At 31.4% G+C, this 64873-nt stretch overlaps 1 protein-coding gene across 1 annotated transcript; it reads left to right on the plus strand.

Moving 5' to 3' along the window:
• Positions 1 to 55145: 55145 nt before the first annotated feature.
• On the plus strand, positions 55146 to 60343 carry LOC140052431 (uncharacterized). The gene is made up of 2 exons (XM_072098042.1): positions 55146 to 60123; positions 60228 to 60343. The coding sequence occupies exons 1-2, from the start codon at positions 55146 to 55148 to the stop codon at positions 60341 to 60343; spliced, it is 5094 nt and encodes a 1697-aa protein (XP_071954143.1).
• The last annotated feature ends 4530 nt before the right edge of the window (positions 60344 to 64873 follow it).

The raw sequence follows: 64873 nt of genomic DNA on the forward strand, positions 1-64873 counted from the left end.
CATAAAAACACCAAAGTGCTTAGAATAGCTTCAAATCACATTTGGAGACGTTTTAGACCATTTTGTGATTTTCGAAAAAACTTGTTAACATAAAAACACGAAAGTGCTTAGAATAGCTTCAAATCGCATTTGGAAACGTTTTAGACCATTTTGTGATTTTCGAAAAAGATCGTTAACATAAAAACACCAAAGTGCTTAGAATCACAATATAAACCGTTTTAGACCATTTTGAGCATTTCGATAACAATTTTCACACAAAAACATCAAAGAGCACAAAATAGCTTAATATCGTATTTAAAAATGTTTTAGACCATTTTGAGCATTTAGATAAAATTTTTCACACAAAACACCAAAGTGCTTAGAATAGCTTCAAATCGCATTTGAAGACGGTTTAGACCATTTTGTGATTTTGAAAAAACTTGTTAACATAAAAACACCAAAGTGCTAAGAATAGCTTCAAATCGCATTTGGAGACGTTTTAGACCATTTTGTGATTTTCGAAAAAACTTGTTAACATAAAAACACCAAAGTGCTTAGAATAGCTTCAAATCGTATTTGGAGACGTTTTAGACCATTTTGAGATTTTCGAAAAAACTTGGTTACACAAAAACATCAAAGTGCTTAAAATCACATTATAAACCGTTTTAGACCATTTTGAACATTTCGATAACACTTTTCACACAAAAACATCAAAGAGCACAAAATAGCTTAATATCGTATTTAAAAACGTTTTAGACCATTTTAAGCATTTCGACAAAACTTCTTCACACAAAACACCAAAGTGCTTAGAATAGCTTCAAATCGCATTTGGAGACGTTTTAGACCAATTTGTGCATTTCGATGAAACTTGATTACACAAAAACATCAACGTGCTTAAAATCACATTATAAACCGTTTTAGACCATTTTGAGCATTTCGATAACACTTTTCACACAAAAACATCAAAGAGCACAAAATAGCTTAATATCGTATTTAAAAACGTTTTAGACCATTTTGAGCATTTAGACAAAACTTTTTCACACAAAACACCAAAGTGCTTAGAATAGCTTCAAATCGCATTTGGAGACGTTTTAGACCATTTTGTGCATTTCGATGAAACTTGGTTACACAAAAACATCAAAGTGCTTAAAATCACATTATAAATCGTTTTAGACCATTTTGAGCATTTCGACAAAACTTTTTCACACAAAATACCAAAGGGCTTAGAATAGCTTCAAATCGCATTTGGAGACGTTTTAGACCATTTTGTGATTTTCGAAAAAACTTTTTTAACATAAAAAGACAAAAGTGCTTAGAATAGCTTCAAATCACATTTGGAGACGTTTTAGACCATTTTGTGATTTTCGAAAAAACTTGTTAACATAAAAACACGAAAGTGCTTAGAATAGCTTCAAATCGCATTTGGAAACGTTTTAGACCATTTTGTGATTTTCGAAAAAAATTGTTAACATAAAAACACCAAAGTGCTTAGAATCACATTATAAACCGTTTTAGACCATTTTGAGCATTTCGATAACAATTTTCACACAAAAACATCAAAGAGCACAAAATAGCTTAATATCGTATTTAAAAATGTTTTAGACCATTTTGAGCATTTAGATAAAACTTTTTCACACAAAACACCAAAGTGCTTAGAATAGCTTCAAATCGCATTTGGAGACGGTTTAGACCATTTTGTGATTTTGAAAAAACTTGTTAACATAAAAACACCAAAGTGCTTAGAATAGCTTCAAATCGCATTTGGAGACGTTTTAGACCATTTTGTGATTTTCGAAAGAACTTGTTAACATAAAAACACCAAAGTGCTTAGAATAGCTTCAAATCGTATTTGGAGACGTTTTAGACCCTTTTGAGATTTTCGAAAAAACTTGGTTACACAAAAACATCAAAGTGCTTAAAATCACATTATAAACCGTTTTAGACCATTTTGAACATTTCGATAACACTTTTCACACAAAAACATCAAAGAGCACAAAATAGCTTAATATCGTATTTAAAAACGTTTTAGACCATTTTGAGCATTTCGACAAAACTTTTTCACACCAAAGTGCTTAGAATAGCTTCAAATCGCATTTGGAGACGTTTTAGACCATTTTGTGATTTTCGAAAAAACTTATCAACATAAAAACACCAAAAGGTTTAGAATAGCTTCAAATCGCATTTGGAGACGTTTTAGACCATTTTGTGATTTTTGAAAAAACTTGTTAACATAAAAACACCAAAGTGCTTAGAATAGCTTCAAATCACATTTGGAGACGTTTTAGACCATTTTGTGATTTTCGAAAAAACTTGTTAACATAAAAACACGAAAGTGCTTAGAATAGCTTCAAATCGCATTTGGAAACGTTTTAGACCATTTTGTGATTTTCGAAAAAGATTGTTAACATAAAAACACCAAAGTGCTTAGAATCACAATATAAACCGTTTTAGACCATTTTGAGCATTTCGATAACAATTTTCACACAAAAACATCAAAGAGCACAAAATAGCTTAATATCGTATTTAAAAATGTTTTAGACCATTTTGAGCATTTAGATAAAATTTTTCACACAAAACACCAAAGTGCTTAGAATAGCTTCAAATCGCATTTAGAGACGGTTTAGACCATTTTGTGATTTTGAAAAAACTTGTTAACATAAAAACACCAAAGTGCTTAGAATAGCTTCAAATCGCATTTGGAGACGTTTTAGACCATTTTGTGATTTTCGAAAAAACTTGTTAACATAAAAACACCAAAGTGCTTAGAATAGCTTCAAATCGCATTTGGAGACGTTTTAGACCATTTTGTGATTTTCGAAAAAACTTGTTAACATAAAAACACCAAAGTGCTTAGAATAGCTTCAAATCGTATTTGGAGACGTTTTAGACCATTTTGAGATTTTCGAAAAAACTTGGTTACACAAAAACATCAAAGTGCTTAAAATCACATTATAAACCGTTTTAGACCATTTTGAGCATTTCGATAACACTTTTCACACAAAAACATCAAAGAGCACAAAATAGCTTAATATCGTATTTAAAAACGTTTTAGACCATTTTGAGCATTTCGACAAAACTTTTTCACACAAAACACCAAAGTGCTTAGAATAGCTTCAAATCGCATTTGGAGACGTTTTAGACCAATTTGTGCATTTCGATGAAACTTGATTACACAAAAACATCAAAGTGCTTAAAATCACATTATAAACCGTTTTAGACCATTTTGAGCATTTCGATAACACTTTTCACACAAAAACATCAAAGAGCACAAAATAGCTTAATATCGTATTTAAAAACGTTTTAGACCATTTTGAGCATTTAGACAAAACTTTTTCACACAAAACACCAAAGTGCTTAGAATAGCTTCAAATCGCATTTGGAGACGTTTTAGAACATTTTGTGTTTTTCGAAAAAAACTGTTAACATAAAAACACCAAAGTGCTTAGAATAGCTTCAAATCGCATTTGGAGACGTTTTAGAACATTTTGTGTTCTTCGAAAAAACCTGTTAACATAAAAACACCAAAGTGCTTAGAATAGCTTCAAATCGCATTTGGAGACGTTTTAGACCATTTTGTGATTTTTGAAAAAACTTGTTAACATAAAAACACCAAAGTGCTTAGAATAGCTTCAAATCACATTTGGAGACGTTTTAGACCATTTTGTGATTTTCGAAAAAACTTGTTAACATAAAAACACGAAAGTGCTTAGAATAGCTTCAAATCGCATTTGGAAACGTTTTAGACCATTTTGTGATTTTCGAAAAAGATTGTTAACATAAAAACACCAAAGTGCTTAGAATCACAATATAAACCGTTTTAGACCATTTTGAGCATTTCGATAACAATTTTCACACAAAAACATCAAAGAGCACAAAATAGCTTAATATCGTATTTAAAAATGTTTTAGACCATTTTGAGCATTTAGATAAAATTTTTCACACAAAACACCAAAGTGCTTAGAATAGCTTCAAATCGCATTTGAAGACGGTTTAGACCATTTTGTGATTTTGAAAAAACTTGTTAACATAAAAACACCAAAGTGCTAAGAATAGCTTCAAATCGCATTTGGAGACGTTTTAGACCATTTTGTGATTTTCGAAAAAACTTGTTAACATAAAAACACCAAAGTGCTTAGAATAGCTTCAAATCGTATTTGGAGACGTTTTAGACCATTTTGAGATTTTCGAAAAAACTTGGTTACACAAAAACATCAAAGTGCTTAAAATCACATTATAAACCGTTTTAGACCATTTTGAACATTTCGATAACACTTTTCACACAAAAACATCAAAGAGCACAAAATAGCTTAATATCGTATTTAAAAACGTTTTAGACCATTTTAAGCATTTCGACAAAACTTTTTCACACAAAACACCAAAGTGCTTAGAATAGCTTCAAATCGCATTTGGAGACGTTTTAGACCAATTTGTGCATTTCGATGAAACTTGATTACACAAAAACATCAACGTGCTTAAAATCACATTATAAACCGTTTTAGACCATTTTGAGCATTTCGATAACACTTTTCACACAAAAACATCAAAGAGCACAAAATAGCTTAATATCGTATTTAAAAACGTTTTAGACCATTTTGAGCATTTAGACAAAACTTTTTCACACAAAACACCAAAGTGCTTAGAATAGCTTCAAATCGCATTTGGAGACGTTTTAGACCATTTTGTGCATTTCGATGAAACTTGGTTACACAAAAACATCAAAGTGCTTAAAATCACATTATAAATCGTTTTAGACCATTTTGAGCATTTCGACAAAACTTTTTCACACAAAATACCAAAGGGCTTAGAATAGCTTCAAATCGCATTTGGAGACGTTTTAGACCATTTTGTGATTTTCGAAAAAACTTTTTTAACATAAAAAGACCAAAGTGCTTAGAATAGCTTCAAATCACATTTGGAGACGTTTTAGACCATTTTGTGATTTTCGAAAAAACTTGTTAACATAAAAACACGAAAGTGCTTAGAATAGCTTCAAATCGCATTTGGAAACGTTTTAGACCATTTTGTGATTTTCGAAAAAAATTGTTAACATAAAAACACCAAAGTGCTTAGAATCACATTATAAACCGTTTTAGACCATTTTGAGCATTTCGATAACAATTTTCACACAAAAACATCAAAGAGCACAAAATAGCTTAATATCGTATTTAAAAACGTTTTAGACCATTTTGAGCATTTCGACAAAACTTTTTCACACAAAACACCAAAGTGCTTAGAATAGCTTCAAATCGCATTTGGAGACGTTTTAGACCAATTTGTGCATTTCGATGAAACTTGATTACACAAAAACATCAACGTGCTTAAAATCACATTATAAACCGTTTTAGACCATTTTGAGCATTTCGATAACACTTTTCACACAAAAACATCAAAGAGCACAAAATAGCTTAATATCGTATTTAAAAACGTTTTAGACCATTTTGAGCATTTAGACAAAACTTTTTCACACAAAACACCAAAGTGCTTAGAATAGCTTCAAATCGCATTTGGAGACGTTTTAGACCATTTTGTGCATTTCGATGAAGCTTGGTTACACAAAAACATCAAAGTGCTTAAAATCACATTATAAATCGTTTTAGACCATTTTGAGCATTTCGACAAAACTTTTTCACACAAAATACCAAAGGGCTTAGAATAGCTTCAAATCGCATTTGGAGACGTTTTAGACCATTTTGTGTTTTTCGAAAAAACTTTTTAACATAAAAACACCAAAGTGCTTAGAATAGCTTCAAATCACATTTGGAGACGTTTTAGACCATTTTGTGATTTTCGAAAAAACTTGTTAACATAAAAACACGAAAGTGCTTAGAATAGCTTCAAATCGCATTTGGAAACGTTTTAGACCATTTTGTGATTTTCGAAAAAAATTGTTAACATAAAAACACCAAAGTGCTTAGAATCACATTATAAACCGTTTTAGACCATTTTGAGCATTTCGATAACAATTTTCACACAAAAACATCAAAGAGCACAAAATAGCTTAATATCGTATTTAAAAATGTTTTAGACCATTTTGAGCATTTAGATAAAACTTTTTCACACAAAACACCAAAGTGCTTAGAATAGCTTCAAATCGCATTTGGAGACGTTTTAGACCATTTTGTGATTTTTGAAAAAACTTGTTAACATAAAAACACCAATGTGCTTAGAATAGCTTCAAATCACATTTGGAGACGTTTTAGACCATTTTGTGATTTTTGAAAAAACTTGTTAACATAAAAACACCAAAGTGTTAGAATAGCTTCAAATCACATTTGGAGACGTTTTAGACTATTTTGTGATTTTCGAAAAAACTTGTTAACATAAAAACACCAAAGTGCTTAGAATAGCTTCAAATCGTATTTGGAGACGTTTTAGACCATTTTGAGATTTTCGAAAAAACTTGGTTACACAAAAACATCAAAGTGCTTAAAATCACATTATAAACCGTTTTAGACCATTTTGAGAATTTCGATAACACTTTTCACACAAAAACATCAAAGAGCACAAAATAGCTTAATATCGTATTTAAAAACGTTTTAGACCATTTTGAGCATTTCGACAAAACTTTTTCACACAAAACACCAAAGTGCTTAGAATAGCTTCAAATCGCATTTGGAGACGTTTTAGACCAATTTGTGCATTTCGATGAAACTTGATTACACAAAAACATCAAAGTTCTTAAAATCACATTATAAACCGTTTTAGACCATTTTGAGCATTTCGATAACACTTTTCACACAAAAACATCAAAGAGCACAAAATAGCTTAATATCGTATTTAAAAACGTTTTAGACCATTTTGAGCATTTAGACAAAACTTTTTCACACAAAACACCAAAGTGCTTAGAATAGCTTCAAATCGCATTTGGAGACGTTTTAGACCATTTTGTGCATTTCGATGAAACTTGGTTACACAAAAACATCAAAGTGCTTAAAATCACATTATAAAACGTTTTAGACCATTTTGAGCATTTCGACAAAACTTTTTCACACAAAATACCAAAGTGCTTAGAATAGCTTCAAATCGCATTTGGAGACGTTTTAGACCATTTTGTGATTTTCGAAAAAACTTTTTAACATAAAAACACCAAAGTGCTTAGAATAGCTTCAAATCACATTTGGAGACATTTTAGACCATAAGTGCTTAGAATCACAATATAAACCGTTTTAGACCATTTTGAGCATTTCGATAACAATTTTCACACAAAAACATCAAAGAGCACAAAATAGCTTAATATCGTATTTAAAAATGTTTTAGACCATTTTGAGCATTTCGACAAAACTTTTTCACACAAAATACCAAAGTGCTTAGAATAGCTTCAAATCGCATTTGGAGACGTTTTAGACCATTTTGTGATTTTCGAAAAAACTTTTTAACATAAAAACACCAAAGTGCTTAGAATAGCTTCAAATCACATTTGGAGACATTTTAGACCATAAGTGCTTAGAATCACAATATAAACCGTTTTAGACCATTTTGAGCATTTCGATAACAATTTTCACACAAAAACATCAAAGAGCACAAAATAGCTTAATATCGTATTTAAAAATGTTTTAGACCATTTTGAGCATTTAGATAAAACTTTTTCACACAAAACACCAAAGTGCTTAGAATAGCTTCAAATCGCATTTGGAGACGGTTTAGACCATTTTGTGATTTTGAAAAAACTTGTTAACATAAAAACACCAAAGTGCTTAGAATAGCTTCAAATCGCATTTGGAGACGTTTTAGACCATTTTGTGATTTTCGAAAAAACTTGTTAACATAAAAACACCAAAGTGCTTAGAATAGCTTCAAATCGTATTTGGAGACGTTTTAGACCATTTTGAGATTTTCGAAAAAACTTGGTTACACAAAAACATCAAAGTGCTTAAAATCACATTATAAACCGTTTTAGACCATTTTGAACATTTCGATAACACTTTTCACACAAAAACATCAAAGAGCACAAAATAGCTTAATATCGTATTTAAAAACGTTTTAGACCATTTTGAGCATTTCGACAAAACTTTTTCACACAAAACACCAAAGTGCTTAGAATAGCTTCAAATCGCATTTGGAGACGTTTTAGACCAATTTGTGCATTTCGATGAAACTTGATTACACAAAAACATCAACGTGCTTAAAATCACATTATAAACCGTTTTAGACCATTTTGAGCATTTCGATAACACTTTTCACACAAAAACATCAAAGAGCACAAAATAGCTTAATATCGTATTTAAAAACGTTTTAGACCATTTTGAGCATTTAGACAAAACTTTTTCACACAAAACACCAAAGTGCTTAGAATAGCTTCAAATCGCATTTGGAGACGTTTTAGACCATTTTGTGCATTTCGATGAAGCTTGGTTACACAAAAACATCAAAGTGCTTAAAATCACATTATAAATCGTTTTAGACCATTTTGAGCATTTCGACAAAACTTTTTCACACAAAATACCAAAGGGCTTAGAATAGCTTCAAATCGCATTTGGAGACGTTTTAGACCATTTTGTGATTTTCGAAAAAACTTTTTAACATAAAAACACCAAAGTGCTTAGAATAGCTTCAAATCACATTTGGAGACGTTTTAGACCATTTTGTGATTTTCGAAAAAACTTGTTAACATAAAAACACGAAAGTGCTTAGAATAGCTTCAAATCGCATTTGGAAACGTTTTAGACCATTTTGTGATTTTCGAAAAAAATTGTTAACATAAAAACACCAAAGTGCTTAGAATCACATTATAAACCGTTTTAGACCATTTTGAGCATTTCGATAACAATTTTCACACAAAAACATCAAAGAGCACAAAATAGCTTAATATCGTATTTAAAAATGTTTTAGACCATTTTGAGCATTTAGATAAAACTTTTTCACACAAAACACCAAAGTGCTTAGAATAGCTTCAAATCGCATTTGGAGACGTTTTAGACCATTTTGTGATTTTTGAAAAAACTTGTTAACATAAAAACACCAAAGTGTTAGAATAGCTTCAAATCACATTTGGAGACGTTTCAGACCATTTTGTGATTTTCGAAAAAACTTGTTAACATAAAAACACGAAAGTGCTTAGAATAGCTTCAAATCGAATTTGGAAACGTTTTAGACCATTTTGTGATTTTCGAAAAAACTTGTTAACATAAAAACACGAAAGTGCTTAGAATAGCTTCAAATCGCATTTGGAAACGTTTTAGACCATTTTGTGATTTTCGAAAAAAATTGTTAACATAAAAACACCAAAGTGTTTAGAATAGCTTCAAATCGCATTTGGAGACGTTTTAGACCAATTTGGGATTTTCGAAAAAACTTATCAACATAAAAACACCAAAGGGTTTAGAATAGCTTCAAATCGCATTTGGAGACGTTTTAGACCATTTTGTGATTTTGAAAAAACTTGTTAACATAAAAACACCAAAGTGCTTAGAATAGCTTCAAATCGTATTTGGAGACGTTTTAGACCATTTTGAGATTTTCGAAAAAACTTGGTTACACAAAAACATCAAAGTGCTTAAAATCACATTATAAACCGTTTTAGACCATTTTTAGCATTTCGGTAACACTTTTCACACAAAAACATCAAAGAGCACAAAATAGCTTAATATCGTATTTAAAAACGTTTTAGACCATTTTGAGCATTTAGACAAAACTTTTTCACACAAAACACCAAAGTGCTTAGAATAGCTTCAAATCGCATTTGGAGACGTTTTAGACCATTTTGTGCATTTCGATGAAACTTGGTTACACAAAAACATTAAAGTGCTTAAAATCACATTATAAATCGTTTTAGACCATTTTGAGCATTTCGACAAAACTTTTTCACACAAAATACCAAAGTGCTTAGAATAGCTTCAAATCGCATTTGGAGACGTTTTAGACCATTTTGTGATTTTCGAAAAAACTTTTTAACATAAAAACACCAAAGTGCTTAGAATAGCTTCAAATCACATTTGGAGACGTTTTAGACCATAAGTGCTTAGAATCACATTATAAACCGTTTTAGACCATTTTGAGCATTTCGATAACAATTTTCACACAAAACATCAAAGAGCACAAAATAGCTTAATATCGTATTTAAAAATGTTTTAGACCATTTTGAGCATTTAGATAAAACTTTTTCACACAAAACACCAAAGTGCTTAGAATAGCTTCAAATCGCATTTGGAGACGTTTTAGACCATTTTGTGATTTTTGAAAAAACTTGTTAACATAAAAACACCAAAGTGCTTAGAATAGCTTCAAATCACATTTGGAGATGTTTTAGAACATTTTGTGATTTTTGAAAAAACTTGTTAACATAAAAACACGAAAGTGCTTAGAATAGCTTCAAATCACATTTGGAGACGTTTTAGACCATTTTGTGATTTTTGAAAAAAACTTGTTAACATAAAAACACGAAAGTGCTTAGAATAGCTTCAAATCGCATTTGGAAACGTTTTAGACCATTTTGTGATTTTCGAAAAAGATTGTTAACATAAAAACACCAATGTGCTTAGAATCACATTATAAACCGTTTTAGACCATTTTGAGCATTTCGATAACAATTTTCACACAAAAACATTAAAGAGAACAAAATAGCTTAATATCGTATTTATAAATGTTTTAGACCATTTTGAGCATTTCGACAAAACTTTTTCACACAAAACACCAAAGTGCTTAGAATAGCTTCAAATCGCATTTGGAGACGTTTTTTATACCATTTTGTGATTTCGATGAAACTTGATTACACAAAAACATCAAAGTGCTTAAAATCACATTATAAACCGTTTTAGACCATTTTGAGCATTTCGATAACACTTTTCACACAAAAACATCAAAGAGCACAAAATAGCTTAATATCGTATTTAAAAACGTTTTAGACCATTTTGAGCATTTAGACAAAACTTTTTCACACAAAACACCAAAGTGCTTAGAATAGCTTCAAATCGCATTTGGAGACGTTTTAGAACATTTTGTGTTTTTCGAAAAAAACTGTTAACATAAAAACACCAAAGTGCTTAGAATAGCTTCAAATCGCATTTGGAAACGTTTTAGACCATTTTGTGATTTTCGAAAAAACTTGTTAACATAAAAACACGAAAGTGCTTAGAATAGCTTCAAATCGCATTTGGAAACGTTTTAGACCATTTTGTGATTTTCGAAAAAAATTGTTAACATAAAAACACCAAAGTGTTTAGAATAGCTTCAAATCGCATTTGGAGACGTTTTAGACCAATTTGGGATTTTCGAAAAAACTTATCAACATAAAAACACCAAAGGGTTTAGAATAGCTTCAAATCGCATTTGGAGACGTTTTAGACCATTTTGTGATTTTGAAAAAACTTGTTAACATAAAAACACCAAAGTGCTTAGAATAGCTTCAAATCGTATTTGGAGACGTTTTAGACCATTTTGAGATTTTCGAAAAAACTTGGTTACACAAAAACATCAAAGTGCTTAAAATCACATTATAAACCGTTTTAGACCATTTTTAGCATTTCGGTAACACTTTTCACACAAAAACATCAAAGAGCACAAAATAGCTTAATATCGTATTTAAAAACGTTTTAGACCATTTTGAGCATTTAGACAAAACTTTTTCACACAAAACACCAAAGTGCTTAGAATAGCTTCAAATCGCATTTGGAGACGTTTTAGACCATTTTGTGCATTTCGATGAAACTTGGTTACACAAAAACATTAAAGTGCTTAAAATCACATTATAAATCGTTTTAGACCATTTTGAGCATTTCGACAAAACTTTTTCACACAAAATACCAAAGTGCTTAGAATAGCTTCAAATCGCATTTGGAGACGTTTTAGACCATTTTGTGATTTTCGAAAAAACTTTTTAACATAAAAACACCAAAGTGCTTAGAATAGCTTCAAATCACATTTGGAGACGTTTTAGACCATAAGTGCTTAGAATCACATTATAAACCGTTTTAGACCATTTTGAGCATTTCGATAACAATTTTCACACAAAACATCAAAGAGCACAAAATAGCTTAATATCGTATTTAAAAATGTTTTAGACCATTTTGAGCATTTAGATAAAACTTTTTCACACAAAACACCAAAGTGCTTAGAATAGCTTCAAATCGCATTTGGAGACGTTTTAGACCATTTTGTGATTTTTGAAAAAACTTGTTAACATAAAAACACCAAAGTGCTTAGAATAGCTTCAAATCACATTTGGAGATGTTTTAGAACATTTTGTGATTTTTGAAAAAACTTGTTAACATAAAAACACGAAAGTGCTTAGAATAGCTTCAAATCACATTTGGAGACGTTTTAGACCATTTTGTGATTTTTGAAAAAAACTTGTTAACATAAAAACACGAAAGTGCTTAGAATAGCTTCAAATCGCATTTGGAAACGTTTTAGACCATTTTGTGATTTTCGAAAAAGATTGTTAACATAAAAACACCAATGTGCTTAGAATCACATTATAAACCGTTTTAGACCATTTTGAGCATTTCGATAACAATTTTCACACAAAAACATTAAAGAGAACAAAATAGCTTAATATCGTATTTATAAATGTTTTAGACCATTTTGAGCATTTCGACAAAACTTTTTCACACAAAACACCAAAGTGCTTAGAATAGCTTCAAATCGCATTTGGAGACGTTTTTTATACCATTTTGTGATTTCGATGAAACTTGATTACACAAAAACATCAAAGTGCTTAAAATCACATTATAAACCGTTTTAGACCATTTTGAGCATTTCGATAACACTTTTCACACAAAAACATCAAAGAGCACAAAATAGCTTAATATCGTATTTAAAAACGTTTTAGACCATTTTGAGCATTTAGACAAAACTTTTTCACACAAAACACCAAAGTGCTTAGAATAGCTTCAAATCGCATTTGGAGACGTTTTAGAACATTTTGTGTTTTTCGAAAAAAACTGTTAACATAAAAACACCAAAGTGCTTAGAATAGCTTCAAATCGCATTTGGAGACGTTTTAGAACATTTTGTGTTCTTCGAAAAAACCTGTTAACATAAAAACACCAAAGTGCTTAGAATAGCTTCAAATCGCATTTGGAGACGTTTTAGACCATTTTGTGATTTTTGAAAAAACTTGTTAACATAAAAACACCAAAGTGCTTAGAATAGCTTCAAATCACATTTGGAGACGTTTTAGACCATTTTGTGATTTTCGAAAAAACTTGTTAACATAAAAACACGAAAGTGCTTAGAATAGCTTCAAATCGCATTTGGAAACGTTTTAGACCATTTTGTGATTTTCGAAAAAGATTGTTAACATAAAAACACCAAAGTGCTTAGAATCACAATATAAACCGTTTTAGACCATTTTGAGCATTTCGATAACAATTTTCACACAAAAACATCAAAGAGCACAAAATAGCTTAATATCGTATTTAAAAATGTTTTAGACCATTTTGAGCATTTAGATAAAACTTTTTCACACAAAACACCAAAGTGCTTAGAATAGCTTCAAATCGCATTTGGAGACGGTTTAGACCATTTTGTGATTTTGAAAAAACTTGTTAACATAAAAACACCAAAGTGCTTAGAATAGCTTCAAATCGCATTTGGAGACGTTTTAGACCATTTTGTGATTTTTGAAAAAACTTGTTAACATAAAAACACCAAAGTGCTTAGAATAGCTTCAAATCGTATTTGGAGACGTTTTAGACCATTTTGAGATTTTCGAAAAAACTTGGTTACACAAAAACATCAAAGTGCTTAAAATCACATTATAAACCGTTTTAGACCATTTTGAACATTTCGATAACACTTTTCACACAAAAACATCAAAGAGCACAAAATAGCTTAATATCGTATTTAAAAACGTTTTAGACCATTTTGAGCATTTCGACAAAACTTTTTCACACAAAACACCAAAGTGCTTAGAATAGCTTCAAATCGCATTTGGAGACGTTTTAGACCAATTTGTGCATTTCGATGAAACTTGATTACACAAAAACATCAACGTGCTTAAAATCACATTATAAACCGTTTTAGACCATTTTGAGCATTTCGATAACACTTTTCACACAAAAACATCAAAGAGCACAAAATAGCTTAATATCGTATTTAAAAACGTTTTAGACCATTTTGAGCATTTAGACAAAACTTTTTCACACAAAACACCAAAGTGCTTAGAATAGCTTCAAATCGCATTTGGAGACGTTTTAGACCATTTTGTGCATTTCGATGAAGCTTGGTTACACAAAAACATCAAAGTGCTTAAAATCACATTATAAATCGTTTTAGACCATTTTGAGCATTTCGACAAAACTTTTTCACACAAAATACCAAAGGGCTTAGAATAGCTTCAAATCGCATTTGGAGACGTTTTAGACCATTTTGTGATTTTCGAAAAAACTTTTTAACATAAAAACACCAAAGTGCTTAGAATAGCTTCAAATCACATTTGGAGACGTTTTAGACCATTTTGTGATTTTCGAAAAAACTTGTTAACATAAAAACACGAAAGTGCTTAGAATCACATTATAAACCGTTTTAGACCATTTTGAGCTTTTCGATAACAATTTTCACACAAAAACATCAAAGAGCACAAAATAGCTTAATATCGTATTTAAAAATGTTTTAGACCATTTTGAGCATTTAGATAAAACTTTTTCACACAAAACACCAAAGTGCTTAGAATAGCTTCAAATCGCATTTGGAGACGTTTTAGACCATTTTGTGATTTTTGAAAAAACTTGTTAACATAAAAACACCAAAGTGTTAGAATAGCTTCAAATCACATTTGGAGACGTTTCAGACCATTTTGTGATTTTCGAAAAAACTTGTTAACATAAAAACACGAAAGTGCTTAGAATAGCTTCAAATCGAATTTGGAAACGTTTTAGACCATTTTGTGATTTTCGAAAAAACTTGTTAACATAAAAACACGAAAGTGCTTAGAATAGCTTCAAATCGCATTTGGAAACGTTTTAGACCATTTTGTGATTTTCGAAAAAAATTGTTAACATAAAAACACCAAAGTGTTTAGAATAGCTTCAAATCGCATTTGGAGACGTTTTAGACCAATTTGTGATTTTCGAAAAAACTTATCAACATAAAAACACCAAATCGCATTTGGAGACGTTTTAGACCATTTTGTGATTTTGAAAAAACTTGTTAACATAAAAACACCAAAGTGCTTAAAATCACATTATAAATCTTTTTAGACCATTTTGAGCATTTCGACAAAACTTTTTCACACAAAATACCAAAGGGCTTCAAATCGCATTTGGAGACGTTTTAGACCATTTTGTGATTTTCGAAAAAACTTTTTAACATAAAAACACCAAAGTGCTTAGAATAGCTTCAAATCACATTTGGAGACGTTTTAGACCATTTTGTGATTTTCGAAAAAACTTGTTAACATAAAAACACGAAAGTGCTTAGAATAGCTTCAAATCGCATTTAGAAACGTTTTAGACCATTTTGTGATTTTCGAAAAAAATTGTTAACATAAAAACACCAAAGTGCTTAGAATCACATTATAAACCGTTTTAGACCATTTTGAGCATTTCGATAACAATTTTCACACAAAAACATCAAAGAGCACAAAATAGCTTAATATCGTATTTAAAAATGTTTTAGACCATTTTGAGCAATTAGATAAAACTTTTTCACACAAAACACCAAAGTGCTTAGAATAGCTTCAAATCGCATTTGGAGACGTTTTAGACCATTTTGTGATTTTTGAAAAAACTTGTTAACATAAAAACACCAAAGTGCTTAGAATAGCTTCAAATCACATTTGGAGACGTTTTAGACCATTTTGTGATTTTCGAAAAAACTTGTTAACATAAAAACACGAAAGTGCTTAGAATAGCTTCAAATCGCATTTGGAAACGTTTTAGACCATTTTGTGATTTTCGAAAAAACTTGTTAACATAAAAACACGAAAGTGCTTAGAATAGCTTCAAATCGCATTTGGAAACGTTTTAGACCATTTTGTGATTTTCGAAAAAACTTGTTAACATAAAAACACGAAAGTGCTTAGAATAGCTTCAAATCGCATTTGGAAACGTTTTAGACCATTTTGTGATTTTCGAAAAAAATTGTTAACATAAAAACACCAAAGTGTTTAGAATAGCTTCAAATCGCATTTGGAGACGTTTTAGACCAATTTGTGATTTTCGAAAAAACTTATCAACATAAAAACACCAAAGTGCTTAAAATCACATTATAAATCTTTTTAGACCATTTTGAGCATTTCGACAAAACTTTTTCACACAAAATACCAAAGGGCTTCAAATCGCATTTGGAGACGTTTTAGACCATTTTGTGATTTTCGAAAAAACTTTTTAACATAAAAACACCAAAGTGCTTAGAATAGCTTCAAATCACATTTGGAGACGTTTTAGACCATTTTGTGATTTTCGAAAAAACTTGTTAACATAAAAACACGAAAGTGCTTAGAATAGCTTCAAATCGCATTTAGAAACGTTTTAGACCATTTTGTGATTTTCGAAAAAAATTGTTAACATAAAAACACCAAAGTGCTTAGAATCACATTATAAACCGTTTTAGACCATTTTGAGCATTTCGATAACAATTTTCACACAAAAACATCAAAGAGCACAAAATAGCTTAATATCGTATTTAAAAATGTTTTAGACCATTTTGAGCAATTAGATAAAACTTTTTCACACAAAACACCAAAGTGCTTAGAATAGCTTCAAATCGCATTTGGAGACGTTTTAGACCATTTTGTGATTTTTGAAAAAACTTGTTAACATAAAAACACCAAAGTGCTTAGAATAGCTTCAAATCACATTTGGAGACGTTTTAGACCATTTTGTGATTTTCGAAAAAACTTGTTAACATAAAAACACGAAAGTGCTTAGAATAGCTTCAAATCGCATTTGGAAACGTTTTAGACCATTTTGTGATTTTCGAAAAAACTTGTTAACATAAAAACACGAAAGTGCTTAGAATAGCTTCAAATCGCATTTGGAAACGTTTTAGACCATTTTGTGATTTTCGAAAAAACTTGTTAACATAAAAACACGAAAGTGCTTAGAATAGCTTCAAATCGCATTTGGAAACGTTTTAGACCATTTTGTGATTTTCGAAAAAAATTGTTAACATAAAAACACCAAAGTGTTTAGAATAGCTTCAAATCGCATTTGGAGACGTTTTAGACCAATTTGTGATTTTCGAAAAAACTTATCAACATAAAAACACCAAAGGGTTTAGAATAGCTTCAAATCGCATTTGGAGACGTTTTAGACCATTTTGTGATTTTGAAAAAACTTGTTAACATAAAAACACCAAAGTGCTTAGAATAGCTTCAAATCGCATTTGGAGACGTTTTAGACCATTTTGTGATTTTCGAAAAAACTTGTTAACATAAAAACACCAAAGTGCTTAGAATAGCTTCAAATCGTATTTGGAGACGTTTTAGACCATTTTGAGATTTTCGAAAAAACTTGGTTACACAAAAACATCAAAGTGCTTAAAATCACATTATAAACCGTTTTAGACCATTTTTAGCATTTCGGTAACACTTTTCACACAAAAACATCAAAGAGCACAAAATAGCTTAATATCGTATTTAAAAACGTTTTAGACCATTTTGAGCATTTAGACAAAACTTTTTCACACAAAACAACAAAGTGCTTAGAATAGCTTCAAATCGCATTTGGAGACGTTTTAGACCATTTTGTGCATTTCGATGAAACTTGGTTACACAAAAACATTAAAGTGCTTAAAATCACATTATAAATCGTTTTAGACCATTTTGAGCATTTCGACAAAACTTTTTCACACAAAATACCAAAGTGCTTAGAATAGCTTCAAATCGCATTTGGAGAGGTTTTAGACCATTTTGTGATTTTCGAAAAAACTTTTTAACATAAAAACACCAAAGTGCTTAGAATAGCTTCAAATCACATTTGGAGACGTTTTAGACCATAAGTGCTTAGAATCACATTATAAACCGTTTTAGACCATTTTGAGCATTTCGATAACAATTTTCACACAAAACATCAAAGAGCACAAAATAGCTTAATATCGTATTTAAAAATGTTTTAGACCATTTTGAGCATTTAGATAAAACTTTTTCACACAAAACACCAAAGTGCTTAGAATAGCTTCAAATCGCATTTGGAGACGTTTTAGACCATTTTGTGATTTTTGAAAAAACTTGTTAACATAAAAACACCAAAGTGCTTAGAATAGCTTCAAATCACATTTGGAGATGTTTTAGAACATTTTGTGATTTTTGAAAAAACTTGTTAACATAAAAACACGAAAGTGCTTAGAATAGCTTCAAATCACATTTGGAGACGTTTTAGACCATTTTGTGATTTTTGAAAAAACTTGTTAACATAAAAACACGAAAGTGCTTAGAATAGCTTCAAATCGCATTTGGAAACGTTTTAGACCATTTTGTGATTTTCGAAAAAGATTGTTAACATAAAAACACCAATGTGCTTAGAATCACATTATAAACCGTTTTAGACCATTTTGAGCATTTCGATAACAATTTTCACACAAAAACATCAAAGAGAACAAAATAGCTTAATATCGTATTTATAAATGTTTTAGACCATTTTGAGCATTTCGACAAAACTTTTTCACACAAAACACCAAAGTGCTTAGAATAGCTTCAAATCGCATTTGGAGACGTTTTTTATACCATTTTGTGATTTCGATGAAACTTGGTTACACAAAAACATCAAAGTGCTTAAAATCACATTATAAACCGTTTTAGACCATTTTGAGCATTTCGATAACACTTTTCACACAAAAACATCAAAGAGCACAAAATAGCTTAATATCGTATTTAAAAACGTTTTAGACCATTTTGAGCATTTAGACAAAACTTTTTCACACAAAACACCAAAGTGCTTAGAATAGCTTCAAATCGCATTTGGAGACGTTTTAGAACATTTTGTGTTTTTCGAAAAAAACTGTTAACATAAAAACACCAAAGTGCTTAGAATAGCTTCAAATCGCATTTGGAGACGTTTTAGAACATTTTGTGTTCTTCGAAAAAACCTGTTAACATAAAAACACCAAAGTGCTTAGAATAGCTTCAAATCGCATTTGGAGACGTTTTAGACCATTTTGTGATTTTTGAAAAAACTTGTTAACATAAAAACACCAAAGTGCTTAGAATAGCTTCAAATCACATTTGGAGACGTTTTAGACCATTTTGTGATTTTCGAAAAAACTTGTTAACATAAAAACACGAAAGTGCTTAGAATAGCTTCAAATCGCATTTGGAAACGTTTTAGACCATTTTGTGATTTTCGAAAAAGATTGTTAACATAAAAACACCAAAGTGCTTAGAATCACAATATAAACCGTTTTAGACCATTTTGAGCATTTCGATAACAATTTTCACACAAAAACATCAAAGAGCACAAAATAGCTTAATATCGTATTTAAAAATGTTTTAGACCATTTTGAGCATTTAGATAAAACTTTTTCACACAAAACACCAAAGTGCTTAGAATAGCTTCAAATCGCATTTGGAGACGGTTTAGACCATTTTGTGATTTTGAAAAAACTTGTTAACATAAAAACACCAAAGTGCTTAGAATAGCTTCAAATCGCATTTGGAGACGTTTTAGACCATTTTGTGATTTTCGAAAAAACTTGTTAACATAAAAACACCAAAGTGCTTAGAATAGCTTCAAATCGTATTTGGAGACGTTTTAGACCATTTTGAGATTTTCGAAAAAACTTGGTTACACAAAAACATCAAAGTGCTTAAAATCACATTATAAACCGTTTTAGACCATTTTGAACATTTCGATAACACTTTTCACACAAAAACATCAAAGAGCACAAAATAGCTTAATATCGTATTTAAAAACGTTTTAGACCATTTTGAGCATTTCGACAAAACTTTTTCACACAAAACACCAAAGTGCTTAGAATAGCTTCAAATCGCATTTGGAGACGTTTTAGACCAATTTGTGCATTTCGATGAAACTTGATTACACAAAAACATCAACGTGCTTAAAATCACATTATAAACCGTTTTAGACCATTTTGAGCATTTCGATAACACTTTTCACACAAAAACATCAAAGAGCACAAAATAGCTTAATATCGTATTTAAAAACGTTTTAGACCATTTTGAGCATTTAGACAAAACTTTTTCACACAAAACACCAAAGTGCTTAGAATAGCTTCAAATCGCATTTGGAGACGTTTTAGACCATTTTGTGCATTTCGATGAAGCTTGGTTACACAAAAACATCAAAGTGCTTAAAATCACATTATAAATCGTTTTAGACCATTTTGAGCATTTCGACAAAACTTTTTCACACAAAATACCAAAGGGCTTAGAATAGCTTCAAATCGCATTTGGAGACGTTTTAGACCATTTTGTGATTTTCGAAAAAACTTTTTAACATAAAAACACCAAAGTGCTTAGAATAGCTTCAAATCACATTTGGAGACGTTTTAGACCATTTTGTGATTTTCGAAAAAACTTGTTAACATAAAAACACGAAAGTGCTTAGAATAGCTTCAAATCGCATTTGGAAACGTTTTAGACCATTTTGTGATTTTCGAAAAAAATTGTTAACATAAAAACACCAAAGTGCTTAGAATCACATTATAAACCGTTTTAGACCATTTTGAGCTTTTCGATAACAATTTTCACACAAAAACATCAAAGAGCACAAAATAGCTTAATATCGTATTTAAAAATGTTTTAGACCATTTTGAGCATTTAGATAAAACTTTTTCACACAAAACACCAAAGTGCTTAGAATAGCTTCAAATCGCATTTGGAGACGTTTTAGACCATTTTGTGATTTTTGAAAAAACTTGTTAACATAAAAACACCAAAGTGTTAGAATAGCTTCAAATCACATTTGGAGACGTTTCAGACCATTTTGTGATTTTCGAAAAAACTTGTTAACATAAAAACACGAAAGTGCTTAGAATAGCTTCAAATCGAATTTGGAAACGTTTTAGACCATTTTGTGATTTTCGAAAAAACTTGTTAACATAAAAACACGAAAGTGCTTAGAATAGCTTCAAATCGCATTTGGAAACGTTTTAGACCATTTTGTGATTTTCGAAAAAAATTGTTAACATAAAAACACCAAAGTGTTTAGAATAGCTTCAAATCGCATTTGGAGACGTTTTAGACCAATTTGTGATTTTCGAAAAAACTTATCAACATAAAAACACCAAATCGCATTTGGAGACGTTTTAGACCATTTTGTGATTTTGAAAAAACTTGTTAACATAAAAACACCAAAGTGCTTAAAATCACATTATAAATCGTTTTAGACCATTTTGAGCATTTCGACAAAACTTTTTCACACAAAATACCAAAGGGCTTCAAATCGCATTTGGAGACGTTTTAGACCATTTTGTGATTTTCGAAAAAACTTTTTAACATAAAAACACCAAAGTGCTTAGAATAGCTTCAAATCACATTTGGAGACGTTTTAGACCATTTTGTGATTTTCGAAAAAACTTGTTAACATAAAAACACGAAAGTGCTTAGAATAGCTTCAAATCGCATTTAGAAACGTTTTAGACCATTTTGTGATTTTCGAAAAAAATTGTTAACATAAAAACACCAAAGTGCTTAGAATCACATTATAAACCGTTTTAGACCATTTTGAGCATTTCGATAACAATTTTCACACAAAAACATCAAAGAGCACAAAATAGCTTAATATCGTATTTAAAAATGTTTTAGACCATTTTGAGCAATTAGATAAAACTTTTTCACACAAAACACCAACGTGCTTAGAATAGCTTCAAATCGCATTTGGAGACGTTTTAGACCATTTTGTGATTTTTGAAAAAACTTGTTAACATAAAAACACCAAAGTGCTTAGAATAGCTTCAAATCACATTTGGAGACGTTTTAGACCATTTTGTGATTTTCGAAAAAACTTGTTAACATAAAAACACGAAAGTGCTTAGAATAGCTTCAAATCGCATTTGGAAACGTTTTAGACCATTTTGTGATTTTCGAAAAAAATTGTTAACATAAAAACACCAAAGTGTTTAGAATAGCTTCAAATCGCATTTGGAGACGTTTTAGACCAATTTGTGATTTTCGAAAAAACTTATCAACATAAAAACACCAAAGGGTTTAGAATAGCTTCAAATCGCATTTGGAGACGTTTTAGACCATTTTGTGATTTTGAAAAAACTTGTTAACATAAAAACACCAAAGTGCTTAGAATAGCTTCAAATCGCATTTGGAGACGTTTTAGACCATTTTGTGATTTTCGAAAAAACTTGTTAACATAAAAACACCAAAGTGCTTAGAATAGCTTCAAATCGTATTTGGAGACGTTTTAGACCATTTTGAGATTTTCGAAAAAACTTGGTTACACAAAAACATCAAAGTGCTTAAAATCACATTATAAACCGTTTTAGACCATTTTTAGCATTTCGGTAACACTTTTCACACAAAAACATCAAAGAGCACAAAATAGCTTAATATCGTATTTAAAAACGTTTTAGACCATTTTGAGCATTTAGACAAAACTTTTTCACACAAAACACCAAAGTGCTTAGAATAGCTTCAAATCGCATTTGGAGACGTTTTAGACCATTTTGTGCATTTCGATGAAACTTGGTTACACAAAAACATTAAAGTGCTTAAAATCACATTATAAATCGTTTTAGACCATTTTGAGCATTTCGACAAAACTTTTTCACACAAAATACCAAAGTGCTTAGAATAGCTTCAAATCGCATTTGGAGAGGTTTTAGACCATTTTGTGATTTTCGAAAAAACTTTTTAACGTTTTAGACCATAAGTGCTTAGAATCACATTATAAACCGTTTTAGACCATTTTGAGCATTTCGATAACAATTTTCACACAAAACATCAAAGAGCACAAAATAGCTTAATATCGTATTTAAAAATGTTTTAGACCATTTTGAGCATTTAGATAAAACTTTTTCACACAAAACACCAAAGTGCTTAGAATAGCTTCAAATCGCATTTGGAGACGGTTTAGACCATTTTGTGATTTTTGAAAAAACTTGTTAACATAAAAACATGAAAGTGCTTAGAATAGCTTCAAATCACATTTGGAGACGTTGTAGACCATTTTGTGATTTTTGAAAAAACTTGTTAACATAAAAACACGAAAGTGCTTAGAATAGCTTCAAATCGCATTTGGAAACGTTTTAGACCATTTTGTGATTTTCGAAAAAGATTGTTAACATAAAAACACCAATGTGCTTAGAATCACAATATAAACCGTTTTAGACCATTTTGAGCATTTCGATAACAATTTTCACACAAAAACATCAAAGAGCACAAAATAGCTTAATATTGTATTTATAAATGTTTTAGACCATTTTGAGCATTTCGACAAAACTTTTTCACACAAAACACCAAAGTGCTTAGAATAGCTTCAAATCGCATTTGGAGACGTTTTTTATACCATTTTGTGATTTCGATGAAACTTGATTACACAAAAACATCAAAGTGCTTAAAATCACATTATAAACCGTTTTAGACCATTTTGAGCATTTCGATAACACTTTTCACACAAAAACATCAAAGAGCACAAAATAGCTTAATATCGTATTTAAAAACGTTTTAGACCATTTTGAGCATTTAGACAAAACTTTTTCACACAAAACACCAAAGTGCTTAGAATAGCTTCAAATCGCATTTGGAGACGTTTTAGACCAATTTGTGCATTTCGATGAAACTTGATTACACAAAAACATCAAAGTGCTTAAAATCACATTATAAACCGTTTTAGACCATTTTGAGCATTTCGATAACACTTTTCACACAAAAACATCAAAGAGCACAAAATAGCTTAATATCGTATTTAAAAACGTTTTAGACCATTTTGAGCATTTAGACAAAACTTTTTCACACAAAACACCAAAGTGCTAAGAATAGCTTCAAATCGCATTTGGAGACGTTTTAGAACATTTTGTGTTTTTCGAAAAAAACTGTTAACATAAAAACACCAAAGTGCTTAGAATAGCTTCAAATCGCATTTGGAGACGTTTTAGAACATTTTGTGTTCTTCGAAAAAACCTGTTAACATAAAAACACCAAAGTGCTTAGAATAGCTTCAAATCGCATTTGGAGACGTTTTAGACCATTTTGTGATTTTTGAAAAAACTTGTTAACATAAAAACACCAAAGTGCTTAGAATAGCTTCAAATCACATTTGGAGACGTTTTAGACCATTTTGTGATTTTCGAAAAAACTTGTTAACATAAAAACACGAAAGTGCTTAGAATAGCTTCAAATCGCATTTGGAAACGTTTTAGACCATTTTGTGATTTTCGAAAAAGATTGTTAACATAAAAACACCAAAGTGCTTAGAATCACAATATAAACCGTTTTAGACCATTTTGAGCATTTCGATAACAATTTTCACACAAAAACATCAAAGAGCACAAAATAGCTTAATATCGTATTTAAAAATGTTTTAGACCATTTTGAGCATTTAGATAAAATTTTTCACACAAAACACCAAAGTGCTTAGAATAGCTTCAAATCGCATTTGAAGACGGTTTAGACCATTTTGTGATTTTGAAAAAACTTGTTAACATAAAAACACCAAAGTGCTAAGAATAGCTTCAAATCGCATTTGGAGACGTTTTAGACCATTTTGTGATTTTCGAAAAAACTTGTTAACATAAAAACACCAAAGTGCTTAGAATAGCTTCAAATCGTATTTGGAGACGTTTTAGACCATTTTGAGATTTTCGAAAAAACTTGGTTACACAAAAACATCAAAGTGCTTAAAATCACATTATAAACCGTTTTAGACCATTTTGAACATTTCGATAACACTTTTCACACAAAAACATCAAAGAGCACAAAATAGCTTAATATCGTATTTAAAAACGTTTTAGACCATTTTAAGCATTTCGACAAAACTTCTTCACACAAAACACCAAAGTGCTTAGAATAGCTTCAAATCGCATTTGGAGACGTTTTAGACCAATTTGTGCATTTCGATGAAACTTGATTACACAAAAACATCAACGTGCTTAAAATCACATTATAAACCGTTTTAGACCATTTTGAGCATTTCGATAACACTTTTCACACAAAAACATCAAAGAGCACAAAATAGCTTAATATCGTATTTAAAAACGTTTTAGACCATTTTGAGCATTTAGACAAAACTTTTTCACACAAAACACCAAAGTGCTTAGAATAGCTTCAAATCGCATTTGGAGACGTTTTAGACCATTTTGTGCATTTCGATGAAACTTGGTTACACAAAAACATCAAAGTGCTTAAAATCACATTATAAATCGTTTTAGACCATTTTGAGCATTTCGACAAAACTTTTTCACACAAAATACCAAAGGGCTTAGAATAGCTTCAAATCGCATTTGGAGACGTTTTAGACCATTTTGTGATTTTCGAAAAAACTTTTTTAACATAAAAAGACAAAAGTGCTTAGAATAGCTTCAAATCACATTTGGAGACGTTTTAGACCATTTTGTGATTTTCGAAAAAACTTGTTAACATAAAAACACGAAAGTGCTTAGAATAGCTTCAAATCGCATTTGGAAACGTTTTAGACCATTTTGTGATTTTCGAAAAAAATTGTTAACATAAAAACACCAAAGTGCTTAGAATCACATTATAAACCGTTTTAGACCATTTTGAGCATTTCGATAACAATTTTCACACAAAAACATCAAAGAGCACAAAATAGCTTAATATCGTATTTAAAAATGTTTTAGACCATTTTGAGCATTTAGATAAAACTTTTTCACACAAAACACCAAAGTGCTTAGAATAGCTTCAAATCGCATTTGGAGACGGTTTAGACCATTTTGTGATTTTGAAAAAACTTGTTAACATAAAAACACCAAAGTGCTTAGAATAGCTTCAAATCGCATTTGGAGACGTTTTAGACCATTTTGTGATTTTCGAAAGAACTTGTTAACATAAAAACACCAAAGTGCTTAGAATAGCTTCAAATCGTATTTGGAGACGTTTTAGACCCTTTTGAGATTTTCGAAAAAACTTGGTTACACAAAAACATCAAAGTGCTTAAAATCACATTATAAACCGTTTTAGACCATTTTGAACATTTCGATAACACTTTTCACACAAAAACATCAAAGAGCACAAAATAGCTTAATATCGTATTTAAAAACGTTTTAGACCATTTTGAGCATTTCGACAAAACTTTTTCACACCAAAGTGCTTAGAATAGCTTCAAATCGCATTTGGAGACGTTTTAGACCATTTTGTGATTTTCGAAAAAACTTATCAACATAAAAACACCAAAAGGTTTAGAATAGCTTCAAATCGCATTTGGAGACGTTTTAGACCATTTTGTGATTTTTGAAAAAACTTGTTAACATAAAAACACCAAAGTGCTTAGAATAGCTTCAAATCACATTTGGAGACGTTTTAGACCATTTTGTGATTTTCGAAAAAACTTGTTAACATAAAAACACGAAAGTGCTTAGAATAGCTTCAAATCGCATTTGGAAACGTTTTAGACCATTTTGTGATTTTCGAAAAAGATTGTTAACATAAAAACACCAAAGTGCTTAGAATCACAATATAAACCGTTTTAGACCATTTTGAGCATTTCGATAACAATTTTCACACAAAAACATCAAAGAGCACAAAATAGCTTAATATCGTATTTAAAAATGTTTTAGACCATTTTGAGCATTTAGATAAAATTTTTCACACAAAACACCAAAGTGCTTAGAATAGCTTCAAATCGCATTTAGAGACGGTTTAGACCATTTTGTGATTTTGAAAAAACTTGTTAACATAAAAACACCAAAGTGCTTAGAATAGCTTCAAATCGCATTTGGAGACGTTTTAGACCATTTTGTGATTTTCGAAAAAACTTGTTAACATAAAAACACCAAAGTGCTTAGAATAGCTTCAAATCGCATTTGGAGACGTTTTAGACCATTTTGTGATTTTCGAAAAAACTTGTTAACATAAAAACACCAAAGTGCTTAGAATAGCTTCAAATCGTATTTGGAGACGTTTTAGACCATTTTGAGATTTTCGAAAAAAACTTGGTTACACAAAAACATCAAAGTGCTTAAAATCACATTATAAACCGTTTTAGACCATTTTGAGCATTTCGATAACACTTTTCACACAAAAACATCAAAGAGCACAAAATAGCTTAATATCGTATTTAAAAACGTTTTAGACCATTTTGAGCATTTCGACAAAACTTTTTCACACAAAACACCAAAGTGCTTAGAATAGCTTCAAATCGCATTTGGAGACGTTTTAGACCAATTTGTGCATTTCGATGAAACTTGATTACACAAAAACATCAAAGTGCTTAAAATCACATTATAAACCGTTTTAGACCATTTTGAGCATTTCGATAACACTTTTCACACAAAAACATCAAAGAGCACAAAATAGCTTAATATCGTATTTAAAAACGTTTTAGACCATTTTGAGCATTTAGACAAAACTTTTTCACACAAAACACCAAAGTGCTTAGAATAGCTTCAAATCGCATTTGGAGACGTTTTAGAACATTTTGTGTTTTTTGAAAAAAACTGTTAACATAAAAACACCAAAGTGCTTAGAATAGCTTCAAATCGCATTTGGAGACGTTTTAGAACATTTTGTGTTCTTCGAAAAAACCTGTTAACATAAAAACACCAAAGTGTTTAGAATAGCTTCAAATCGCATTTGGAGACGTTTTAGACCATTCTGTGATTTTTGAAAAAACTTGTTAACATAAAAACACCAAAGTGCTTAGAATAGCTTCAAATCACATTTGGAGACGTTTTAGACCATTTTGTGATTTTCGAAAAAACTTGTTAACATAAAAACACGAAAGTGCTTAGAATAGCTTCAAATCGCATTTGGAGACGTTTTAGAACATTTTGTGTTCTTCGAAAAAACCTGTTAACATAAAAACTCCAAAGTGCTTAGAATAGCTTCAAATCGCATTTGGAGACGTTTTAGACCATTTTGTGATTTTCGAAAAAACTTGTTAACATAAAAACACGAAAGTGCTTAGAATAGCTTCAAATCGCATTTGGAAACGTTTTAGACCATTTTGTGATTTTCGAAAAAACTTGTTAACATAAAAACACGAAAGTGCTTAGAATAGCTTCAAATCGCATTTGGAAACGTTTTAGACCATTTTGTGATTTTCGAAAAAAATTGTTAACATAAAAACACCAAAGTGTTTAGAATAGCTTCAAATCGCATTTGGAGACGTTTTAGACCAATTTGTGATTTTCGAAAAAACTTATCAACATAAAAACACCAAAGGGTTTAGAATAGCTTCAAATCGCATTTGGAGACGTTTTAGACCATTTTGTGATTTTCGAAAAAACTTGTTAACATAAAAACACGAAAGTGCTTAGAATAGCTTCAAATCGCATTTGGAAACGTTTTAGACCATTTTGTGATTTTCGAAAAAACTTGTTAACATAAAAACATGAAAGTGCTTAGAATAGCTTCAAATCGTATTTGGAGACGTTTTAGACCATTTTGTGATTTTCGAAAAAACTTGTTAACATAAAAACACCAATGTGCTTAGAATAGCTTCAAATCGCATTTTGAGACGTTTTAGACCATTTTGTGCATTTCGATGAAACTTGGTTACACAAAAACATCAAAGTGCTTAAAATCACATTATAAACCATTTTAGACCATTTTGAGCATTTCGATAACACTTTTCACACAAAAACATCAAAGAGCACAAAATAGCTTAATATCGTATTTAAAAATGTTTTAGACCATTTTGAGCATTTAGATAAAACTTTTTCACACAAAACACCAAAGTGCTTAGAATAGCTTCAAATCGCATTTGGAGACGGTTTAGACCATTTTGTGATTTTGAAAAAACTTGTTAACATAAAAACACCAAAGTGCTTAGAATAGCTTCAAATCGCATTTGGAGACGTTTTAGACCATTTTGTGATTTTCGAAAAAACTTGTTAACATAAAAACACCAAAGTGCTTAGAATAGCTTCAAATCGTATTTGGAGACGTTTTAGACCATTTTGAGATTTTCGAAAAAACTTGGTTACACAAAAACATCAAAGTGCTTAAAATCACATTATAAACCGTTTTAGACCATTTTGAACATTTCGATAACACTTTTCACACAAAAACATCAAAGAGCACAAAATAGCTTAATATCGTATTTAAAAACGTTTTAGACCATTTTGAGCATTTCGACAAAACTTTTTCACACAAAACACCAAAGTGCTTAGAATAGCTTCAAATCGCATTTGGAGACGTTTTAGACCAATTTGTGATTTTCGAAAAAACTTTTTAACATAAAAACACCAAAGTGCTTAGAATAGCTTCAAATCACATTTGGAGACGTTTTAGACCATTTTGTGATTTTCGAAAAAACTTGTTAACATAAAAACACGAAAGTGCTTAGAATAGCTTCAAATCGCATTTGGAAACGTTTTAGACCATTTTGTGATTTTCGAAAAAAATTGTTAACATAAAAACACCAAAGTGCTTAGAATCACATTATAAACCGTTTTAGACCATTTTGAGCATTTCGATAACAATTTTCACAAAAAAACATCAAAGAGCACAAAATAGCTTAATATCGTATTTAAAAATGTTTTAGACCATTTTGAGCATTTAGATAAAACTTTTTCACACAAAACACCAAAGTGCTTAGAATAGCTTCAAATCGCATTTGGAGACGTTTTAGACCATTTTGTGATTTTTGAAAAAACTTGTTAACATAAAAACACCAAAGTGCTTAGAATAGCTTCAAATCACATTTGGAGACGTTTTAGACCATTTTGTGATTTTCGAAAAAACTTGTTAACATAAAAACACGAAAGTGCTTAGAATAGCTTCAAATCGCATTTGGAAACGTTTTAGACCATTTAGTGATTTTCGAAAAAACTTGTTAACATAAAAACACGAAAGTGCTTAGAATAGCTTCAAATTGCATTTGGAAACGTTTTAGACCATTTTGTGATTTTCGAAAAAAATTGTTAACATAAAAACACCAATGTGCTTAGAATCACATTATAAACCGTTTTAGACCATTTTGAGCATTTCGATAACAATTTTCACACAAAAACATCAAAGAGCACAAAATAACTTAATATCGTATTTATAAATGTTTTAGACCATTTTGAGCATTTCGACAAAACTTTTTCACACAAAACACCAAAGTGCTTAGAATAGCTTCAAATCGCATTTGGAGACGTTTTAGACCATTTTGTGATTTCGATGAAACTTGATTACACAAAAACATCAAAGTGCTTAAAATCACATTATAAACCGTTTTAGACCATTTTGAGCATTTCGATAACACTTTTCACACAAAAACATCAAAGAGCACAAAATAGCTTAATATCGTATTTAAAAACGTTTTAGACCATTTTGAGCATTTAGACAAAACTTTTTCACACAAAACACCAAAGTGCTTAGAATAGCTTCAAATCGCATTTGGAGACGTTTTAGAACATTTTGTGTTTTTCGAAAAAAACTGTTAACATAAAAACACCAAAGTGCTTAGAATAGCTTCAAATCGCATTTGGAGACGTTTTAGAACATTTTGTGTTCTTCGAAAAAACCTGTTAACATAAAAACACCAAAGTGCTTAGAATAGCTTCAAATCGCATTTGGAGACGTTTTAGACCATTTTGTGATTTTTGAAAAAACTTGTTAACATAAAAACACCAAAGTGCTTAGAATAGCTTCAAATCACATTTGGAGACGTTTTAGACCATTTTGTGATTTTCGAAAAAACTTGTTAACATAAAAACACGAAAGTGCTTAGAATAGCTTCAAATCGCATTTGGAAACGTTTTAGACCATTTTGTGATTTTCGAAAAAGATTGTTAACATAAAAACACCAAAGTGCTTAGAATCACAATATAAACCGTTTTAGACCATTTTGAGCATTTCGATAACAATTTTCACACAAAAACATCAAAGAGCACAAAATAGCTTAATATCGTATTTAAAAATGTTTTAGACCATTTTGAGCATTTAGATAAAATTTTTCACACAAAACACCAAAGTGCTTAGAATAGCTTTAAATCGCATTTGGAGACGGTTTAGACCATTTTGTGATTTTGAAAAAACTTGTTAACATAAAAACACCAAAGTGCTTAGAATAGCTTCAAATCGTATTTGGAGACGTTTTAGACCATTTTGAGATTTTCGAAAAAACTTGGTTACACAAAAACATCAAAGTGCTTAAAATCACATTATAAACCGTTTTAGACCATTTTGAACATTTCGATAACACTTTTCACACAAAAACATCAAAGAGCACAAAATAGCTTAATATCGTATTTAAAAACGTTTTAGACCATTTTGAGCATTTCGACAAAACTTTTTCACACAAAACACCAAAGTGCTTAGAATAGCTTCAAATCGCATTTGGAGACGTTTTAGACCAATTTGTGCATTTCGATGAAACTTGATTACACAAAAACATCAACGTGCTTAAAATCACATTATAAACCGTTTTAGACCATTTTGAGCATTTCGATAACACTTTTCACACAAAAACATCAAAGAGCACAAAATAGCTTAATATCGTATTTAAAAACGTTTTAGACCATTTTGAGCATTTAGACAAAACTTTTTCACACAAAACACCAAAGTGCTTAGAATAGCTTCAAATCGCATTTGGAGACGTTTTAGACCATTTTGTGCATTTCGATGAAACTTGGTTACACAAAAACATCAAAGTGCTTAAAATCACATTATAAATCGTTTTAGACCATTTTGAGCATTTCGACAAAACTTTTTCACACAAAATACCAAAGGGCTTAGAATAGCTTCAAATCGCATTTGGAGACGTTTTAGACCATTTTGTGATTTTCGAAAAAACTTTTTAACATAAAAAGACCAAAGTGCTTAGAATAGCTTCAAATCACATTTGGAGACGTTTTAGACCATTTTGTGATTTTCGAAAAAACTTGTTAACATAAAAACACGAAAGTGCTTAGAATAGCTTCAAATCGCATTTGGAAACGTTTTAGACCATTTTGTGATTTTCGAAAAATATTGTTAACATAAAAACACCAAAGTGCTTAGAATCACATTATAAACCGTTTTAGACCATTTTGAGCATTTCGATAACAATTTTCACACAAAAACATCAAAGAGCACAAAATAGCTTAATATCGTATTTAAAAATGTTTTAGACCATTTTGAGCATTTAGATAAAACTTTTTCACACAAAACACCAAAGTGCTTAGAATAGCTTCAAATCGCATTTGGAAACGTTTTAGACCATTTTGTGATTTTCGAAAAAAATTGTTAACATAAAAACACCAAAGTGTTTAGAATAGCTTCAAATCGCATTTGGAGACGTTTTAGACCAATTTGTGATTTTCGAAAAAACTTATCAACATAAAAACACCAAAGGGTTTAGAATAGCTTCAAATCGCATTTGGAGACGTTTTAGACCATTTTGTGATTTTCGAAAAAACTTGTTAACATAAAAACACGAAAGTGCTTAGAATAGCTTCAAATCGCATTTGGAAACGTTTTAGACCATTTTGTGATTTTCGAAAAAACTTGTTAACATAAAAACATGAAAGTGCTTAGAATAGCTTCAAATCGTATTTGGAGACGTTTTAGACCATTTTGTGATTTTCGAAAAAACTTGTTAACATAAAAACACCAATGTGCTTAGAATAGCTTCAAATCGCATTTTGAGACGTTTTAGACCATTTTGTGCATTTCGATGAAACTTGGTTACACAAAAACATCAAAGTGCTTAAAATCACATTATAAACCATTTTAGACCATTTTGAGCATTTCGATAACACTTTTCACACAAAAACATCAAAGAGCACAAAATAGCTTAATATCGTATTTAAAAACGTTTTAGACCATTTTGAGCATTTCGACAAAACTTTTTCACACAAAACACCAAAGTGCTTAGAATAGCTTCAAATCGCATTTGGAGACGTTTTAGACCATTTTGTGATTTTCGAAAAAACTTGTTAACATAAAAACATCAAAGTGTACAGAATAACTTCAAATCGCATTTGGAGACCGTTTTAGGCCAATTTGTGATTTTCGAAAAAACTTGTTAACCTAAAAATACCAAAGTGTTTAGAATAGCTTCAAATCGCATTTGGAGACGTTTTAGAACATTTTGTGATTTTCGAAAAAACTTGTTAACATAAAAACACCAAAGTGCTTCAAATCGCATTTGGAGACATTTTAGACCAATTTGTGATTTTTTAAAAAACTTGTTAACATAAAAACACCAAAGTGCTTACAATAGCTTCAAATCGTATTTGGAGACGTTTTAGACCATTTTGTGATTTTCGAAAAAACTTGTTAACATAAAAACACCAAAGTACTTAGAATAGCTTCAAATCGCATTTGGAGACGTTTTAGACCATTTTATGCATTTCGATGAAACTTGGTTACACAAAAACATCAAAGTGCTTAAAATCACATTATAATCCGTTTTAGACCATTTTGAGCATTTCGATAACACTTTTCACACAAAAACATCAAAGAGCACAAAATAGCTTAATATCGTATTTAAAAACTTTTTAGACCATTTTGAGCATTTCGACAAAACTTTTTCACACAAAACACCAAAGTGCTTAGAATAGCTTCAAATCGCATTTGGAGACGTTTTAGACCATTTTGTGATTTTCGAAAAAAATTGTTAACATAAAAACACCAAAGTGCTTAGAATAGCTTCAAATCGTATTTGGAGACGTTTTAGACCATTTTGAGATTTTCGAAAAAACTTGGTTACACAAAAACATCAAAGTGCTTAAAATCACATTATAAACCGTTTTAGACCATTTTGTGCATTTCGATAACACTTTTCACACAAAAACATCAAAGAGCACAAAATAGCTTAATATCGTATTTAAAAACGTTTTAGACCATTTTGAGCATTTCGACAAAACTTTTTCACACAAAACACCAAAGTGCTTAGAATAGCTTCAAATCGCATTTGGAGACGTTTTAGACCAATTTGTGCATTTCGATGAAACTTGATTACACAAAAACATCAACGTGCTTAAAATCACATTATAAACCGTTTTAGACCATTTTGAGCATTTCGATAACACTTTTCACACAAAAACATCAAAGAGCACAAAATAGCTTAATATCGTATTTAAAAACGTTTTAGACCATTTTGAGCATTTAGACAAAACTTTTTCACACAAAACACCAAAGTGCTTAGAATAGCTTCAAATCGCATTTGGAGACGTTTTAGACCATTTTGTGCATTTCGATGAAACTTGGTTACACAAAAACATCAAAGTGCTTAAAATCACATTATAAATCGTTTTAGACCATTTTGAGCATTTCGACAAAACTTTTTCACACCAAATACCAAAGGACTTAGAATAGCTTCAAATCGCATTTGGAGACGTTTTAGACCATTTTGTGATTTTCGAAAAAACTTTTTAACATAAAAACACCAAAGTGCTTAGAATAGCTTCAAATCACATTTGGAGACGTTTTAGACCATAAGTGCTTAGAATCACATTATAAACCGTTTTAGACCATTTTGAGCATTTCGATAACAATTTTCACACAAAAACATCAAAGAGCACAAAATAGCTTAATATCGTATTTAAAAATGTTTTAGACCATTTTGAGCATTTAGATAAAACTTTTTCACACAAAACACCAAAGTGCTTAGAATAGCTTCAAATCGCATTTGGAGACGTTTTAGACCATTTTGTGATTTTTGAAAAAACTTGTTAACATAAAAATACCAAAGTGCTTAGAATAGCTTCAAATCACATTTGGAGATGTTTTAGACCATTTTGTGATTTTTGAAAAAACTTGTTAACATAAAAACACCAAAGTGCTTAGAATAGCTTCAAATCACATTTGGAGACGTTTTAGACCATTTTGTGATTTTCGAAAAAACTTGTTAACATAAAAACACGAAAGTGCTTAGAATAGCTTCAAATCGCATTTGGAAACGTTTTAGACCATTTTGTGATTTTCAAAAAAGATTGTTAACATAAAAACACCAAAGTGCTTAGAATCACAATATAAACCGTTTTAGACCATTTTGAGCATTTCGATAACAATTTTCACACAAAAACATCAAAGAGCACAAAATAGCTTAATATCGTATTTAAAAATGTTTTAGACCATTTTGAGCATTTAGATAAAACTTTTTCACACAAAACACCAAAGTGCTTAGAATAGCTTCAAATCGCATTTGGAGACGGTTTAGACCATTTTGTGATTTTGAAAAAACTTGTTAACATAAAAACACCAAAGTGCTTAGAATAGCTTCAAATCGTATTTGGAGACGTTTTAGACCATTTTGAGATTTTCGAAAAAACTTGGTTACACAAAAACATCAAAGTGCTTAAAATCACATTATAAACCGTTTTAGACCATTTTGAACATTTCGATAACACTTTTCACACAAAAACATCAAAGAGCACAAAATAGCTTAATATCGTATTTAAAAACGTTTTAGACCATTTTGAGCATTTCGACAAAACTTTTTCACACAAAACACCAAAGTGCTTAGAATAGCTTCAAATCGCATTTGGAGACGTTTTAGACCAATTTGTGCATTTCGATGAAACTTGATTACACAAAAACATCAACGTGCTTAAAATCACATTATAAACCGTTTTAGACCATTTTGAGCATTTCGATAACACTTTTCACACAAAAACATCAAAGAGCACAAAATAGCTTAATATCGTATTTAAAAACGTTTTAGACCATTTTGAGCATTTAGACAAAACTTTTTCACACAAAACACCAAAGTGCTTAGAATAGCTTCAAATCGCATTTGGAGACGTTTTAGACCATTTTGTGCATTTCGATGAAACTTGGTTACACAAAAACATCAAAGTGCTTAAAATCACATTATAAATCGTTTTAGACCATTTTGAGCATTTCGACAAAACTTTTTCACACCAAATACCAAAGGGCTTAGAATAGCTTCAAATCGCATTTGGAGACGTTTTAGACCATTTTGTGATTTTCGAAAAAACTTTTTAACATAAAAACACCAAAGTGCTTAGAATAGCTTCAAATCACATTTGGAGACGTTTTAGACCATTTTGTGATTTTCGAAAAAACTTGTTAACATAAAAACACGAAAGTGCTTAGAATAGTTTCAAATCGCATTTGGAAACGTTTTAGACCATTTTGTGATTTTCGAAAAAAATTGTTAACATAAAAACACCAAAGTGCTTAGAATCACATTATAAACCGTTTTAGACCATTTTGAGCATTTCGATAACAATTTTCACACAAAAACATCAAAGAGCACAAAATAGCTTAATATCGTATTTAAAAATGTTTTAGACCATTTTGAGCATTTAGATAAAACTTTTTCACACAAAACACCAAAGTGCTTAGAATAGCTTCAAATCGCATTTGGAGACCTTTTAGACCATTTTGTGATTTTTGAAAAAACTTGTTAACATAAAAACACCAAAGTGCTTAGAATAGCTTCAAATCACATTTGGAGACGTTTTAGACCATTTTGTGATTTTCGAAAAAACTTGTTAACATAAAAACACGAAAGTGCTTAGAATAGCTTCAAATCGCATTTGGAAACGTTTTAGACCATTTTGTGATTTTCGAAAAAACTTGTTAACATAAAAACACGAAAGTGCTTAGAATAGCTTCAAATCGCATTTGGAAACGTTTTAGACCATTTTGTGATTTTCGAAAAAAATTGTTAACATAAAAACACCAAAGTGTTTAGAATAGCTTCAAATCGCATTTGGAGACGTTTTAGACCAATTTGTGATTTTCGAAAAAACTTATCAACATAAAAACACCAAAGGGATTAGAATAGCTTCAAATCGCATTTGGAGACGTTTTAGACCATTTTGTGATTTTGAAAAAACTTGTTAACATAAAAACACCAAAGTGCTTAGAATAGCTTCAAATCGCATTTGGAGACGTTTTAGACCATTTTGTGATTTTCGAAAAAACTTGTTAACATAAAAACACCAAAGTGCTTAGAATAGCTTCAAATCGTATTTGGAGACGTTTTAGACTATTTTGAGATTTTCGAAAAAACTTGGTTACACAAAAACATCAAAGTGCTTAAAATCACATTATAAACCGTTTTAGACCATTTTGAGCATTTCGATAACACTTTTCACACAAAAACATCAAAGAGCACAAAATAGCTTAATATCGTATTTAAAAACGTTTTAGACCATTTTGAGCAATTCGACAAAACTTTTTCACACAAAACACCAAAGTGCTTAGAATAGCTTCAAATCGCATTTGGAGACGTTTTAGACCAATTTGTGCATTTCGATGAAACTTGATTACACAAAAACATCAAAGTGCTTAAAATCACATTATAAACCGTTTTTGACCATTTTGAGCATTTCGATAACACTTTTCACACAAAAACATCAAAGAGCACAAAATAGCTTAATATCGTATTTAAAAACGTTTTAGACCATTTTGAGCATTTAGACAAAACTTTTTCACACAAAACACCAAAGTGCTTAGAATAGCTTCAAATCGCATTTGGAGACGTTTTAGACCATTTTGTGCATTTCGATGAAACTTGGTTACACAAAAACATCAAAGTGCTTAAAATCACATTATAAATCGTTTTAGACCATTTTGAGCATTTCGACAAAACTTTTTCACACAAAATACCAAAGTGCTTAGAATAGCTTTAAATCGCATTTGGAGACGTTTTAGACCATTTTGTGATTTTCGAAAAAACTTTTTAACATAAAAACACCAAAGTGCTTAGAATAGCTTCAAATCACATTTGGAGACGTTTTAGACCATAAGTGCTTAGAATCACATTATAAACCGTTTTAGACCATTTTGAGCATTTCGATAACAATTTTCACACAAAAACATCAAAGAGCACAAAATAGCTTAATATCGTATTTAAAAATGTTTTAGACCATTTTGAGCATTTAGATAAAACTTTTTCACACAAAACACCAAAGTGCTTAGAATAGCTTCAAATCGCATTTGGAGACGTTTTAGACCATTTTGTGATTTTTGAAAAAACTTGTTAACATAAAAACACCAAAGTGCTTAGAATAGCTTCAAATCACATTTGGAGATGTTTTAGACCATTTTGTGATTTTTGAAAAAACTTGTTAACATAAAAACACGAAAGTGCTTAGAATAGCTTCAAATCACATTTGGAGACGTTTTAGACCATTTTGTGATTTTCGAAAAAACTTGTTAACATAAAAACACGAAAGTGCTTAGAATAGCTTCAAATCGCATTTGGAAACGTTTTAGACCATTTTGTGATTTTCGAAAAAGATTGTTAACATAAAAACACCAATGTGCTTAGAATCACATTATAAACCGTTTTAGACCATTTTGAGCATTTCGATAACAATTTTCACACAAAAACATCAAAGAGCACAAAATAGCTTAATATCGTATTTATAAATGTTTTAGACCATTTTGAGCATTTCGACAAAACTTTTTCACACAAAACACCAAAGTGCTTAGAATAGCTTCAAATCGCATTTGGAGACGTTTTAGACCATTTTGTGATTTTTGAAAAAACTTGTTAACATAAAAACACCAAAGTGCTTAGAATAGCTTCAAATCACATTTGGAGATGTTTTAGACCATTTTGAGCATTTCGACAAAACTTTTTCACACAAAACACCAAAGTGCTTAGAATAGCTTCAAATCGCATTTGGAGACGTTTTAGACCATTTTGTGATTTTCGAAAAAAACTTGTTAACATAAAAACACCAAAGTGCTTAGAATAGCTTCAAATCGCATTTGGAGACGTTTTAGACCATTTTGTGATTTTCGAAAAAAATTGTTAACATAAAAACACCAAAGTGCTTAGAATCACATTATAAACCGTTTTAGACCATTTTGAGCATTTCGATAACAATTTTCACACAAAAACATCAAAGAGCACAAAATAGCTTAATATCGTATTTAAAAATGTTTTAGACCATTTTAAGCATTTAGACAAAACTTTTTCACACAAAACACCAAAGTGTTTAGAATAGCTTCAAATCGCATTTGGAGACGTTTTAGACCATTTTGTGATTTTCGAAAAAACTTGGTTACACAAAAACATCAAAGTGCTTAAAATCACATTATAAACCGTTTTAGACCATTTTGAGCATTTCGATAACAATTTTCACACAAAAACATCAAAGAGCACAAATTAGCTTAATATCGTATTTAAAAATGTTTTAGACCATTTTAAGCATTTAGACAAAACTTTTTCACACAAAACACCAAAGTGTTTAGAATAGCTTCAAATCGCATTTGGAGACGTTTTAGACCATTTTGTGATTTTCGAAAAAAACTTGGTTACACAAAAACATCAAAGTGCTTAAAATCACATTATAAACCGTTTTAGACCATTTTGAGCATTTCTATAACACTTTTCGCACAAAAACATCAAAGAGCACAAAATAGCTTAATATCGTATTTAAAAACGTTTTAGACCATTTTGAGCATTTCGACAAAACTTTTTCACACAAAACACCAAAGTGCTTAGAATAGCTTCAAATCGCATTTGGAGACGTTTTAGACCAATTTGTGCATTTCGATGAAACTTGGTTACACAAAAACATCAAAGTGCTTAAAATCACATTATAAACCGTTTTAGACCATTTTGAGCATTTCGATAACACTTTTCACACAAAATCATCAAAGAGCACAAAATAGCTTAATATCGTATTTGAAGACGTTTTAGACCATTTTGTGATTTTCGAAAAAACTTTTTAACATAAAAACATCAAAGTGTACAGAATAGCTTCAAGTCGCATTTGGAGACGTTTTAGACCAATTTGTGATTTTCGAAAAAACTTATTAACATAAAAATACCAAAGTGTTTAGAATAGCTTAAAATCGCATTTGGAGACGTTTTAGACGATTTTGTGATTTTCGAAAAAACTTGTTTTCACATAAAAACACCAAAGTGCTTAGAATAGCTTCAAATCGCATTTGGAGACGTTTTAGACCATTTTGTGATTTTCGAAAAAACTTGTTAACATAAAAACACTAAAGTGCTTAGAATAGCTTCAAATCGCATTTGGAGACGTTTTAGACCGTTTTGTGCATTTCGATGAAACTTGGTAACACAAAAACATCAAAGTGCTTAAAATCACATTATAAATCATTTTGGACCATTTTGAGCATTTCGACAAAACTTTTTCACACAAAACAACAAAGTGCTTAGAATAGCTTCAAATCGCATTTGGAGACGTTTTAGACCATTTTGTGATTTTCGAAAAAAACTTGTTAACATAAAAACACCAAAGTGCTTAGAATAGCTTCAAATCGCATTTGGAGACGTTTTAGACCATTTTGTGATTTTCGAAAAAACTTGTTAACATAAAAACACTAAAGTGCTTAGAATAGCTTCAAATCGCATTTGGAGACGTTTTAGAACATTTTGTGATTTTCGAAAAAAATTGTTAACATAAAAACACCAAAGTGCTTAGAATCACATTATAAACCGTTTTAGACCATTTTGAGCATTTCGATAACAATTTTCACACAAAAACATCAAAGAGCACAAAATAGCTTAATATCGTATTTAAAAATGTTTTAGACCATTTTAAGCATTTAGACAAAACTTTTTCACACAAAACACCAAAGTGTTTAGAATAGCTTCAAATCGCATTTGGAGACGTTTTAGACCATTTTGTGATTTTCGAAAAAACTTGGTTACACAAAAACATCAAAGTGCTTAAAATCACATTATAAACCGTTTTAGACCATTTTGAGCATTTCTATAACACTTTTCGCAAAAAAACATCAAAGAGCACAAAATAGCTTAATATCGTATTTAAAAACGTTTTAGACCATTTTGAGCATTTCGACAAAACTTTTTCACACAAAACACCAAAGTGCTTAGAATAGCTTCAAATCGGATTTGGAGACGTTTTAGACCAATTTGTGCATTTCGATGAAACTTGGTTACACAAAAACATCAAAGTGCTTAAAATCACATTATAAACCGTTTTAGACCATTTTGAGCATTTCGATAACACTTTTCACACAAAATCATCAAAGAGCACAAAATAGCTTAATATCGTATTTAAAAACGTTTTAGACCATTTTGAGCATTTAGACAAAACTTTTTCACACAAAACACCAAAGTGTTTAGAATAGCTTAAAATCGCATTTGGAGACGTTTTAGACCATTTTGAGCATTTAGACAAAACTTTTTCACACAAAACACCAAAGTTCTTAGAATAGCTTCAAATCGCATTTGAAGACGTTTTAGACCATTTTGTGATTTTCGAAAAAACTTGTTAACATAAAAACACCAAAGTGCTTAGAATAGCTTCAAATCGTATTTGGAGACGTTTTAGACCATTTTGAGATTTTCGAAAAAACTTGGTTACACAAAAACATCAAAGTGCTTAAAATCACATTATAATCCGTTTTAGACCATTTTGAGCATTTCGATAACACTTTTCACACAAAATCATCAAAGAGCACAAAATAGCTTAATATCGTATTTAAAAACGTTTTAGACCATTTTGAGCATTTAGACAACACTTTTTCACACAAAACACCAAAGTGTTTAGAATAGCTTAAAATCGCATTTGGAGACGTTTTAGACCATTTTGTGATTTTCGAAAAAAATTGTTAACATAAAAACACCAAAGTGCTTAGAATAGCTTAAAATCGCATTTGGAGACGTTTTAGACCATTTTGTGCATTTCGATGAAACTTGGTTACACAAAAACATCAAAGTGCTTAAAATCACATTATAAATCGTTTTAGACCATTTTGAGCATTTCGACAAAACTTTTTCACACAAAATACCAAAGTGCTTAGAATAGCTTCAAATCGCATTTGGAGACGTTTTAGACCATTTTGTGATTTTTGAAAAAACTTGTTAACATAAAAACACAAAAGTGCTTAGAATAGCTTCAAATCACATTTGGAGACGTTTTAGACCATTTTGTGATTTTCGAAAAAACTTGTTAACATAAAAACACGAAAGTGCTTAGAATAGCTTCAAATCGCATTTGGAAACGTTTTAGACCATTTTGTGATTTTCGAAAAAACTTGTTAACATAAAAACATGAAAGTGCTTAGAATAGCTTCAAATCGTATTTGGAGACGTTTTAGACCATTTTGTGATTTTCGAAAAAACTTGTTAACATAAAAACACCAATGTGCTTAGAAAAGCTTCAAATCGCATTTTGAGACGTTTTAGACCATTTTGTGCATTTCGATGAAACTTGGTTACACAAAAACATCAAAGTGCTTAAAATCACATTATAAACCATTTTAGACCATTTTGAGCATTTCGATAACACTTTTCACACAAAAACATCAAAGAGCACAAAATAGCTTAATATCGTATTTAAAAACGTTTTAGACCATTTTGAGCATTTCGACAAAACTTTTTCACACAAAACACCAAAGTGCTTAGAATAGCTTCAAATCGCATTTGGAGACGTTTTAGACCATTTTGTGATTTTCGAAAAAACTTGTTAACATAAAAACATCAAAGTGTACAGAATAACTTCAAATCGCATTTGGAGACCGTTTTAGGCCAATTTGTGATTTTCGAAAAAACTTGTTAACCTAAAAACACCAAAGTGTTTAGAATAGCTTCAAATCGCATTTGGAGACGTTTTAGACCATTTTGTGATTTTCGAAAAAACTTGTTAACATAAAAACACCAAAGTGCTTCAAATCGCCTTTGGAGACATTTTAGACCAATTTGTGATTTTTGAAAAAACTTGTTAACATAAAAACACCAAAGTGCATACAATAGCTTCAAATCGTATTTGGAGACGTTTTAGACCATTTTGTGATTTTCGAAAAAACGTGTTAACATAAAAACACCAAAGTACTTAGAATAGCTTCAAATCGCATTTGGAGACGTTTTAGACCATTTTATGCATTTCGATGAAACTTGGTTACACAAAAACATCAATGTGCTTAAAATCACATTATAATCCGTTTTAGACCATTTTGAGCATTTCGATAACACTTTTCACACAAAAACATCAAAGAGCACAAAATAGCTTAATATCGTATTTAAAAACGTTTTAGACCATTTTGAGCATTTAGACAAAACTTTTTCACACAAAACACCAAAGTGTTTAGAATAGCTTCAAATCGCATTTGGAGACGTTTTAGACCATTTTGTGATTTTCGAAAAAACTTGTTAACATAAAAACACCAAAGTGCTTCAAATCGCATTTGAGACATTTTAGACCAATTTGTGATTTTTGAAAAAACTTGTTAACATAAAAACACCAAAGTGCTTACAATAGCTTCAAATCGTATTTGGAGACGTTTTAGACCATTTTGTGATTTTCGAAAAAACTTGTTAACATAAAAACACCAAAGTACTTAGAATAGCTTCAAATCGCATTTGGAGACGTTTTAGACCATTTTATGCATTTCGATGAAACTTGGTTACACAAAAACATCAAAGTGCTTAAAATCACATTATAATCCGTTTTAGACCATTTTGAGCATTTCGATAACACTTTTCACACAAAAACATCAAAGAGCACAAAATAGCTTAATATCGTATTTAAAAACTTTTTAGACCATTTTGAGCATTTCGACAAAACTTTTTCACACAAAACACCAAAGTGCTTAGAATAGCTTCAAATCGCATTTGGAGACGTTTTAGACCATTTTGTGATTTTCGAAAAAAATTGTTAACATAAAAACATCAAAGTGTACAGAATAGCTTCAAATCGCATTTGGAGACCGTTTTAGGCCAATTTGTGATTTTCGAAAAAACTTGTTAACCTAAAAATACCAAAGTGTTTAGAATAGCTTCAAATCGCATTTGGAGACGTTTTAGACCATTTTGTGATTTTCGAAAAAACTTGTTAACATAAAAACACCAAAGTGCTTAGAATAGCTTCAAATCACATTTGGAGACGTTTTAGACCATAAGTGCTTAGAATCACATTATAAACCGTTTTAGACCATTTTGAGCATTTCGATAACAATTTTCACACAAAAACATCAAAGAGCACAAAATAGCCTAATATCGTATTTAAAAATGTTTTAGACCATTTTGAGCATTTAGATAAAACTTTTTCACACAAAACACCAAAGTGCTTAGAATAGCTTCAAATCGCATTTGGAGACGTTTTAGACCATTTTGTGATTTTTGAAAAAACTTGTTAACATAAAAACACCAAAGTGCTTAGAATAGCTTCAAATCACATTTGGAGACGTTTTAGACCATTTTGTGATTTTCGAAAAAACTTGTTAACATAAAAACACGAAAGTGCTTAGAATAGCTTCAAATCGCATTTGGAAACGTTTTAGACCATTTAGTGATTTTCGAAAAAACTTGTTAACATAAAAACACGAAAGTGCTTAGAATAGCTTCAAATCGCATTTGGAAACGTTTTAGACCATTTTGTGATTTTCGAAAAAAATTGTTAACATAAAAACACCAAAGTGTTTAGAATAGCTTCAAATCGCATTTGGAGACGTTTTAGACCAATTTGTGATTTTCGAAAAAACTTATCAACATAAAAACACCAAAGGGTTTAGAATAGCTTCAAATCGCATTTGGAGACGTTTTAGACCATTTTGTGATTTTCGAAAAAACTTGTTAACATAAAAACACGAAAGTGCTTAGAATAGCTTCAAATCGCATTTGGAAACGTTTTAGACCATTTTGTGATTTTCGAAAAAACTTGTTAACATAAAAACATGAAAGTGCTTAGAATAGCTTCAAATCGTATTTGGAGACGTTTTAGACCATTTTGTGATTTTCGAAAAAACTTGTTAACATAAAAACACCAATGTGCTTAGAATAGCTTCAAATCGCATTTTGAGACGTTTTAGACCATTTTGTGCATTTCGATGAAACTTGGTTACACAAAAACATCAAAGTGCTTAAAATCACATTATAAACCATTTTAGACCATTTTGAGCATTTCGATAACACTTTTCACACAAAAACATCAAAGAGCACAAAATAGCTTAATATCGTATTTAAAAACGTTTTAGACCATTTTGAGCATTTCGACAAAACTTTTTCACACAAAACACCAAAGTGCTTAGAATAGCTTCAAATCGCATTTGGAGACGTTTTAGACCATTTTGTGATTTTCGAAAAAACTTGTTAACATAAAAACATCAAAGTGTACAGAATAACTTCAAATCGCATTTGGAGACCGTTTTAGGCCAATTTGTGATTTTCGAAAAAACTTGTTAACCTAAAAATATCAAAGTGTTTAGAATAGCTTCAAATCGCATTTGGAGACGTTTTAGACCATTTTGTGATTTTCGAAAAAACTTGTTAACATAAAAACACCAAAGTGCTTCAAATCGCATTTGGAGACATTTTAGACCAATTTGTGATTTTTGAAAAAACTTGTTAACATAAAAACACCAAAGTGCTTAATATAGCTTCAAATCGTATTTGGAGACGTTTTAGACCATTTTGTGATTTTCGAAAAAACTTGTTAACATAAAAACACCAAAGTACTTAGAATAGCTTCAAATCGCATTTGGAGACGTTTTAGACCATTTTATGCATTTCGATGAAACTTGGTTACACAAAAACATCAATGTGCTTAAAATCACATTATAATCCGTTTTAGACCATTTTGAGCATTTCGATAACACTTTTCACACAAAAACATCAAAGAGCACAAAATAGCTTAATATCGTATTTAAAAACTTTTTAAACCATTTTGAGCATTTCGACAAAACTTTTTCACACAAAACACCAAAGTGCTTAGAATAGCTTCAAATCGCATTTGGAGACGTTTTAGACCAATTTGTGATTTTTGAAAAAACTTGTTAACATAAAATCACCAAAGTGCTTAGAATAGCTTCAAATCGCATTTGGAGACGTTTTAGACCATTTTGTGATTTTCGAAAAAAATTGTTAACATAAAAACATCAAAGTGTACAGAATAGCTTCAAATCGCATTTGGAGACCGTTTTAGGCCAATTTGTGATTTTCGAAAAAACTTGTTAACCTAAAAATACCAAAGTGTTTAGAATAGCTTCAAATCGCATTTGGAGACGTTTTAGACCATTTTGTGATTTTCGAAAAAACTTGTTAACATAAAAACACCAAAGTGCTTAGAATAGCTTCAAATCGCATTTGGAGACATTTTAGACCAATTTGTGATTTTCTAAAAAACTTATCAACATAAAAACACCAAAGGGTTTAGAATATCTTCAAATCGCATTTGGAGACGTTTTAGACCATTTTGTGATTTTCGAAAAAACTTGTTAACATAAAAACACCAAAGTGCTTAGAATAGCTTCAAATCGCATTTGGAGACGTTTTAGACCAATTTGTGATTTTCGAAAAAACTTATCAACATAAAAACACCAAAGGGTTTAGAATAGCTTCATTTGGAGACGTTTTAGACCATTTTGTGATTTTGAAAAAACTTGTTAACATAAAAACACCAAAGTGCTTAGAATAGCTTCAAATCGCATTTGGAGACGTTTTAGACCATTTTGTGATTTTCGAAAAAACTTGTTAACATAAAAACACCAAAGTGCTTAGAATAGCTTCAAATCGTATTTGGAGACGTTTTAGACCATTTTGAGATTTTCGAAAAAACTTGGTTACACAAAAACATCAAAGTGCTTAAAATCACATTATAAACCGTTTTAGACCATTTTGAGCATTTCGATAACACTTTTCACACAAAAACATCAAAGAGCACAAAATAGCTTAATATCGTATTTAAAAACGTTTTAGACCATTTTGAGAATTTAGACAAAACTTTTTCACACAAAACACCAAAGTGCTTAGAATAGCTTCAAATCGCATTTGGATACGTTTTAGAACATTTTGGGTTTTTCGAAAAAAACTGTTAACATAAAAACACCAAAGTGCTTAGAATAGCTTCAAATCGCATTTGGAGACGTTTTAGAACATTTTGTGTTCTTCGAAAAAACCTGTTAACATAAAAACACCAAAGTGCTTAGAATAGCTTCAAATCGCATTTGGAGACGTTTTAGACCATTTTGTGATTTTTGAAAAAACTTGTTAACATGAAAACACCAAAGTGCTTAGAATAGCTTCAAATCACATTTGGAGACGTTTTAGACCATTTTGTGATTTTCGAAAAAACTTGTTAACATAAAAACACGAAAGTGGTTAGAATAGCTTCAAATCGCATTTGGAAACGTTTTAGACCATTTTGTGATTTTCGAAAAAGATTGTTAACATAAAAACACCAAAGTGCTTAGAATCACAATATAAACCGTTTTAGACCATTTTGAGCATTTCGATAACAATTTTCACACAAAAACATCAAAGAGCACAAAATAGCTTAATATCGTATTTAAAAATGTTTTAGACCATTTTGAGCATTTGGATAAAACTTTTTCACACAAAACACCAAAGTGCTTAGAATAGCTTCAAATCGCATTTGGAGACGGTTTAGACCATTTTGTGATTTTGAAAAAACTTGTTAACATAAAAACACCAAAGTGCTTAGAATAGCTTCAAATCGCATTTGGAGACGTTTTAGACCATTTTGTGATTTTCGAAAGAACTTGTTAACATAAAAACACCAAAGTGCTTAGAATAGCTTCAAATCGTATTTGGAGACGTTTTAGACCATTTTGAGATTTTCGAAAAAACTTGGTTACACAAAAACATCAAAGTGCTTAAAATCACATTATAGACCGTTTTAGACCATTTTGAACATTTCGATAACACTTTTCACACAAAAACATCAAAGAGCACAAAATAGCTTAATATCGTATTTAAAAACGTTTTAGACCATTTTGAGCATTTCGACAAAACTTTTTCACACAAAACACCAAAGTGCTTAGAATAGCTTCAAATCGCATTTGGAGACGTTTTAGACCAATTTGTGCATTTCGATGAAACTTGATTACACAAAAACATCAACGTGCTTAAAATGACATTATAAACCGTTTTAGACCATTTTGAGCATTTCGATAACACTTTTCACACAAAAACATCAAAGAGCACAAAATAGCTTAATATCGTATTTAAAAACGTTTTAGACCATTTTGAGCATTTAGACAAAACTTTTTCACACAAAACACCAAAGTGCTTAGAATAGCTTCAAATCGCATTTGGAGACGTTTTAGACCATTTTGTGATTTTTGAAAAAACTTGTTAACATAAAAACACCAAAGTGCTTAGAATAGCTTCAAATCACATTTGGAGACGTTTTAGACCATTTTGTGATTTTCGAAAAAACTTGTTAACATAAAAACACCAAAGTGCTTAGAATAGCTTCAAATCGTATTTGGAGACGTTTTAGACCATTTTGTGATTTTGAAAAAACTTGGTTACACAAAAACATCAAAGTGCTTAAAATCACATTATAAACCGTTTTAGACCATTTTGAACATTTCGATAACACTTTTCACACAAAAACATCAAAGAGCACAAAATAGCTTAATATCGTATTTAAAAACGTTTTAGACCATTTTGAGCATTTCGACAAAACTTTTTCACACAAAACACCAAAGTGCTTAGAATAGCTTCAAATCGCATTTGGAGACGTTTTAGACCAATTTGTGCATTTCGATGAAACTTGATTACACAAAAACATCAAAGTGCTTAAAATCACATTATAAACCGTTTTAGACCATTTTGAGCATTTCGATAACACTTTTCACACAAAAACATCAAAGAGCACAAAATAGCTTAATATCGTATTTAAAAACGTTTTAGACCATTTTGAGCATTTAGACAAAACTTTTTCAGACAAAACACCAAAGTGCTTAGAATAGCTTCAAATCGCATTTGGAGACGTTTTAGACCATTTTGTGCATTTCGATGAAACTTGGTTACACAAAAACATCAAAGTGCTTAAAATCACATTATAAATCGTTTTAGACCATTTTGAGCATTTCGACAAAACTTTTTCACACAAAATACCAAAGTGCTTAGAATAGCTTCAAATCGCATTTGGAGACGTTTTAGACCATTTTGTGATTTTCGAAAAAACTTTTTAACATAAAAACACCAAAGTGCTTAGAATAGCTTCAAATCACATTTGGAGACATTTTAGACCATAAGTGCTTAGAATCACATTATAAACCGTTTTAGACCATTTTGAGCATTTCGATAACAATTTTCACACAAAAACATCAAAGAGCACAAAATAGCTTAATATCGTATTTAAAAATGTTTTAGACCATTTTGAGCATTTAGATAAAACTTTTTCACACAAAACACCAAAGTGCTTAGAATAGCTTCAAATCGCATTTGGAGACGTTTTAGACCAATTTGTGATTTTTGAAAAAACTTGTTAACATAAAAACACCAAAGTGCTTAGAATAGCTTCAAATCACATTTGGAGACGTTTTAGACCATTTTGTGATTTTGAACAAACTTGTTAACATAAAAACACCAAAGTGCTTAGAATAGCTTCAAATCGTATTTGGAGACGTTTTAGACCTTTTTGAGATTTTCGAAAAAACTTGGTTACACAAAAACATCAAAGTGCTTAAAATCACATTATAAACCGTTTTAGACCATTTTGAGCATTTCGATAACACTTTTCACACAAAAACATCAAAGAGCACAAAATAGCTTAATATCGTATTTAAAAACGTTTTAGACCATTTTGAGCATTTCGACAAAACTTTTTCACACAAAACACCAAAGTGCTTAGAATAGCTTCAAATCGCATTTGGAGACGTTTTAGACCAATTTGTGCATTTCGATGAAACTTGATTACACAAAAACATCAAAGTGCTTAAAATCACATTATAAACCGTTTTAGACCATTTTGAGCATTTCGATAACACTTTTCACACAAAAACATCAAAGAGCACAAAATAGCTTAATATCGTATTTAAAAACGTTTTAGACCATTTTGAGCATTTAGACAAAACTTTTTCACACAAAACACCAAAGTGCTTAGAATAGCTTCAAATCGCATTTGGAGACGTTTTAGACCATTTTGTGCATTTCGATGAAACTTGGTTACACAAAAACATCAAAGTGCTTAAAATCACATTATAAATCGTTTTAGACCATTTTGTGATTTTCGAAAAAACTTTTTAACATAAAAACACCAAAGTGCTTAGAATAGCTTCAAATCACATTTGGAGACATTTTAGACCATTTTGTGATTTTCGAAAAAACTTGTTAACATAAAAACACGAAAGTGCTTAGAATAGCTTCAAATCGCATTTGGAAACGTTTTAGACCATTTTGTGATTTTCGAAAAAACTTTTTAACATAAAAACACGAAAGTGCTTAGAATCACATTATAAACCGTTTTAGACCATTTTGAGCATTTCGATAACAATTTTCACACAAAAACATCAAAGAGCACAAAATAGCTTAATATCGTATTTAAAAATGTTTTAGACCATTTTGAGCATTTAGATAAAACTTTTTCACACAAAACACCAAAGTGCTTAGAATAGCTTCAAATCGCATTTGGAGACGTTTTAGACCATTTTGTGATTTTTGAAAAAACTTGTTAACATAAAAATACCAAAGTGCTTAGAATAGCTTCAAATCACATTTGGAGATGTTTTAGACCATTTTGTGATTTTTGAAAAAACTTGTTAACATAAAAACACCAAAGTGCTTAGAATAGCTTCAAATCACATTTGGAGACGTTTTAGACCATTTTGTGATTTTCGAAAAAACTTGTTAACATAAAAACACGAAAGTGCTTAGAATAGCTTCAAATCGCATTTGGAAACGTTTTAGACCATTTTGTGATTTTCAAAAAAGATTGTTAACATAAAAACACCAAAGTGCTTAGAATCACAATATAAACCGTTTTAGACCATTTTGAGCATTTCGATAACAATTTTCACACAAAAACATCAAAGAGCACAAAATAGCTTAATATCGTATTTAAAAATGTTTTAGACCATTTTGAGCATTTAGATAAAACTTTTTCACACAAAACACCAAAGTGCTTAGAATAGCTTCAAATCGCATTTGGAGACGGTTTAGACCATTTTGTGATTTTGAAAAAACTTGTTAACATAAAAACACCAAAGTGCTTAGAATAGCTTCAAATCGTATTTGGAGACGTTTTAGACCATTTTGAGATTTTCGAAAAAACTTGGTTACACAAAAACATCAAAGTGCTTAAAATCACATTATAAACCGTTTTAGACCATTTTGAACATTTCGATAACACTTTTCACACAAAAACATCAAAGAGCACAAAATAGCTTAATATCGTATTTAAAAACGTTTTAGACCATTTTGAGCATTTCGACAAAACTTTTTCACACAAAACACCAAAGTGCTTAGAATAGCTTCAAATCGCATTTGGAGACGTTTTAGACCAATTTGTGCATTTCGATGAAACTTGATTACACAAAAACATCAACGTGCTTAAAATCACATTATAAACCGTTTTAGACCATTTTGAGCATTTCGATAACACTTTTCACACAAAAACATCAAAGAGCACAAAATAGCTTAATATCGTATTTAAAAACGTTTTAGACCATTTTGAGCATTTAGACAAAACTTTTTCACACAAAACACCAAAGTGCTTAGAATAGCTTCAAATCGCATTTGGAGACGTTTTAGACCATTTTGTGCATTTCGATGAAACTTGGTTACACAAAAACATCAAAGTGCTTAAAATCACATTATAAATCGTTTTAGACCATTTTGAGCATTTCAACAAAACTTTTTCACACCAAATACCAAAGGGCTTAGAATAGCTTCAAATCTTATTTGGAGACGTTTTAGACCATTTTGTGATTTTCGAAAAAACTTTTTAACATAAAAACACCAAAGTGCTTAGAATAGCTTCAAATCACATTTGGAGACGTTTTAGACCATTTTGTGATTTTCGAAAAAACTTGTTAACATAAAAACACGAAAGTGCTTAGAATAGTTTCAAATCGCATTTGGAAACGTTTTAGACCATTTTGTGATTTTCGAAAAAAATTGTTAACATAAAAACACCAAAGTGCTTAGAATCACATTATAAACCGTTTTAGACCATTTTGAGCATTTCGATAACAATTTTCACACAAAAACATCAAAGAGCACAAAATAGCTTAATATCGTATTTAAAAATGTTTTAGACCATTTTGAGCATTTAGATAAAACTTTTTCACACAAAACACCAAAGTGCTTAGAATAGCTTCAAATCGCATTTGGAGACCTTTTAGACCATTTTGTGATTTTTGAAAAAACTTGTTAACATAAAAACACCAAAGTGCTTAGAATAGCTTCAAATCACATTTGGAGACGTTTTAGACCATTTTGTGATTTTCGAAAAAACTTGTTAACATAAAAACACGAAAGTGCTTAGAATAGCTTCAAATCGCATTTGGAAACGTTTTAGACCATTTTGTGATTTTTGAAAAAACTTGTTAACATAAAAACACCAAAGTGCTTAGAATAGCTTCAAATCACATTTGGAGACGTTTTAGACCATTTTGTGATTTTCGAAAAAACTTGTTAACATAAAAACACGAAAGTGCTTAGAATAGCTTCAAATCGCATTTGGAAACGTTTTAGACCATTTTGTGATTTTCGAAAAAACTTGTTAACATAAAAACACGAAAGTGCTTAGAATAGCTTCAAATCGCATTTGGAAACGTTTTAGACCATTTTGTGATTTTCGAAAAAAATTGTTAACATAAAAACACCAAAGTGTTTAGAATAGCTTCAAATCGCATTTGGAGACGTTTTAGACCAATTTGTGATTTTCGAAAAAACTTATCAACATAAAAACACCAAAGGGATTAGAATAGCTTCAAATCGCATTTGGAGACGTTTTAGACCATTTTGTGATTTTGAAAAAAATTGTTAACATAAAAACACCAAAGTGCTTAGAATAGCTTCAAATCGCATTTGGAGACGTTTTAGACCATTTTGTGATTTTCGAAAAAACTTGTTAACATAAAAACACCAAAGTGCTTAGAATAGCTTCAAATCGTATTTGGAGACGTTTTAGACTATTTTGAGATTTTCGAAAAAACTTGGTTACACAAAAACATCAAAGTGCTTAAAATCACATTATAAACCGTTTTAGACCATTTTGAGCATTTCGATAACACTTTTCACACAAAAACATCAAAGAGCACAAAATAGCTTAATATCGTATTTAAAAACGTTTTAGACCATTTTGAGCAATTCGACAAAACTTTTTCACACAAAACACCAAAGTGCTTAGAATAGCTTCAAATCGCATTTGGAGACGTTTTAGACCAATTTGTGCATTTCGATGAAACTTGATTACACAAAAACATCAAAGTGCTTAAAATCACATTATAAACCGTTTTAGACCATTTTGAGCATTTCGATAACACTTTTCACACAAAAACATCAAAGAGCACAAAATAGCTTAATATCGTATTTAAAAACGTTTTAGACCATTTTGAGCATTTAGACAAAACTTTTTCACACAAAACACCAAAGTGCTTAGAATAGCTTCAAATCGCATTTGGAGACGTTTTAGACCATTTTGTGCATTTCGATGAAACTTGGTTACACAAAAACATCAAAGTGCTTAAAATCACATTATAAATCGTTTTAGACCATTTTGAGCATTTCGACAAAACTTTTTCACACAAAATACCAAAGTGCTTAGAATAGCTTCAAATCGCATTTGGAGACGTTTTAGACCATTTTGTGATTTTCGAAAAAACTTTTTAACATAAAAACACCAAAGTGCTTAGAATAGCTTCAAATCACATTTGGAGACGTTTTAGACCATAAGTGCTTAGAATCACATTATAAACCGTTTTAGACCATTTTGAGCATTTCGATAACAATTTTAACACAAAAACATCAAAGAGCACAAAATAGCTTAATATCGTATTTAAAAATGTTTTAGACCATTTTGAGCATTTAGATAAAACTTTTTCACACAAAACACCAAAGTGCTTAGAATAGCTTCAAATCGCATTTGGAGACGTTTTAGACCAATTTGTGATTTTTGAAAAAACTTGTTAACATAAAATCACCAAAGTGCTTAGAATAGCTTCAAATCACATTTGGAGACGTTTTAGACCATTTTGTGATTTTGAACAAACTTGTTAACATAAAAACACCAAAGTGCTTAGAATAGCTTCAAATCGCATTTGGAGACGTTTTAGACCATTTTGTGATTTTCGAAAAAACTTGTTAACATAAAAACACGAAAGTGCTTAGAATAGCTTCAAATCGCATTTGGAAACGTTTTAGACCATTTTGTGATTTTCGAAAAAAATTGTTAACATAAAAACACCAAAGTGCTTAGAATCACATTATAAACCGTTTTAGACCATTTTGAGCATTTCGATAACAATTTTCACACAAAAACATCAAAGAGCACAAAATAGCTTAATATCGTATTTAAAAATGTTTTAGACCATTTTGAGCATTTAGATAAAACTTTTTCACACAAAACACCAAAGTGCTTAGAATAGCTTCAAATCGCATTTGGAGACGTTTTAGACCATTTTGTGATTTTTGAAAAAACTTGTTAACATAAAAACACCAAAGTGCTTAGAATAGCTTCAAATCACATTTGGAGACGTTTTAGACCATTTTGTGATTTTCGAAAAAACTTTTTAACATAAAAACACCAAAGTGCTTAGAATAGCTTCAAATCACATTTGGAGACGTTTTAGACCATTTTGTGATTTTTGAAAAAACTTGTTAACATAAAAACACGAAAGTGCTTAGAATAGCTTCAAATCGCATTTGGAAACGTTTTAGACCATTTTGTGATTTTCGAAAAAGATTGTTAACATAAAAACACCAAAGTGCTTAGAATCACATTATAAACCGTTTTAGACCATTTTGAGCATTTCGATAACAATTTTCACACAAAAACATCAAAGAGCACAAAATAGCTTAATATCGTATGTAACTGCAGCCTACTTACAGGAGGCCCTCTAGAGCTCAGATAGATAAAAAGTGATAAGAGAGAATAAGACATTTTTTATGACATAAAGTTTAGAGATAATCATTGTTAAAAGTATCTTTACCATAGGCTCCAATAAGGCTACAAGGTATTTATACATGGTTATTCATGTGATTGTAATTATAACTTATGACTTGTATTTTTAATTAGTTGAGTTTTACTTCATTGCTGAGAGCTAGCCCTAGGCCTTAGGGTACCATGTTCCCCGGCCCCATGAGTCAGACCTGTGCTTGTCTGCCTGTACGATGATGATATGATTAGGCCTACATTGTAATGCTAATCTTTGTTTTATTATAGTTTTCACGGTGTTTATTCAAGTTGCTAATGATACTGTAATTTGTAGAGATACAAGAGATAGTTCAGAGAATAAATAAAGGAACATCAGTATCTACAAAATTTGTAATTTATTTATGATGGACGCCTACGGTAACAGTGAAAACTTTGCTGATGAAAACTCAATGAATCTAAGAGAACAGAGTGAGAGACGCCCTACAGCTAAGGCCCTGTCAATTAGCATTGCTACTGAAGTAAAGCTGTTGACTCAAACTCAGAGAAAGGCTCAAGAAGCATCAAGTGAACTAGAAGATGTTCCAAGCGACGAATTTGAGATACAAACTGCATTATGCAAAGCTAAAGCTGCATTAAAGGAATATAGTGATGCTTGGTGCGTATTGAATAAATTGTATGCACAAGATAGAGATGGTATTCATCGCAAAGATCACCTGGAGAATGAGAACATATATCTCACCATTACCAACTCCATCCAAGCTAGTATAACAAGCGCTATGGATAGGGCACATGCATTAGCCCTGGAGTGTCAAGCCTCAAAATCTGCAGCATCAAGGAGTTCATGTCGATCTATTGTTAGCATTAAAGCTCAAGCTGTGGCGAATGCTGCTGCAGCCAACAAAACTGCTCAATTTGCTGAAAAAATGGCTAAACAGAAAGCAGACCTTACAGCAAAGGAAGCGGAAATGGAAATTAAGAAAGCAGAAGCAAGGCTTGAAGAAATAAGGCGGGAAGCACAGCAAAGAACAGAACATGCCAAAGCTGAAGCAGAGTTCAAAGTTTTAGAGGCTAAACAAGCTGCAGCTGTAGAGAATGCACGAGTTGATGCAATTCAACAGGAAATTCAGAACGGATATGGAGAAATTATGACCACCCCACACCAAACCTCAAATGATCATGCACTAAGGTTTCGCAACCTAACCAAACCTCAACCTCTAATGACACAGACACAAGCAACAACAGCCCAATCGACAATGCCTCAAAATCAATCTAGCAGTACCACAGACTTAAACGCTTTAGCAGAAGCCTTTTCTTCAGCCTTCAGTATGAACCGCATACCAGCACCAGAGCCACCAATATTTGATGGCGATCCTCTTAAGTACTATGATTGGAACGCATCCTTTAGATGTTTAATCGAAAATAAAGGAATTTCTAAGGAAGACAGAATTCACTACCTTAAGAGATACATAGGAGGCCCAGCAAAGGAAGTTGTCAGTGGATACTTTCTGCTACAAGGTGAACATGCTTATGAAAACGCTAAAGCAGTTTTAGAAAAAAGATATGGAAATCCATTTATAGTTTCCGAAGCATTTAGAGACAAATTAGACAGCTGGCCAAGGATTCAAGCAAGAGATTACAATGGCCTTAGGCGACTCTCTGACTTTCTGAACCAATGCAACATAGCAATGAGAGAAATGAAAGGCTTGGAAGTTCTTAATGACAGCAGAGAAAACCGGAAAATTCTTCAAAAATTACCAGATTGGTTAGTGAATAGATGGCGAAGAAACGCAGTGAGCGCTATGCAAATCAAGGGTAGTTATCCAACATTCAATGACTTTTCCACATTTTTGACGACCGAAGCTGAAATTGTTTGCGATCCTGTTACCTTAATACCAGAAAATGAAACAAAATTCACAGAGAAAAGTTCAAGATATCGAAACCAATCTCAAACGCTAGCCACCAGTATCAGTGGAATGCCATCATGCTTCATGTGTAAAATGAATAACCATCACCTAATTGACTGCAGAGCGTTTGCCAGAAAACCCGATACCGAAAAACAGCAATACATCAAGCAAAATGGTCTATGTTTCAGCTGCTTACAACATGGCCATGTGTCAAGGAACTGTAACCAGAAAAGTATTTGTAAAATTTGCCAAAGGAGACATCCAACAAGTCTCCATGTAAAGGAGAGAGATCCGGCTAACGAGATTGACGCCGCGACACAGCCGAATGTTGACGCTAAGTCTGAAGTAGTACAATCAGTAAAGACTTCAAATGTAAAGGAGAGAGATCAGGCTAACGAGATTGACGCCGAGACTCGGCTGAATGGTGACGCTAAGTCTGAAGTGGTAAAATCAGTAAAGACTTCAAACTGCAAAAATGTCCGCAGAAACACAAACAACACAATGTCTTCAATGATAGTTCCCGTCTGGATATCCAATGAACATAAACCTGAAAAGGAACATCTTGTATATGCCCTATTAGACACACAATCCGACACAACCTTTGTGCTAGAAGATACTGCAAACCAAATTGGTGCAAGTTGCGAACCAGCAACACTAAGATTGACTACGATGACGTCTAAAAGGGAAGTCGTATCTTGCAAGAAGTATAACAACCTAATGATTAGAGGTTTCTTTGAAGAAACAAAAATTCAGCTACCAACGGCATATACTAGAGAATACATACCAGTTGACCAATCACATATTCCTACACCCGAAAAGACGAGATGTTATGCTCATCTACAAAGGATAAGTCAACAGATACCATCTAGACAAAACTGTGAAATAGGGTTGCTTATTGGGTATAACGTTCCACAGGCTCTGGCACCCATAGACCATATTTCAGGAAATGGAAATGAACCATTCGCTATCAAAACTCAATTGGGTTGGAGTGTTGTAGGAGGAGGAGCTGAGACATCTTATGTTCCTCAAGATAAAATCGGTCACAGTCATAGAGTAATGGTGAAGGAAATTCCAAACGATCTACACTTAACGTACGAATCTAATTTGAAATCGGAACCAACCAAAGAAGTTCACTATGTCTTAAAAACAGCTGTTAAAGAAATAGTTACTCCATTAGATGCAATAAGAGCCTTGGAGTACGACTTCACGGAGAAAGTTACAAGAGACACAGTTCTCTCTCAAGAAGACATGCAGTTTATGGATACTCTAAAAAAGGAAGTCCATATCAATGAAGACCGACATATCGAAATGCCATTACCCTTTAAAAAGAGGCCAGTATTACCGAATAACAGAATTTGTGTACTGCATCGATTGAACCACCTAAAACGACGTTTCCTGACGAATGAGAAGTACTTTGAAGATTATCAAAAATTTATGACAGAAATACTTCAAAATGGAGATGCCGAGAAAGTACCAGCAAATGAAATACAAAAAGAGCCAGCATGGTACATACCTCATCACGGAATTTACCACCCTAAGAAACCCACCAAAATTCGTGTTGTCTTTGACTGCTCCGCTAACTACAAAGGTACAGCCTTGAATCAACATCTTCTTACTGGACCAGACCTAAACAACACACTCATAGGTGTACTATGCAGATTTAGACAAGAACCCATAGCCATAATGTGTGATATAGAGAGGATGTTTCACCAGTTTCATGTTAACCAGAATGACAGAAACTATCTACGCTTCTTGTGGTGGGAAGATGGAAATCTCGAAAGGCAACCCATAGATTACAGAATGAAGGTCCACTTGTTTGGAGCCGCTTCCTCACCAGGTTGCTCTAATTTCGGACTAAAATACATGGCGGAACACTTTGCCGAACAACACAAACCAGAGACAGTTAACTTCATTAAGAACAACTTTTATGTAGACGATGGTCTAAAGAGCGTAGAAACTGTACCTGAAGCAGTTGAATTAATAGAAGATGCCAGAAAACTGTGTGCAAAGGGCTCACTTAGACTACATAAATTTATTTCCAACCAACGAGACGTTATGTCTACCATCCCAAAATCAGAACAGGCTAAAGGAACCGTAGATCGAGACCTATCATTCGAAGACTTACCAGTTGAAAGGGCCCTTGGAATACAATGGTGCGTCGAGTCAGATAACTTTCAATTTAGAATCACCATGAAAGACACTCCATTGACACGCCGAGGAATTCTATCCACTGTAGCATCAATTTTCGACCCACTTGGACTTCTTGCCCCATTTACACTCAAGGGTAAGCAAATACTGCAAGAAGTGTGCAAGGAGGGAACAGACTGGGACGAAAAACTTTCCGAGGAGCTTCGTCCAAAATGGGAGAAATGGAGATTAGACCTTCCAAAGCTTGCCACCATTACGATTAATAGGTGCTTCAAACCAAAAGATTTCCAACAAAGAAAGGTCGAATTTCATCACTTTTCCGACGCAAGTAATTCTGGTTATGGGCAGTGCTCGTATATAAGACTTGAAAATGACTTCTCTGAGATTCACTGTGCGCTGATAATGGCAAAGGCCCGAGTGGCACCCAAAAAGGTTGTTAGTATTCCAAGATTAGAGCTACAAGCCGCGGTGTTGTCAACAAAAGTCAGTACCATTCTATATCAAGAACTAGAATATAAAAATTCAGCACACTACTTCTGGACTGACTCGAAGGTAGTACTTGGTTATGTCAGAAACGAAGCCAGACGTTTCCATGTGTACGTAGCTAATCGCGTCCAACGCATTAGAGATACCACAAATCCTGAACAATGGAACTACATATCTACGAATGAGAATCCAGCCGACCATGCTTCAAGAGGTCTTGGAGCAAAGGACTTACAGACATCCAACTGGTTTCAAGGACCAAAACTCCTTTGGAAATGCGGAAATATAGTGGAAAATAATCAAAAATTTGACGTATCTTCCAACGATCCGGAAGTAAACCAAGCTAGCGTGCTTGCGATAAATTCCACTGAAGAAAATTGCTTGCTAAATCGTGTAGAACGTTTTTCCGATTATAAGAGAGCAGTTACAGGAGTTGCCGCTCTTAAGAAATTCATCAAAACAAGAAAAACCAAAAATCATTATACCATTACCTCTGTAGAAGACAGAATCGAAGCTGAAAAGACCATCATCAAAATGGTCCAACATAAGTTCTTCAAAAAAGACATCGACCAACTCTACAAGCAATCTTCCAAGTGCACAGGCAATCTTGCGAAGTTAGACCCGTACATAGATGTTGACGGATTACTGCGAGTTGGTGGTCGCCTGAAACGAGCCACCTCTCTAGATATGGGTGTTAAACATCCTGCAATATTGCCAAAAAGAAGCCATGTAACACATTTAATAATTAAACACTACCATGAGAAAACAGCCCATCAAGGAAGAGGCTTTACGACCAATGCAGTTAGATCCAATGGATTTTGGATAGTTGGAATAAGTTCAGCTGTATCAAGCCATATCTACAAGTGTGTTCAATGCAGAAAATTACGTGGGCGTAATCAAGACCAAAAAATGGCAAACTTACCAAATGAAAGATTGGAACCAACCCCTCCGTTTACATATACTGGGTTTGACTGTTTTGGACCATTTTTGGTTAAGGAGGGAAGAAGAGAATTAAAAAGGTATGGATTGTTATTCACATGTATGGCATCAAGAGCCATTCATATAGAGATGCTCGACGACATGACAACAGACGCCTTTATCAACGCTCTTAGATGCTTCATTGCTATACGTGGCAATGTTCGTCAATTTCGTTGTGATCAAGGCAGTAACTTTATGGGAGCACAACATGAGCTCACAAAGGCCTTTAAGGAGATTAAAGAAGATAAGGTGCGAAAGTTCCTAGCAGATCAAAACTGTAACTTCTTTTCTAATGTTCCTTCCGCCAGTCATATGGGAGGCATTTGGGAAAGACAAATAAGAACAATCCGTAACGTTCTCTATTCCATTCTTAATCAATACAAGTCAAGATTAGATAGCACGTCTCTCCGTACATTCCTGTACGAAACGATGGCTATCGTCAATAGTAGACCTCTAACAACCGAAAATCTAAATGATCCACATGGACCCGAAGCCTTAACTCCGAACCAGCTACTCACAATGAAATCGAAAATCGTTTTTCCACCGCCTGGGTTCTTTGTCAAGGAAGACGTATATGCATTAAGAAGATGGCGTCGAGTTCAGTTTCTGGCCAATGAATTTTGGTCAAGATGGAAAAAGGAATATTTGACCAACCTTCAATCGAGAGCTAAGTGGAACCAAGTACGCCGAAACCTTGAGATAGGAGACATAGTACTACTAAAAGAAGAACATTTGATACGCGGAGACTGGAAATTGGCCAGAATATCTGAATTAATGCCAAGTGAGGACGGACTAGTGAGAAAAGTTAGGTTAATTGTTGCAGACACAAATATCGATAATGATGGAAAACGGTTGAAACGCGCAACATATTTGGAAAGGCCAATTCATAAACTAACCTTGATTTTAGAAAATACAAACTGTTAACTTATTCTTTCAATAGTTTTGGTAAATATTGTTAAGGTACTTCCAGTTTTGCATTGCTTGTGTTTATTCTGGCACGGGTGGAAGTTTAGGTTAAATCATAGATGATTTGGGTGGGAGTGTAACTGCAGCCTACTTACAGGAGGCCCTCTAGAGCTCAGATAGATAAAAAGTGATAAGAGAGAATAAGACATTTTTTATGACATAAAGTTTAGAGATAATCATTGTTAAAAGTATCTTTACCATAGGCTCCAATAAGGCTACAAGGTATTTATACATGGTTATTCATGTGATTGTAATTATAACTTATGACTTGTATTTTTAATTAGTTGAGTTTTACTTCATTGCTGAGAGCTAGCCCTAGGCCTTAGGGTACCATGTTCCCCGGCCCCATGAGTCAGACCTGTGCTTGTCTGCCTGTACGATGATGATATGATTAGGCCTACATTGTAATGCTAATCTTTGTTTTATTATAGTTTTCACGGTGTTTATTCAAGTTGCTAATGATACTGTAATTTGTAGAGATACAAGAGATAGTTCAGAGAATAAATAAAGGAACATCAGTATCTACAAAATTTGTAATTTATTTATGATGGACGCCTACGGTAACATCGTATTTAAAAATGTTTTAGACCATTTTGAGCATTTAGATAAAACTTTTTCACACAAAACACCAAAGTGCTTAGAATAGCTTCAAATCGCATTTGGAGACGGTTTAGACCATTTTGTGATTTTGAAAAAACTTGTTAACATAAAAACACCAAAGTGCTTAGAATAGCTTCAAATCGCATTTGGAGACGTTTTAGACCATTTTGTGATTTTCGAAAAAACTTGTTAACATAAAAACACCAAAGGGCTTAGAATAGCTTCAAATCGTATTTGGAGACGTTTTAGACCATTTTGAGATTTTCGAAAAAACTTGGTTACACAAAAACATCAAAGTGCTTAAAATCACATTATAAACCGTTTTAGACCATTTTGAGCATTTCGATAACACTTTCACACAAAAACATCAAAGAGCACAAAATAGCTTAATATCGTATTTAAAAACGTTTTAGACCATTTTGAGCATTTCGACAAAACTTTTTCACACAAAACACCAAAGTGCTTAGAATAGCTTCAAATCGCATTTGGAGACGTTTTAGACCAATTTGTGCATTTCGATGAAACTTGATTACACAAAAACTTCAAAGTGCTTAAAATCACATTATAAACCGTTTTAGACCATTTTGAGCATTTCGATAACACTTTTCACACAAAAACATCAAAGAGCACAAAATAGCTTAATATCGTATTTAAAAACGTTTTAGACCATTTTGAGCATTTAGACAAAACTTTTTCACACAAAACACCAAAGTGCTTAGAATAGCTTCAAATCGCATTTGGAGACGTTTTAGACCATTTTGTGCATTTCGAAGGAACTTGGTTACACAAAAACATCAAAGTGCTTAAAATCACATTATAAATCGTTTTAGACCATTTTGAGCATTTCGACAAAACTTTTTCACACAAAATACAAAAGTGCTTAGAATAGCTTCAAATCGCATTTGGAGACGTTTTAGACCATTTTGTGATTTTCGAAAAAACTTTTTAACATAAAAACACCAAAGTGCTTAGAATAGCTTCAAATCACATTTGGAGACGTTTTAGACCATTTTGTGATTTTCGAAAAAACTTGTTAACATAAAAACACGAAAGTGCTTAGAATAGCTTCAAATCGCATTTGGAGACGTTTTAGACCATTTTGTGATTTTTGAAAAAACTTGTTAACATAAAAACACCAAAGTGCTTAGAATAGCTTCAAATCACATTTGGAGATGTTTTAGACCATTTTGTGATTTTTGAAAAAACTTGTTAACATAAAAACACGAAAGTGCTTAGAATAGCTTCAAATCACATTTGGAGACGTTTTAGACCTTTTTGTGATTTTTGAAAAAACTTGTTAACATAAAAACACGAAAGTGCTTAGAATAGCTTCAAATCGCATTTGGAAACGTTTTAGACCATTTTGTGATTTTCGAAAAAGATTGTTAACATAAAAACACCAATGTGCTTAGAATCACATTATAAACCGTTTTAGACCATTTTGAGCATTTCGATAACAATTTTCACACAAAAACATCAAAGAGCACAAAATAGCTTAATATCGTATTTATAAATGTTTTAGACCATTTTGAGCATTTCGACAAAACTTTTTCACACAAAACACCAAAGTGCTTAGAATAGCTTCAAATCGCATTTGGAGACGTTTTTTTATACCATTTTGTGATTTCGATGAAACTTGATTACACAAAAACATCAAAGTGCTTAAAATCACATTATAAACCGTTTTAGACCATTTTGAGCATTTCGATAACACTTTTCACACAAAAACATCAAAGAGCACAAAATAGCTTAATATCGTATTTAAAAACGTTTTAGACCATTTTGAGCTTTTAGACAAAACTTTTTCACACAAAACACCAAAGTGCTTAGAATAGCTTCAAATCGCATTTGGAGACGTTTTAGAACATTTTGTGTTTTTCGAAAAAAACTGTTAACATAAAAACACCAAAGTGCTTAGAATAGCTTCAAATCGCATTTGGAGACGTTTTAGAACATTTTGTGTTCTTCGAAAAAACCTGTTAACATAAAAACACCAAAGTGCTTAGAATAGCTTCAAATCGCATTTGGAGACGTTTTAGACCATTTTGTGATTTTTGAAAAAACCTGTTAACATAAAAACACCAAAGTGCTTAGAATAGCTTCAAATCACATTTGGAGACGTTTTAGACCATTTTGTGATTTTCGAAAAAACTTGTTAACATAAAAACACGAAAGTGCTTAGAATAGCTTCAAATCGCATTTGGAAACGTTTTAGACCATTTTGTGATTTTCGAAAAAAATTGTTAACATAAAAACACCAAAGTGCTTAGAATCACAATATAAACCGTTTTAGACCATTTTGAGCATTTCGATAACAATTTTCACACAAAAACATCAAAGAGCACAAAATAGCTTAATATCGTATTTAAAAATGTTTTAGACCATTTTGAGCATTTAGATAAAACTTTTTCACACAAAACACCAAAGTGCTTAGAATAGCTTCAAATCGCATTTGGAGACGGTTTAGACCATTTTGTGATTTTGAAAAAACTTGTTAACATAAAAACACCAAAGTGCTTAGAATAGCTTCAAATCGCATTTGGAGACGTTTTAGACCATTTTGTGATTTTCGAAAAAACTTGTTAACATAAAAACACCAAAGTGCTTAGAATAGCTTCAAATCGTATTTGGAGACGTTTTAGACCATCTTGAGATTTTCGAAAAAACTTGGTTACACAAAAACATCAAAGTGCTTAAAATCACATTATAAACCGTTTTAGACCATTTTGAACATTTCGATAACACTTTTCACACAAAAACATCAAAGAGCACAAAATAGCTTAATATCGTATTTAAAAACGTTTTAGACCATTTTGAGCATTTCGACAAAACTTTTTCACACAAAAACATCAAAGAGCACAAAATAGCTTAATATCGTATTTAAAAACGTTTTAGACCATTTTGAGCATTTAGACAAAACTTTTTCACACAAAACACCAAAGTGCTTAGAATAGCTTCAAATCGCATTTGGAGACGTTTTAGACCATTTTGTGCATTTCGATGAAACTTGGTTACACAAAAACATCAAAGTGCTTAAAATCACATTATAAATCGTTTTAGACCCTTTTGAGCATTTCGACAAAACTTTTTCACACAAA

The sequence above is a fragment of the Antedon mediterranea genome, chromosome 6, assembly GCF_964355755.1.
Source record: "Antedon mediterranea chromosome 6, ecAntMedi1.1, whole genome shotgun sequence".
NCBI lineage: Eukaryota > Metazoa > Echinodermata > Crinoidea > Comatulida > Antedonidae > Antedon > Antedon mediterranea.

What these genes read in the sequence shown, in the direction of transcription:
- LOC140052431 (XM_072098042.1), top strand. Translation starts at nt 55,146, where the DNA reads ATGAATCTAAGAGAACAGAGTGAGAGACGCCCTACAGCTAAGGCCCTG. An exon ending in ATGCAGAAAATTACGTGGGC is followed by an intron (nt 60,124 to 60,227) that starts GTAATCAAGACC and finishes TTTTTGGTTAAG; the next exon opens with GAGGGAAGAAGAGAATTAAA.